This window comes from Solea senegalensis, linkage group LG6 (assembly GCF_019176455.1).
Source record: "Solea senegalensis isolate Sse05_10M linkage group LG6, IFAPA_SoseM_1, whole genome shotgun sequence".
NCBI lineage: Eukaryota > Metazoa > Chordata > Actinopteri > Pleuronectiformes > Soleidae > Solea > Solea senegalensis.
In genome coordinates this window covers 390,239-451,186 of record NC_058026.1, presented here as the reverse complement: position 1 = coordinate 451,186, position 60,948 = coordinate 390,239, and the positions used below count along the sequence as shown (strand labels likewise).

General features: G+C 40.8%; 2 protein-coding genes across 4 annotated transcripts; both read left to right on the top strand.

Moving 5' to 3' along the window:
- The first annotated feature begins 278 nt into the window (after window positions 1-278).
- ccdc40 (coiled-coil domain containing 40) lies at window positions 279-10,601 on the top strand. Of its 3 annotated transcripts, none has more exons than XM_044027660.1 (19): window positions 279-311; window positions 668-784; window positions 1,291-1,384; window positions 2,079-2,215; window positions 2,508-2,591; window positions 2,753-2,972; window positions 3,478-3,635; window positions 3,716-3,838; window positions 4,352-4,473; window positions 5,263-5,506; window positions 5,608-5,790; window positions 6,216-6,461; window positions 6,810-7,023; window positions 7,284-7,453; window positions 7,550-7,641; window positions 7,865-7,985; window positions 8,424-8,612; window positions 8,692-8,850; window positions 10,154-10,601. In XM_044027660.1, the coding sequence occupies exons 2-19, from the start codon at window positions 701-703 to the stop codon at window positions 10,403-10,405; spliced, it is 2,892 nt and encodes a 963-aa protein (XP_043883595.1). In that variant the 5' UTR covers window positions 279-311; window positions 668-700; the 3' UTR covers window positions 10,406-10,601. The 3 variants fall into 3 exon arrangements, with proteins under 3 accessions (XP_043883595.1, XP_043883597.1, XP_043883594.1); XM_044027662.1 differs by having other exon boundaries at window positions 294-311; window positions 678-784; XM_044027659.1 differs by lacking the exon at window positions 279-311 and having other exon boundaries at window positions 321-784.
- Window positions 10,602-11,225: 624 nt separating this feature from the next.
- On the top strand, window positions 11,226-34,452 carry card14 (caspase recruitment domain family, member 14). Its single transcript, XM_044028631.1, has 23 exons — window positions 11,226-11,459; window positions 11,808-11,938; window positions 15,063-15,118; window positions 15,225-15,544; window positions 16,187-16,324; window positions 16,794-17,119; window positions 17,857-18,015; window positions 18,112-18,231; window positions 18,711-18,836; window positions 21,269-21,433; window positions 21,522-21,644; window positions 22,510-22,610; window positions 23,259-23,314; window positions 23,555-23,615; window positions 24,742-24,958; window positions 25,044-25,170; window positions 26,348-26,588; window positions 27,241-27,304; window positions 27,392-27,497; window positions 29,119-29,283; window positions 29,781-29,899; window positions 30,327-30,442; window positions 32,352-34,452. The coding sequence occupies exons 4-23, from the start codon at window positions 15,328-15,330 to the stop codon at window positions 32,557-32,559; spliced, it is 2,955 nt and encodes a 984-aa protein (XP_043884566.1). The 5' UTR covers window positions 11,226-11,459; window positions 11,808-11,938; window positions 15,063-15,118; window positions 15,225-15,327; the 3' UTR covers window positions 32,560-34,452.
- The last annotated feature ends 26,496 nt before the right edge of the window (window positions 34,453-60,948 follow it).

The following is a 60,948-nucleotide window of genomic DNA, read 5'->3' as shown; positions in this document are numbered from 1 at the left end:
ATGTTCATTACCGAGGTAAAAATCTCACTTTTCTACATTTCCTGGTGGAAAATGGGAGGTGGAGTTAAACCTCTGCAGCCTCGAGAGCGTGAAATTAAAATAATTACCCTTAAATTTAAATTTCTATTCATTTTTTCTAAATAGATTATTTAGACAAAGCAAAAGACATTTAAGTTGTAAAAACAAAATCACCTGTGCATCATAGATGGATGGAGAGATAGATGCGCGTGAAACTGAAACACGACTGCGCCGCCTCCTCCAGCGGAAGTTGACGGTTGCCTAGCAACGTGAGAGCGTTCAGTAGAACACTGGTGAGTAAACGCCGTTTCTAAGTGACGTCGTTCAGATGTTTAAGGGACAATTAAGCGCAGTTAAGTTAAGTTTAGTTAAGTTAAGCTCAGCTCTGGGGTTTTTTCAGTAGTAAATGTTTTAAAGCTTGTGTGTTAGCATGTTTCGTTGCTACAGCGGCCGCCACGGTGGTTATGAAGCTACTGCTAGGCTAAGCTAAGCTAACGTTGGGAAATGTTTTTAATGACATTTTGAAATGTGATGTAATGAAAAGTAACACAGTGTGTGGACACAGCATTAAAATAACATGTGTGTATGTTCATGTGTACATTCATTCATATTTGTGTCCTTAACTTTGATAATCACGTGTTTAATGGAGAGTTCTGCAGGTGAAGGAGGTGAGGGAGTAAGGATGGAGCGAAGGTCACACCAGGATGAGGACGAGAGCGCACTGAAGGACGCAGCAGAAGACCAGGCAGCGACTGTCCCTCCTCAGGTAAACTGCTGACTCATGAGTCGCTAATGCTGAGTCAGCGTTTCCTAATAAAGTCTTCCTGTTCTGTTCACTCCTGGTGCAGCAGGACCTGTTTATTATGGGCTGGTTTTTACTGACTAACACGAATAATAATGATAATAATAACAATAATGTTGATAATAATAATGATGATAATGATATTGATAATGATAATAATAATAACAATAATGTTGATAATAATAATGATGATAATGATATTGATAATGATAATAATAATGATAATAAACCTGCCAAGTCTCACGTGTGTCGAGTGGACAGTTATGCACCAGACAAACATTCCTTGCATTTATAGATGGATTATTATTATTATTATTGTTATTATTATTATTGTTATTATTATTATTAATAAAATGAGTTTCTTCTGATGATTACATGCTGTGATGCTGCTGTAAAAGTCCAACAATAGAAATATCAGTTTAAAGGAGTGTCACACTGTGTGTGTGTGTGTGCGTGCGTGTGTCTCACAGGAACAGAGTGGACCAGAGTCTGAGGACCGGACACGTCACCTTCACCCCGCTCTCAGTGCTGCTCATGAAAACTTGTCTTTGGCTAAAGACTGTGGTCAGTCGTCCACTCAGCCTGCTGGAGAATTACTATTCACACCAGTGACACAACACAGACACACAAACACACAACTCACTACACTACGAGTTAGTGTTTTTCACTCTCGCTGAAAACATGGCTGCCAGCAGGTTACAGGACAGAAACAGAACCGAACAAAAAGCTCACCTGATAAAACACACACGCTCATTCATTTGTGACACGTTCACCAAACACGGCACCAGCAGCTCCTGTTTCCCCATGAGCTCAAAACTTTGCACGTGGACTTTGGTGCAGGGGAGTGAGCGGTTTGGAAAAGGTTTTCTCACAGTGAGAGAAAGTGGAAAACATGTGAAGAGTTTGAGAATTTGGTGAGTTTTTCCTTCAGTCTCTGCTGGCAGCCGTGTTTTCACTAAGACTCCATGACTGAATGACTGAATGACTGAATGAACACTCATTTACAATGAATATTAGCAACTTTAGAGTCCAATGACAAAAACCTGTGCTGATTATGACAGTACCTTTAATTGACCAATTATTAACTTTAACTCTATTCTTCCTAAAGGACGACATGACATCAGTATGTAGACAAAACTCAGAAACGTGTGAATTTAAAGCAGTGTTGAACTTTTTATTAAAATAATCATTTTATTCAAATGATTATTATTATTAATTATAATTATTCAAATGATTATTTCCTGTGTTTCACCACAAGATAATGCATCTCAAACGCTGGCAACACTTCGTCTCTCGAACGTCAACACGTCAGAGGACGTGGAAGACGAGGAGGAAGAAGAGGAGGAGGAGGAGGAGGAGGAGGAGGAGGAGTTAGTGGTTCTGGATCCTGAACATGTTTGTAGTTTCTTCTTTAACATGTTTGTTGTTTCTTCTTTAACATGTTTGTAGTTTCTTCTTTAACATGTTTGTAGTTTCTTCTTTAACATGTTTGTAGTTTCTTCTTTAACATGTTTGTTGTTTCTTCATGTTTAACATGTTTGTAGTTTCTTCTTTAACATGTTTGTTGTTTCTTCTTTAACATGTTTGTTGTTTCTTCATGTTTAACATGCGATCAGAAAATGAAAAGCCGCGTTGTTCTTCCGTTCTCATTATGATGTCACTGACGCTGTGTTTCCTCCGCTGACAGCCTCTGGTCAGGAAGCAACAAGCTGCTCTGAGCGAGCAGCTGAGAAAACAGCTGGAGAGGATCAACCTGGATCTAAAGGAAAAGGTTGTCTACTGTGTCTCTGCAGTGTCTCATTGTGTCCAGAAGAGGGTGCTGTGCACCTGTATTACATCTGTGCAGCTTAATAAGAAAAACACCACATTATTTTAGAGGAGACTGTTGTCTGATTACTGTCTGTGCTCTCTCACACTCACCCGCTGCCACAGCTGCTGCAGGAGAAGGAAGACGACAGACGCAGAGAGGAGGTCGGTGTTGAGATGTTCAGGGTTCAGGAGCAGCTGGTCAGACTCCACGCAGAGCTGGAGGAGCATCATCAGAGCAGAGAACAGGCTGAAGCCAAACACCGGCGGGCTCAGGAGCAGCTGCAGACCGTGAAGACACGATATTCCACTTCCACCTGCCAACAAAGCAAAGCCAAAGCCAGCGGTGAGACTGAGCTTACATTAAACCCTTCATCCACACCTAAGATTATTCATTCAATCCATCCAATAATCCCAGTAATAACTGGATTTATATACAAGCTGCTTTTCACTGGTAAAAGTAACCAGATGGACTAAAATGACATTAGATTAAAGGACAGTTACAGAAGCTGAGAATGATTTATTTTCCTGTTAACTCGAGATCATGGAATTATTGTCTCGTTACAACAGGATGACAGTCGTGATGACAAGATAAATGAATGGGTTATTTTCCCATTCATAATCATGTGATAATGTGGACAGATGCAAGTGAAAATCAGTTCATAATAATAAATAAATGAGTTTTAGATTTTGAATTTGAATGATTGAACAAAAGATAGAACCAAATGGAAATTGAGTTAAATCTCCAACACGTGCAGCTCTACAGGCTTTTTATTATTATTATTATTAGAAGTAGCCACGAGCTTGGTCCATGAGAAAAGAGTGCAACAGCTTCTCCGTCTTCTCTGCAGTTTCCCAGCTGCAGACTGAGACCGACAGCCTGATGCTGCACCTGGTCTACACTCAGAGAGTCAGTGAAGATCTGCGAGCTCACGTCAAAGCCATGAAGAATGTTCGGGGCAAAGCGGCAGCTGAGAAGAACCAGGCAGAAGACCAGAAACTGAAGCAGGTGCACAGCATGAAGCATGAAGCTCCACACATAACATGTTATCACCGATGAACTCCATCTCACTGGTTCTCTTTCATCAGGATTTGTATTTGGAGCGTCTGACAAAGGACCTGGAGAGGCTGAGTCAGCAGACAGACACGTGTGAGGCTCAGGCCACGATTCAGGCAGAGGAGACGCGGGCGGCTAAAGAAGCTCACGCTGAGGTAAAATCTGAGAATAACCTGGTGATATTAACACTCAGTGGATTAAGAGCAGAATAAACATCTATTTACACTTGTGTTTGTGTCATGTTCAGTCATGTGATTGCTGTTCAGTCATGTGATTGTTGTTCAGTCATGTGATTGTTGTTTGTTGTTCAGTCATGTTATTGCTGTTCAGTCATGTGATTGCTGTTCAGTCATGTGATTGCTGTTCAGTCATGTGATTGCTGTTCAGTCATGATTGCTGTTCAGTCATGTGATTGCTGTTCAGTCATGTGATTGTTGTTCAGTCATGTGATTGTTGTTCAGTGATTGCTGTTCAGTCATGTGATTGCTGTTCAGTCATGTGATTGCTGTTCATGTGATTGCTGTTCAGTCATGATTAGGCAGTCAGTCATGTGATTGCTGTTCAGTCATGTGATTGCTGTTCAGTCATGTGATTGTTGTTCAGTCATGTGATTGCTGTTCAGTCATGTGATTGTTGTTCAGTCATGTGATTGCTGTGACTGTGTGCAGGCTGAGATGGAGATGGAGTCTCTGGTGATGGTGCGTAAACAGCTGCTGCAGCAGTGGAAGAGCAGCCTGGTGGACATGAGGAGACGCAACGAGGCTGTGAACGCGATGAACGAGGCCTTGCGGTGAGGAGGAGGAGGAGGAGGAGGAGGAGCCTGTTTCTCACAGACATGCTGTACATGCTACAGTCTGATCCAGAAACAGCTTCTCGGTGATTAAAGTGATAGATTTCCTTTGTCTGCTTTTCAGACCAAAATAAAAGAGAAATCTAAAGAGAAATCTGAAGAGAAATGACAGCTGCGATCAGCATTGTGTGGAGTGTGGACACATCACCTGTATCACCTGTTCACTCACACGCTCATACATGCATCTATGTCAGCACTTTTACTCTATCACACACGTGCAGCATAACATGCAGACTTGTGAACAGATAGACACCATCCAATAATAAGACTGCATGTTTATATATTTATATATATACTTTTAGAAATGTGTTCTACATCAAAGTCAATGAACACAACAAGAAAATATAAAACACAGACGCAGACAAACAAGCATTCAATAAAACAGAAAACTTCAGTATTTCGAGAAAGGTTTGTGATTCTGTCGGCTGCAGTGATTCTCCTCTCTCGTGAAGAAAACAAACACATATCGACACACGACGCATCATAGACAAACAAAACAACACAAAAAGAAGCACACTCAAACACACAGGTGGCTGTCCATGGCACCGTCTTCTTGTACCAAGTTTATTATTATTAAAATGACGTTTATTGGAAAACTGATGGAAGAAGTGTCAGATATTTGCTGTAACAGACTCAAATCTTTTCCTTTCTTTGATTTGATTAGAAATGAGACATCACAGCATCAGAATGGTCATGAATCTCAAAATGAAAGTGCGCTGTTTTCCACAGCATGACTCAGCACCAGGTGATCTTACTGGACAGAGAGGTCGACAGCTACAGGAAGTCCACCGCTGAAGAGCAGGAGCAGAATGAGACCCTGACTCTTCAGCTGAACTGGTCTCAGATGGACGGAGCCACCTCTAGAAAACTGCTGAACCAGAAACAGGTCCAGCTGGAGGTTCTGCAGACCCAGTACAGCACCTGCATCCGCATTCTGAGGGAGACGGAGCGCAATCTCACGCGGCTCACCAAGGTACAGAGAGGACGGATGCCTCAGTGTTTGTCCTGAGAGAGCTTTGTCTCACACTCTGGTTCTTTCTCTCTTCTCTCCTTTCCTTTCCTCGCTCACTCTAGGAAACCAGCGGCCTCCAGGCCGAAGTCATCGATCAGAGGAGGCAGCAGGAGAAAGAGAGTGCCACGCGTCTGGACTTTGAGGACAAGATCCTGAGCCACATGCAGCAGCAGCTCACCCACAACAAGGCCGCCAAGCACTCGCAGCAGCTCATCGGCAAGACCGCTGCACTCAAGAAACACAAGGTACAGACCACGCCCTCCCGCAGGCCGCTGCACTCAAGAAACACAAGGTACAGACCACGCCCTCCCGCAGGCCGCTGCTCCCTAAACCCACGTCTGACCCATTTTGTATTCTTCTGCTTCTTATTCCACCTGTTGTGAGTTAGTGAGTTGAGTTAGTTTCACTTGACTTCACACTCATTTACAACATCACCCTAAGATCTGCACACACTTTAATGTCCTGAGAAACATCTTTAAAAACACACAAAGACACAAAATTCAATTTTTTACTTCTGTCTATAAAAAAAAAGAAAAGTCAGCATAAGATTTTATTAAATGTTGTGAAGGTCCATGAGTAACCACAGTAGACATCACAAATGGAAGCTATAGAAATGTACATACAATATGTGTCGTATGACAACAATAATGTCTCTCTCTTCTTGTGTTAGACGTCCCAGTTCTGGCAGCTGGAGAACGAGTTGTTGGCGGTGGAACTGGAGAGCAGTGAGGTCAGTGAACATCTGGACAGTTTGGCCGTCGCTCAGGAAGTCCTGGACCAGGAAATCGCCAAGTACAACGACTCACTCACGTCCAGTCAGAATCAAAGGTCGTCCTTCGTCAAAGTCATCGAGCAGAGGCAGACCACCATCACCAACCTACATCGAAAAATCTGTCAGATTGCAGCCAGCACTGGGGTGAGAGAACGGATAAGCTATTTTAATGATGAATATAGTCATAAAGTTTAAAGTTTCTATTTAAACAAAGGGCACATTTTAACCATATTTACAATCATTTGTTAAAAGAAAATATTTTTGTGTTAGTCTGCAGAGATTTGAGAAACCTGAAAATATTATAAAATAAATATTATATATTATATATAATTTAAGAAGCTGAAAACTGGAGCGCTTCTTAGAATGATTGGTTTAGTCTGTAATAGTTGGTGATTGATGTTGCAGCTGCTTGTGATGGACTAACAGCAGCTGTCACAGCTGGTTCTTCTTCTCTTGTCGTGAGTCTGACAGTAACGTAGTTCCCTTCTTCAGCATGAAGACTTAAGTCCTCTCCAAATCAAGATAGAAGCTCTGACGGCTCAGACTGACGAGCTGGCGACCAACATGAAGAGGGAGCAGCATCTTTGGATGAAGCAGCAGAGCATTCTGGTCGCTCTCACCCAGGAGATCGAAGGCAACAGCAGGAACATGTTCAGACTGCAGATGGAACACACTGTGATGCAGCAGAAGAAAATACGTTTGGAGAGTAGGTGGATTTTTTTATTCCTGACCTCTGACCTCTGACCCTGAAGCACGTGTCACTGAGTCAGCAGCGACGGCGTCTGCAGTGACCTCTCATTCACGTCTACACAGACATGAACAAAGAGCTCGTGTTTCTGCTGAGTGCAGCTACTTCCCTTTGTTCTGACTCCATTTCCTCTGTCTCTCTCTGTCTCTGTCTGTCTGTCTCTGTCTCTCTCTCTCTCTCTCTCCCCCTCTCCCTCTCTGTCTCTCTCTCTCCTCCAGAACAGATAGAGGCCGAGCATCAGGAGCTGACAGAGTTGGAGAAGAAGACGAGGACGCTGCGTGGAGACCTGCTGAAGCTCAACAGCCTCCTCAGCCAGAACGGGCAGCTCAGCCAAAGCCTGGAGCAGGAGAACGTGCTGATGGAGACGGATTTCCTCGGCAGACTGAAGGCACGGCACCGCCGTGAACTCCATCTGTAGATGTGATGTAGTGTGCAGCCTTAACAGCAAAGGTTAAAGGTTAAAGATGAAATGTGATGTGTTTAGGAGGCAGAGCGGGAGTCAGTCGAGATGCAGATGAAGCTGGAGAAGACGGAGGAGGAAAAAGAGCGACTTCTCAACAGCCTGGTGGAAGCTGAGTCAGTCTTTAAGATTTTTGACATCAATATTTATGCACAAGAAAACATGTGCATCATGGAAATATCATGGAAATATCTTCTCTCCAAGGACACAGTTACCTCTACGATAGTATTTATATCTTCTTTGCACTAATTTAATAACTTACTGCTGATGTGACTGTTGTTGTTGACGTTGTTGTTTACATTGGTCCTTTTGTTGCACGTGTGTGTGCGTGTCCTGCAGGAGGCAGATCATGCTGTGGGAGAAGAAGATCCAGCTCGTAAAGGAGACTCGTTCAGCTGTGGACTCTGAAGTGGGCCAGGGAGAAATCCAGATGATGAAGACTGAGATACACCGCATGGAGGTAAACACGGCGGACGAGGAAGAAAATAAAAATATAGACACAAGATAATAACGGAAAATATCTGCCTGTTTTTGGTCCTTTTTTCACTGTTGTGCAATGAAATAAGCTGATTATACTGTAGATATACGGTCTTGTTGTCATGTGACTTGTTGTGGATATTTTGCTTGTAATTATTTCAATACGTAACCCATAATAATCTGTGTGTTTGAAGGTAACACTTTGCAAAGCCATTTAAAGATCAGTAATTTGACTTATTTTGAACCTTAGTTAAAAACTGTTCTCTTTGTTTGCCTTCTTCATGACCTCCCAAAGAAAGAAAGAAAGAAAGAAAGAAAGAAAACATTTCATTTATGTCAGCTACTAAATTCACGTGTGTGTGTGTGTGTGTGTGTGTGTGTGTGTGTGTGTGTGTGTGTGTGTGTGTGTGTGTGCGCGCAGGTGCGACTGAATCAGCTGAGGAAGCAGCAGGAGCAGCTGGTGAGGGAAAGTGAGGCCACGGTGGCGAGGAGGGAGACCCTGGTTCTCCGCAGGGAGGTGATGGTCCACAGCTCCCACAGACAGACGTCAAAGGGCGACCTGAGCCGTCTCACACACAGTCTGCAGCGCAAGATCAGGGACACGCTCAAGGTCAGAGGTCGTCCACGTGTCAGTGTGCTGTGTGTACCTGAAGCAGCGTCATCGTCCGTGTGTGTCTGCATCTCTTTAGCATGTGACCGAGTGTGAGCAGGGGATCAGGGAGCTGCAGGAGAACCAGGTGAGGCTGAGTGACAGACTTTCACAGCAGAAGCAGCAGCTGATAGAACTGAGCAGCACCAGCTGCAGCCTGGACCGTGACTCTGCAGACCTTCAGGATATGAGAGACAGGGTAAGACATGCTCACTGTGCACTTTATCAAATGCTGTCATGTGACTGAACTGTCACTCTGCTTCAAGAGCTTTGTCGAAGTGAAACAGAGTCAGTCGTGTGTGTGTGTGTGTGTGTGTGTGAGTGTGAGAATGAATGCTTGATTCTGACTTTATCACTTAAACCTCGTATAAAGACGTCCGTCTCAACTCAGTAACTGTTCTCATGACATAAAACACTGAGGTGCTTTTTTTATTAATTATCGTGGCGAGATCATGTGGAATCAAAACTTACATTCAGTAGATTCTTGATCTGTGAACAAGCTGGAGCTAAGAAAAGCTTCACACATTGATCTCAGGAAACAAAGGTGAGTATTTCAATCACACTTTGCACTGATTTTGTTTTCATACTGCTTCATTCCCTAATTATTTTGTGTATTATTATCATTATTATTATTATTTTTATTCCAACAGTAGAAGTAGTAATCGTAGCATTGCAATTATTATTTTATTTGACGTAAATGTCTATTATTTGAACTTGCATGTGTGTTTTTGTGGGTGTGGTTTGTCACTTTATTACATTATGACATTATTTACTCATGTATTCATGTAAAAAAACATAAACAGTATTAGGACCGTGAATGAAGAAAAAGTGTTTTTTTGCCATGACCAGATCAATTCAACTCAGAATTGTGAGAATAAATGTCTCCGATGACACAAAATGTCGAGATTAAAGTGGATTAATGTGGATTTAACGATTCCAACTTTATTCTTGAAAGTTTAAAGTCAACGTGTCAAAGTGAATCTTGTCCCGGTAAGAAAATATTTTTCTCTTCACACGTGCACCAAACACTCACGTCACAGTGAAATCATCCACTTTCTGGAAGTGACAGAGACACAGAGCTCAGTCTTTGCCAGGTGATCAGTGTCATGTGACTGAAGTCAGTTTCTAGTTAATAGTTTTTGTATTATGTGTAATGAACTATTTATTTATGTTGTTGAGGCTTCCCTAGTCTTAAATAAAAGCTGCTGTGTGTCAATCAAGTCAAGTGTGTATTCACAGCTGAGACATGCTCCCTCAGTCTAACCCTGTGCCAGTAAGTGTGAATAATGAAGGGATGAGGGTGTGGTGACAACATGTTAAAGACGTGGCTGAAGATTTACTGTCTTAAGCAACTCACTTTCCACACCTTGCAGCCACTCCCACTTACCAAAAATAACAGGTGGCACTTACTGGTTGTTCTCCATTGTGTGGTTAGTGGTAAACTTTCTAACAAGGTGAAGCAGCAAACGTATCCACTCTCATGTTTTGATTGTTTTCCCCAGAACGTCGCTGACCTGGTGGCCCTGCAGAGCCGTGTGAAGAGGCTGCAGGGCCTACGTGAGGGCAGCTACCAGGCTCTGTCCACCAGAGAGTCAGTGGAAGTCTCTCTGCAGAGTCAGATCGAGCGTGTGCATGCGACCAGCGCCGTCTTACACCGCGTCTGTGAGGAATTCCCCCAGCACCAGGGGAGTCTCCACAGGCTGTCACTATCTCTAGCAGCGAGGACACAGGCTCTGGATCAGGAGGCGGCCTGAGCGTGAGAACATGTGACCTTCCCGTGTTTATTGCATATTTGTTGTCATGATGCTGCAGGTTATCTGTGTGTCGGTGTTTCCAGCCTTTAAGAAATGTTCTGAACTCACATTCACCAAATATGATTGTGTCACTTTGTTTCTGCTTCATTTTCATTCAAGTTCATGTCAAATAAATTCACTTTTTACGTGTAGCAAAGCTGCGTCACCCTCCGCCTGTTGTCATGGCCTCGAGTCCAGTCGTGACAGAGGAGCTCACTCACTCACTCACTCACTCACTCACTCACTCACTCACTCACTCACTCACTACGTCAGTCTCAGAGTTGACTGTGGGAGGAAACCCACACACACACACACACGGGGAGAAAATGCAAACTCCACACAGAAAGGCCTTCAGCCAAACTGGGATTCACACCTGCAACCTTCTTGCTGTAAAGCAATAGTGCTACTCCACTGCTGTGTGGTTGACCAGGGTTACTGGGATCATTTTTTTAAAGGAAAATATTACAATAGCCTACATCATTTATATTGGGCATTCCATCAGGAATTCAAATGAAGAAAATAAATCATACATATATATATATATATATATATATATATATATATATATATATGTATGTATATATATATATATACATATATACATACATATACATATATATATATATCCTGCTAGAATACAGTTCTGAGAAAAACAGAGATGACAAAGTGCTTTCACAGACCAGGTTAACAAAAACCAAACATGAGATGAGAAACAAACAACAAGGAATAAAAAAAACAATATTAAATAAAAAATAATAAAATATATATAATATATAAATAATTGAAACTGTCAAAATATAAATAGTCAAAGGTCAGATATTTAAAGACAAGGTCACAATTATGCCAATCTACAGTATAAACCTGGGTTTAAGAAGTGATTTAAAAGATGTCACTGATTCTGTGAGCCTTACCTCCTCAGGCAGGTCCTTCCAAATCCAGGGGCCCTGATGGCAAAGGCTCCGCCTCCTCCGGAGTCTGTGGGACAAACAGGCGGCGGCGTGGTGGCTCGTGTAAGGTCAGAAGGTCAGCTTCTCTGAAGTTCAGTAAAATCGTTCATGGAGCCAGTGACGTGCAGCCAGGGCACACGTGATTTAGAAATAATAAAGTGGTTTTATGTCAAATCATATGAAGTCTAAAAAAAGGCGTCTGAATTCATCAGGTGCATTATTACTGTGCTGAACCTTAAATACTTTATTTGGGCATGTGATTGTTCCTGCACGTGTACAGAGAACGATCTTCATGAGCTGCTGTGAAAGGGATCATTAAATATTCATACCTGCCCACTAATAATTCAATATATTCACAATTCTATTCCTGCAGTTTCCAGTAGACAAACAAACACTGTGTCAAACACTGGCTGCAGGTGCTGTTCTGAACAACTGCAGCAACAACAACTAACCACAGACGCCACCGCCGCCGCCGCCGCCGCCGCCCGCCTTTCTGCTGACGTCAACGCTGAACACTCGCCGACAGAATGTAGTGGAACCAGCTCCTGTATGTTCTCCGTGTCTGTGTGTGTGTGTGTGTGTGTGAATGAGTGAGGACTTTCCACATTGTCTCAGTGGTGGCAGCGTGCATGCACAGGTGTGGCAAAGCAAACCGCTCAATATCTGCATCTAAATCTAAACTAAACAACACAAACCCACACGCAACATACGAGAGAACATCAACACTTTCAACGTGATATTTGGATTTATTTATTTATTTATTTACTCTCACTCCTCAGTTGTAGCCACAGAATTTTCTTGTTGTTCAGGGAAAATTTGGTGTAAAGAAAAGGTTTGTTGTGATTTAAAGCTGCAGTGTACAACTGTCTGTTGTTGTTGTTGTTGTTGCTGTTGCTGTTGTTGTTGTTGTTGTTGTTGTTGCTGATGTTTGCTCTTCTTGAACAGAAATGCTGTAACATTGTTAGTTTGCTGCTGCTCTGTCAAGTGAAGCTACCAGACCTGAATAAGGGAGTGTTTGTGTGTATACAGCAGCAGAGCAGGGGCGGGCGGGGACAGTGGAATAACCAGAGTTTTTCACTTTTTTCCTTTTGCAGCAGGATTCATTGCTGTTGCTTCTTTGTGTTTTTAGCACAATGTTGCCTTCGTCTCCGTCTGTCTTGACGTAAAGCAAATCACGTACGTTTATTGTTAGTTTATTTGTTTTGTTGTTGAGAGTCATTGCAGATTTGTATTCTCCAACTAGGTGATGATCATGTTTTCCATGAGGACATTCTGTCGCTCCACAGTTTGACTGTAGTTACTGTTTTATTTCCCTTCTTTATTCCCACACATGTTGAACGGGGAAATTCCCACTGCTGCTCAACAGTGTGGAGTGTGGAGATAAGAAAGGTGTCAGGTTACACACACACCTGACTTTAGACTTCTGTCCATGTCAACCTATTTTTTTATTAATTACATTTGTTGCCAAAATATTCTTAGCAGAACACGAGTGAAGTGCTGAGCAGGAGATTTGCATCCATATATTCTTCAAGATTCAGGATTAACCTGTGAAAGGCATCCGTGTTTGTGTGGCCACGTACTTTAAATCAACTGCATGTTTGATGTTTTAAACAGTTTGGTTTCTTAATGTTAAACATCTTCTAACATTGTGTGGCACACAGTCATGTGCAAAGGTTTTAAGCAGGAAAATATCAATTTTAATGGTTTATTTTGACCAGTTTGAACAAACAGAAGACAAATCTAAATCAAATCAACATTTGGTGTCATTATACTCAGGTGTATGATTAACCAATTATACAATACAGTCGCTAATGATGATCGTTTTCATACATAGGTTCAAACACAGACTAAAAATAAACAGAGAATGCCATCTGGACATGACTTTTTTTTCAATACCAATTTTATTGAATCACTTTTAACAAAAATGACTTTACTCACAACAGTAATATATATACACACGCACACGTATACATAGATATACATACATGACACATCATACAAGTCATGTGTCTACTCAAATATCATGATTAATAAAAAGCGTCCGGTGTCATCGGACATAATTTTCCCCTAATTCCCTAAAGTCATGGTTCTCAAACTGTGGTATGTGTACCACCTGTGGTACGCCAGCTTCCTCTGGTGGTACTTGGAAGAAAAACATTGTTCTACTGTATATACAGTGTAATAATAAATGAGATAGTATTTAAAATGGTATTTATTGTGAATAAATCTGCCCCCTGTGGAAAGTCTGACTTTGCTCGACCTGTTTCCACGTCTGTGTTTAACGTTGATGCTGATGGTGTTACTGACAGAGCTCCATGTTTGGTATAAGACCTTAAAGCAGACGTGCAGAGATGATCATCTTATTGCCTCAAGTCGTCATAATATTCTCCGCTTTAAATATCTGAACAAATGACATTGTTGAAGATTCATTTTATAGAAATTCCCACACACACACACACAACCATTACATTGCTTTATAGTCAAAAGGGGATAAACAAATCTATCTAATGCAATATAACCATAAATGATGCAGTACTCTGTATTTTATAGGGTTTCATTGATTGACTTGACAGTTGTTTTCATGATGTGTACAGACTGTGCTCACACTGTAACACTGTAACCGTGCACATGCAAATGACAAAGACAAATTTGAATGTTGTGGGGTTTTGTTTGTTTTGAGTTCATGGAACACTGGAAATGTTAGGACTTACATTTTTCCCGCATCCCATGAGATCACGAGGTTTTCCTACTGTCTTTATGACCCTAGTTTACTGTTTGTTTGCATAAACCATTTACAGTAACGGCAGCTTCACACCCAAACAGCTCCAGGAGCCGTTTGACCTTGTACCGACAGCACCAGCCACAATTACACCCTTATTTATTTCCTGCTTAAACAGAGGACTTTAAACCTCACGCGTCACTGTTTGCTCCTGGTGTGTGTATGTGTGTGTGTTTGTGTGTGCTTTGCTGTGATTAGAAATGATCATGGACACTGTGTTACCTGTGAGCGCTGTGCTGCAGCCTGACACCAGTCAACAAACAGAACCCGGCCTTCATTCATTAAAAGAACCACTGGTCACTGGTTTATGAAAAGGTTACACAGTGAAATGGCTGCTGAACACAAACACAAGTTATACAACACAGTGACAGTGTGTGTGTGTGTGTGTTCTTGTATGTGTTGCCTCTTCAGGACTGTTTCTACCTAATGAGGCAGAACGCCATTGTTTACGTTTTGGGCTAAGCTTTGAATTGTGGTTAAGCTTTGTTTAGTCCGTCTAAATGAACGGAAGTCAATGCAGAGTCCTGAGAGGGATAGCTGCACACACCCTTGTGTGTGTGTGTAAAAGTAAGGACAAATGGGCTTTCACACTGTCTGTGGTTTATAATTAGTTTAAGGTTAAGGGTTAGGGTGAGGATAAGAGGCTATGCACTGTGTCCTCAGTAAGAGTGCTGTGGGAAAATATGTCTGTGTATGTTGTTGTATGTCTTTGTCTTAGTGAGGACCGAAACATGTATGATGATCCTGGTGAGGACACTTTAAAAAAGACATTTTAAGGGTTAAGAAGACTTAGTTTTTGAGTTACTTTGTTACTTGTGATGGTTAAGGTTAGAGTAAGGGACATCGCTCACCAATGATGCTGTAATAGAATGTGTGTGTGTGTGTGTTTCAGCGTGTGGCTGCACCACCACTCCTGTATAGCTGCATCACTGAGGTCCAGTCTTACAGGTTTACACCGACACGCCCACTCATAAACAGTCACACATCACCAGTGGGCGTGGACAGTGGCTTATGCTTTAATAATGCTTTTCCTCCGCTTGTGTTTACTGTTCAGTCTGCTGCCAGGAATGAGGAGGTGACAAGAGCCTTAGCTGCTTCAGCTGCAGACACACACTCTTATAAACTCACACACACACACACACACACACACACTCAGGATGGCAGGGGAGTGTGTTCCCTGTGAGGGTCCAGACCTGAAGGACATGAGTGAGGAGGAGCTGTGGGATCTGATTAACGACAACCGGCACCGGATCTCACTGGGTGTGCGGCCGTGCATCTTGATCCCGTACCTGAGGCAAGCCAGAGTTCTGACGGAGATGGACGAGGACGAGATTCTCTCCTGCCACAACCTCACCAACCGCAGCATGAGAACCAGTGAGATCTGTGACTTCATTTGTTCATTGAGTTCATGTTCCTGATTTTAGAAGCTGTTTAAAGGTCCAGTGTGAAAGAGTTAGTGACATCTAATGGATGCAGATGTTCCCAGGAATGTCAGGAACCTATGGTGGCCTTTGCAGACCAGAAAGGATGTCAGCGACAAGTTAGTCATCAAATGCTTTTAAAGTATCATTTACTGAAACACCTCTAAACGTAGCCAACATAGATTCTGATTCAAAACACATGCTCCGGCTGGTTTGACTGTTCCAGGTAAACACAGCAGCTGAAGACGTGGACTTTGTTATGACACGACTCTTATTCTACATCCACCAGACTTTCATTTACAAGTGATTATACACTTTGCAATGATGCTATTCCACTGATAAATGTCACTGTTCTCTCACATGTCACACACTGGACCTTTAACTACTTACTGTCCACTTGTCCTGTGTCTGACTTGTTTACACTGACTATTGAGAGCGTCATTCCTGCAATTCCTGCAGGAAACAAGTGCTTTTCTCACCGACCTTTACATTTTCTTCCGTGTCTTCATGGCGTTAGATTGTCTCTGTTGATTCAGAGCTTGGAGTTGTGTCGCAGTTGGAGCAATAGAATGACTCTCTCCTCTGCTTTCTACAGGCTTCATGCTGGATCTGCTGAGAACTCAGGGCAGGAACGGCGCTGTGGCTTTGCTGGAGGGTTTGATGATCCACTACTCCACTCTGTACACGCAGGTCACAGGACATAAACCAAGCACAGAGCCTTCAAGATTCAGCGGTCAGTACTCTGAAGTTGTCTCTTTGTTTTAGTTGCTCTATGAACCTGGAAATATCACGTTTCACGTCCAGATCACGTTAGAACAGGACACTCTGCATCCGATCCCAAAAACCACACTCTGAGGTGGTTGAGGATACATTTGGGATATGAGACCCCGCCTCCTCAGTTGACTTCCTTCAAACTGCAGCACTAATTATAATTTACTTATAGGCCACCACCACAAGCGTCTCCTCTCTGATACTCATGACTGAATTACTACGAGCAGTTCTAGATTGTTCTTGTAATGATACATGTGATGTCAGTGTGCACTTGAATAAAGGGCAGATAAGCTACATCCAAACTCATGTGGTCAAGTTGGAAGTCTGAGAGGTCATACTTCACTCTGTCCACATGTGACTGGATCACTGAAGACCTGTTACTAGCAGGTCTGGATGGGACCTGTGGCTGACTGGCAGCGTTCTCCTTGCAGGCTTGATAAAGTACTCTGAGTTGACCGAGTATCTGGTGAGAGCAGTGACGGGGATGCAGAAGGAGCTCCAGGAGGCGCGAGGTGAGGCCAGCAGAATGACCACCCGCTGCACCTCCCTGGAGTCAGAGATCCAGCAGATGATAGAGCAGGAGGAGAAGTCCAGATGTGTCCAGTCTGAGACTGAACGCATGCGGAGACACTTGTGTTCTCTGCAGCGCGAGGTCACCAAGCTGAAGGACGAGAAGTGTGACCTGTACATGCGCTACACGGCGGCCGTCGAGGATAAATCAGCGACCAACAAACGCCTCCATGACCTCAACCTGCAGGTCAGTGCTGCGACTGTGTCTCACACCTTTGTCCTCCCTCAAACTCAAAGCGCTGGTCTCGGGAGAGTGTGTGTTAAATCACGGAAATCTGAGCAGTGTACAGTTCTGGGAGCACAGTTGTATAATGTCCTTTGTCACTGTGTTTGTCTGAGAAAACAGCTCCAGTGACAACATGTCAAAGAGACAATATGTGTGTGTGAGGAGGTGAAGAGTATTTATAAAACCAGGCAGATCAGGGTGATGGGAGTGGCGTCATCTCATTCATAGCAACAGCATAGTTTTAAATAGAAATGTTACATAATTCAGAAAACCCCTGCACACGGGGAGGCCGTGCAGAAAGACCCTTGTTCCAGTCTTCTTGCTGTAAAGTCAAGAGTGAATTTAATATTAATGTTCCAGCACTATGTCGTCACTGTGTCATACACCAACATAGTCCCAGAGGTGCATTTAAAATCCCAAAGGCATAAAATACAAGAAATAAGAATGATCATTTAAAAGCAGAGTTTAAATCACCAGACAGAAAACTATTACGTGTTACATGTTACATTACATGTCATATTACATACAACAGAAAACTATTCCTGCTCACATTCACGCCTTCACTGGAAACAAACAAACAACAGCAGGAGGTAAACAGGTGTGAGCTGTGAGGGGATTTCAGCTGCAGGTGTGTCAAACACAGGTGACAAGGTGTTTCAGCATGCTCTGAGCGCTCCTGTTGTCTTCTGTGCTGGCAGGTTTACCAGCTACAGACTGAGCTTCAGAAAGTCCAGATTGAGAATGAGTTCCAGAAGCAGCGCTCGCTCAGGCGAGCCTCTCTCGCTGAGATGCCACACCTGAAAGAGGAAATCCAGAGACTGCGCTGCGAGCTGCACAAAGCAGAGAAAATGGACCCGGTGAGAACAGTTCTGTTTGACTCGCATGATTTCTGAAGAACAGACACAGTTTGGAAGATTTGAAGAGTTTCTTCTTGTCTGCTGTGCCTTTTTCAGGCTCACCAGGACATCCTGGCCCGGGACCTGGCTGAGGCCATCGACAGCCAAGTGGAGCTGGCAGAGCAGCTTCGGCGCTACAGAGAGGAGAATGAACAGCTGCTGGCAGAGAAACAAGGGGTGAGTGTGTTTATCTGTCTCTGGAACTACAGATTATTCTACTCCATGGCGTGCATCTTACTTTCATGTCTAAATGAATGCTAACCCTAACCCTAAGATATCCTGGTGAGATGTGTCGTCTCATTTTCTCAACACAAAGTCCAAAACCAATAATACTAAGAAACACAACACTCACTCACACACACACACACACAGAAACAAGTCCCCCTGAATAATGTACATTACAATATCTATTGTCATGTTAATATGTGTACATGCATCCACATCAGGTCAGTAGGAGGCGGGTCAAGGGTGAAGGCGGACTACACACGTTACAATTATACCAAGATATTCCATCACGATATTGTGGTTACCATTTATTTGTAAAGATATTTCACAGAATTTGAATTTGATTTTTGTGAATTGTGATTCATGCATTTATGAATACTGTTGGATGACACTGGTGTCCTGTGTGTGTGTGTGTGTGTGTTGGTGTTCAGCTGACAGATCAGAAGGAGTGCCTGAGTCTGCAGGTGCAGCAGTTAACTCTGGAGTGTAACATGCAACAGCAGAAGAGCGCCATGATCCACAAGCAGATGAACGAGCTGCAGGCAGAGCGAGACCAGGTAAGACACCATTACAGTCTCCTCTCATGTGTTCACACACGTCTTTGTCTTCACTCAGTCACTATGAGGAAACCTTTCTGCTTTGGAACTGGTCTCCTATTGCAAAGGTTTAAGGGTCTTGGAGATTCCTTGGGGCCCGATTTGTGAAGATTTTCCAGATTCATTCATTCATCGTCTAGTGCTTTATCCTCCACATGAGCTGACATAGGACCAAAGGCGGGGTTCACCCTGGACAGGTCACGGGTCCATCACAGGGCCACATAGAGACAAACAACCATTCATTCATTCATTCATGTTTCTGGACTGTGGAATGAAACAGAACCCGGAGAAAAGCCACGGACACACGGACAGAACATGCAGAACAGTGCTAAGTTTCCAGATTCATCCATTTAAATGATCGTTACACACCAGGTCTTCAGGTTTTATGTGGACCTATATGCAGTGTTGGCTAGTAACGCGTTACTGTATTAAGTAACTAATAATGTAACGCGTTGTTTTTTTTTTAATTCAGTAACTCCGTTCCTTTTGGTGAGGTTTTATGTACAGCGGCACACAGTTCCCATAACATTTTAGCGATCAATAAAGTTTAATTGAATTGAAAAACAAAGCGCTTAATCGCACGTAATCAAACACGCGCCATGAAGAGGACTGGACAGGTCAGGGCGCGGCATGATGGCGTGACGGCGAGCGAGCGGCGAGCGAGCGGCAAAGAGAAGTTTCTCCTCGTATTCACATTATTTTCACCTGGAGAGGGAAAAACTACATGTCGGTAACTTGTAGACTGTGTGTCCCGGCTCAGAAATACTTTATACGGCGAACAAACTGTGACAGAAACATGCTGAAGAACCTGGAGGAGCGGCATGCTTCGACAAAGTTAGCAGCTAAGTTAGCAGCTAAGGTAGCTAACGAGAGCGCACGCACACGCACACACACACACACACACGCCCACTCCACCCACGCAGCAGTTAAAAGACGGACCCATAACCAGGCACAACTTGATAAAACAATAGCACGGTATGTTTAATTGTTTAATTTACCGAGGAGTATTAGGGCCAGCGCAACAAAATAATAATTTAAAGAAGTCAGGCAAAACCAAAAACAACACAAGAAAAAAACAAACAAACTTGATCCTGTCGGTGTGGAGCTCACACAGACGCTACTGCAAATCACCGGCTGCTGTCATGGAGCTTTCCTTGGGCTGTTTTGTTTGCGCTGGCCCTAATACTCCTTCGTATTATTTGGATTTCTTTTAGCAATATCAGGCTATTATTCCAAGAGTCCAATGGTAAAATGTTACAGATAAAAACACAGAGATATGTAGAGGAAAACATCAGCACTACAGAACTGAAATGAACTCAACCTTTATTTAATGCAAGCATTGGAAAAACTAAAAGTTACTCTCTCAGTAATGCATGATTTTTAGTTTAAGTAACTGAGTTACTAACTGAGTTACTTTAACTAGTAACTGTAACTAGTTAATGTTTTTCAGTAACTAGCACAACACTGCCTATGTGTGACGTAGTCTTCAGTCTGTAATCTTTCAGCTTTAAACTTGCTTCCAGAGAAGGTCCTGTGCACACTTTGGTTGTAGTGAGTGGCTGTTCTGTGTTTCAGGAAGTGGTCGAAAACCCCTTATTTTTCCTGTCTGACTGAACAAAACTTAAGTTCAATGATGTTTCCAAGAAGACAATAAGAACCTTTATGAAACCGAACCGTTCCACTGCATGGAAACACAGCTGATGTGAGTCAGTGTTTCCTCTACAATTTCAAACCTGGTCATTCCTCTGACATTTTCAGACCAGCTCACCTGACACCAACAAACATGTTCAAATTCACTGCAGTTATAAGTGAGCATCAGTCTTAACTTCAGCACCTCGTCTACACTGAGTTGCTTCCATGAGACGGCTGATAAGATGTTTGCTTAAAGCAGCACAACAGGTGTTCCTAATAGAAGTAAATAGTTCAATGAATAAACTAGACAAGATGATCCCAACTGTATTTGTTTATTTTGCTACTTAGTTGTTGGTTTGTTAATAAATAGAGTTAATATTGATTTTTCTGGATTACCGTTGCGTTCATTAGAGTTTCTCGTACTACAACTAACACATTTGTGATCTTGAGGAACTAGAGATACATGTTGCTAAGTCGTAAAACATCAGGCATAAACCTGGCATAGCGTTGTTTGCATTAGCTCGTGCACGACCAGGTCCATGTTTGCCTGTCTTACCCAAACAACGTTAAAGTTGGCACTGCACAAACTGGTGGCCTGAGTGAGTCACCTATCAACCTGTTTTGACAGATATGTGTGATAAGTCTCCTGACAAGTTTGAAGGCTGTCAAGTGAACCGTTGGACAGTTATGGGATTGCCTAAAAACGGATTCACTGTAAAAACATTCTTGTCAAGTAAAGATGAATGTTCCCATGTCTGTAGGCATATCAGTCCAGAGATGAGGCCCAGGCCATGATAGCTCGCATCCTGGCAGAGAAGGACACGCTGAGGTGCCAGCTGGTGGAGCTTCAGGAGAAGGTCTTCAGCCTGCAGGCCAAACGCCGTCCTCGAAGGCAGCAGCAGCAGCAGCAGCAGCAGAGTTCGGATGTAAGTTCTCACACAAACATGTTATCATCGCACACAGAAATGCATATTCAGTTATTCGGTCCGTCTCATCTGTTTTAATATGTCAAAGGAGACGGAGGTCAACTGGGGAAGTCTGAGGTCCAGCTGCGAGGAGTCCTCATACTCGAACAGACGCAGACTCTGCCGCATGGACGCCATTAATCCCCTGTCACTGAGTTCATGCCAATCAGAGGTGTGTGTGTGTATTGTGTGAGACAGTGAGTGAGAGACACTGCAATCATTTTATACTGGGAAAGTCCCTGTAGAGTACCACTCCATTGTAAAGTATAACAGCTTGGAATCAGTGCTGTGAGGCTACACATAACAGGTTATTAATCTGAGTTTACAGATTAGATAAAGTTACAGCTACCGGTGTTTGGCCTGGATCACACTTTCCACGTTCTCAAAAAGAAGCAAACCAAAATGATTAAGTTTGAATGATTTTTTTGTTATTTGGAGCAAAGAAACCAGGAAATTTTCACATTTAAGAAGCTGAAAAGTTCAGCTTTAAGACTTGGAATGAGGAAAACAGCTTGTCTCTGTCCAAAGGTCCATCCAGCAACAGATTTACAGTTTACTAATTAACTGTTTGTCTTGTTTAAACCTTAATAATTAACACTATAAAATAGCAAAAGATGGTAAGAAAATCAACACGTAGTTTGACTGTGAGACCACAACTGTCTCAACATTCTTTAGAAGGTGAATACAAAGTTCAGTGTTATTGATGCTTGTTTCACATGTTTCACTGTTTTCTGACCTGATGCTGATACTGTGTAGAGAGTGATACTTCTCTGCACAGCTGACTCTCATCAATCTTTTACTCAAGAGCCAAATTAAACATTTACAAGTTTGGCATCTCTTGCTGTGTTTTGAGTGTTTTGGGTGAATATTTATTTTCCACAAAACTGGACGTGGCTCCAGAAAGCAATCATTTTTAATGATAATACCCTGCTCTAGATATATTTATGTGCATTTTAACACAACATACATTTATTTTTATTACATTTTAAAAGGTGATTCTTTGGTCATGGTTCTAACTTTTTGTTTTGTTTGTGTAGAGTGAAGACGCCACGGTGAGTAGCGTCCGGTCCCGAAATGCAGAACCGCCAAGTCCAGATTCTCTCCGTAGAAGAGCGGACTCTCTGCATGAAGGCAGCAGGTGTGTGTGTGTGTGTGTGTGTGTGTGTGTGTGTATTCTTGTTTTTGTTACCTCACTGGGACATTTTGTGTCATTTACACAGACCTTATCAGAACCAGTTGAGACCATAACCTGGTCCTCATGAGGTGGAACGTAATTTCTGAGCAGCTGGTTTGACATGCTAGCTGAGCGATGAACGAGTTACAGATAAAGTTAGGTATAGTGCTTTGTTGAGGCTTTGTTTAGGCTTTGTTTATGCTGTGTTTAGGCTTTGTTTAGGCTTTGTTTAGGCTGTCTAAATCAATGTAATTCAATGAAATAGGTTCGCTTTACAACAGCCACCTGGAACCATGGTTTCAAGGTGTCTGCTCTCCATTCCTTTGTGTTGGAATAACAATAGTTTCAGGTGGCCTTTGTTAGTGAGAAGACTAAATAAAGGCATAATAATAATAAGAATAACAACAACATTTAAAAAAAAATCACACTGCAGCTTTAAAAGCAAAGAAAAACTATTTTTTTATTTAGATTTAAAAACAGACAGTGAAGTCGTATGCATTAGATTGAATCTTGACAATGGACGAGATAAACGACTGAACTGGTTTAGCTCACACTTTTATTTGTTTGACGGAGACTGAGCTACATTTCATGTCTTTCTTTTTTCTCTCGTAGTGTGGAAACAGCAGAGACGGATTCTTTATCAGACGACTTTGTCTTCCTCCCACATGGTGTGTATAGAAACCATGTGAACTCCTGTGTGTGTGTACATGTATGTGCGTGTTTGTGTGCGCGCACACATACATGTGTGTAGTTTGCTCTTGTTTGGCATGACGTTCATTCCTTTTCATGTCTTTTGTTGAGTGCTGGATTTGTGCCACAGCTTGTTGAAGTGACACACTCTGACACATGTTCATTTCCGGGGTAAACAACCTTTTGCCAAACCATTTAACAGACTGTCTTTTGTTTAGTGGGGACTGAAGACACGCACACACCCAGGCCGGTCTATTCTAAAGAATCCACGTCAGACAGGTGAGCATGTTAGCATGTTAGCTGTGGTCATACTATATCCTGGGCTGTAAATCAACTTTCATCACCCACTTTTTTTCTCTTTTCTTTTTTTTTTGTGATAAACATAACGTTAGAATACACAACAAGAGTTTGGTGCACAAAAATGTTTTAATCTTTATCAATTGAAAGAAAAACTGCGTGACGAAAACAATCATAATGGAGCAAACTCGTGTCTGAGCAGTAGTTCCATATCAGATCCTTCGGGCCTCGGTTGGTTCTGGCATGAAAAGCCTGGATCGCAGGTTGCGAGCCCGAGTCCCACGCACTTTGGCCACCCGCCTTCTCCAGCGGCACCATTGGGATGGAGACGTGCCCGTTAGGGTTGATGTGTGTGCAGCGAGCTGCCGGAAGACTTGATTACAGTCAAGGTCCGCCTTAAACCACGCCAGCTCGCCTGGTGCTGCTTTCATCTGCCCAACTGGACAACAAGACAAGACAACGGCCGTTTGAGACTTGAAGGTTCCAAACCCTAGTAACCCAAGGGCCCGCTCAGGTTTGTGGTGCCGTAACGGTCACATGTGGGCTTTTTATAGGTTTCACAACCTCGCCACCTTCTAGATGCAGTTTAGTGTCAAACCCAGGACATAAGCAAAATACAGTGGTGTTAGTAACTGAAGTGGCTCATTTCATTATATATCTGCAGCCTTTCTACTCGTATCTCTTGCATTTCTTATCCAAACACCACACATTGGTCACCTGTTTGGCCAGTAATGCAGATCCCGTTTGGATTACAGTGACTCGAGCTGTTTCAGAACTCCGCCGCTCGTATCATCTCACAAACCCCGTCCATCACATCACACCCGTCCTCCAGCAGCTCCACTCAGGAGCAGTGTTTTGTAACTGTTGGGTTGACGGGCAGCTCCACTCGCTGCCCGTCAACCCAACAGTTACAAAACACTGCTCCTCACTTTCAAAGACATACACAACTCTGATCTCCTCCACATTTCCACTCCTGCTCACACCCTCAGATGTCCCTCCTGCCTGTCTTGTCACCATGGGGAGCAGAGCATCCAGCCACATGTTTATCACAGTGATAGATAAATGTGATCTTTACAATAATCAATATTTTCACTCTTTCTCTCACCAGCCTGTCAAAAACCACACCCCCTCCTTTCCTGCTGCGTTCCCGCCCAAAAGCTATCCGCATCAGTGGCCGTGTTCTCAGCATCTCCTTCCAGGGGGAGGCGCTGCTGAGCCAGCTGGCGGTGGTTGGAGGAAACAAGACGGGAGTGTTTGTGCACCAGGTGACAGAGGGCAGCACGGCACATACTGTGGGGATCAGTCCAGGAGCACAGATAGTGCAGGTGCTGTACATGCAACTGTGTTTGATCATTTCTTCTGCCTGTTGCCATGTGGTTTTTTCATCATCATCGTCCCGTTTCACTGCAGGTGAATTACGAGCAGAACCAGAAGGCGCTGAGGATGGTGCTGGAGGATTCTACTCTGGAAGAAGCTATGTGGGCTCTTGGCCAAGTTACAGGCCTCTGCACTCTCTCCCTACGCCCCAGGCAAGATGGTATGTCCCACCACATACGTATACTATACACAGGACTTTAGTGACCAAGATAGTTTTTCCTCATCAGAAATAGATTTTGTGATGTTTGACTCCACATTCCTTCACTTAAACCTTCCCCTTCCCAAGCTTGTCAGGGATCTACGGTCGCCTCTGCATACCAGAGAGGATGTCATTACCTCTTTAGTGAAGTATTCTTTTTAGTGGCTCTGTGTCTGTAGAAACATGGCAAACATCCAAGAAGCAAAGCCCTTGTGTAAAGTACATATAAAAGGCTTATTTTAATCTACAAGATCCAGAACATGTTTTTACACCCTTAAACAAACAAACACATGTGTAGTATATGTATTGTCTGCCTATAAACCTTACTAAATGTTACACAATGCAAATGCAAATGTGTAGTGTAGGCTGTAGGAGACTGCATAGTCAGCTGGAGTCTGAAACTGTGTCTGTGTGGACAGGACAACATAAGAGAAGCAAACACAAACCAAACATGAATTCATGAGGATGAAGTCATGCAGCTTCTTTCCATGACTTGATGTAGTCATGTGTCGACTGACAGCAGAGTATTAAAGGAATAAGTGAAGGAGTAATCTCCTGCAGCTTCAAACAGGGCAGAAACATATTCAATGTGTTTGCAAAGCACTGGGGAGCTAATAAAACACATGTCTGTGGTGTACTTAATGTTTCTAGGTCCTTTTATTTTTGTTCTGGGCCATATTTTATTTACTTCTCGACAGATTACATCATATGCTTCCAATATGCTGTTCAAGCCACAACGTCACTCTATAATGTTACTCTGGTGGTTTTAATTAAGGGCTCAAACACATGAGAATGAGTTTAGACAACTCTGCAAACATTATTTGATGTATCGGCTTTTTATCCAGAACTGGAGTTTTGGAGCCCTAAAAATTAGAACAAAAACAAAAACCTCAAAACGACACAACCTCTCTACCTTAACCCTGCTACACACCATCGTGCTCCTTCTGTTTATATATACTAGTTAGTTAGTCACTTTCACAGGTTCTGTACATTAGTATATCTCACATTGTGAATTCACAGCAGAAAACATATACAACATAAAACTTATAACAGACATTACACGTTAAGGTGGGTGGAGACATATCTTGAAACCTAGAAAACCTTTTAAGGTGTGGATAATCCCTGTGTCATGTCACAGATTACGAGGCGTTGCTGCAGCAGCTGCATAACAGTGAGATATCGTCGGGAGATTCCTTCTACGTACGCGTTAACTTGACTCTGCCTGCTGGTCCCAGCGCCGGTCTGGCTGTTACCTGCAACGACATCCTGCATGTGACCAACACACGACCCGGCGGCACTGAGGACTCGTGGTACGCCAGCCAAGTTCATCCCTGCCGACTCCTCGACCTTCAGAGTGGAACTGTACCCAACTATTACAGGTGAGCAGGAATGTACTGCAGACTTGAGTGAGTGTCCTTAAATGTCCAGTGTGCAACAAATGGACTCTTCCGCTTTCACGTAGCACAAACAATGGCAACACTGTTTCACAGCTCTGTCGTCTGCGTTAGGTTCATTTCAGTGTAATAAGCTTCCTCTTCAAAGTGCCAAATACACATCCTTTCATGCTACTGTATAAATATGGCAGCACAATATGGTGACTTACGTAAAGCAAGGCCTTAAGAATAAGATGTAAGATACGATTTTCTCCGCTAAAATATCTTAAAAACAGCAAAATTAATGTCATATGTTTTTACACGAGCCAACACTCTTCATACAAATCTGCATTTATGACCTGACCCTCTTTTTCATCTCTGCTCCTCCTATAAAATATTAGGAGTGAAATATTTGGTACTGCTAGTGAGCCAATTTGTCATTTTATTGTATGTATTTGTCATTAATGATCACCAAGTCCACGCAGAAAGGCTCTTGTTCCGATTTGCAAAGGCAAAAGTGCTAACCACTACACCACCCGTGGTGGTTAATTTGTTTGTCGTATATTACATTTCTACCACTAAATGTTACACACTGGACCTTTAAAAAGTAACAGAAACGTGTGCAGGGTGTGAGAGTGATTTAGTTCTTATGTCACAGAGCGCAGGGACTCCTGATTCAAGCAATTGAAAACATGAGTTTTCCAACAAAGAAATCTCGCAAGGTGAGAATCATTTTATTCAAACATGTCCAGAAATGTTTTGGCTACTTTTACACTTCATTTTTGGAATGTTCCTTTTTGCTGTTTCAGGCCGGGCGTTTGGTCAGCCAGACGAAAGAGAAGACCGTTAGGATTGTGAGCACTGTGCACCAGGGCAGGAATCCACTGTGGGTCAGTGTGGAAGATGAAAAGTCAGGTATGATTTCCTGTCATGGTCAGAGGCGGGTGTAGAGTATTGAGTTTTGTGGTGTTGCAACGTCAGACAGAACACAACACAACATAAATATAAATAGTGTTAATGTTAGTTTTATTCACACTTCAGTTTGTCCAGGTGTGATATGGGGGATAAAAACTCTATTTCATGGCCACAATATATTCATTCATGCATACAAAATAGTAATTTGTGGTCACAAAATATTAATTAATTCATATAAAATAGTAATTTGTGGTCACAAAATAGTAATGAATTCATATAAAATAGTAATGTGTGGTTACAAAATAGTAATTTGTGGTTACAAAATAGTAATGAATTCATATAAAATAGTAATTTGTGGTTTCAAAATATTAATTAATTCATATAAAATAGTAATTTGTGGTTACGAAATAGTAATGAATTCATATAAAATAGTAATTTGTGGTTACAAAATATTAATGAATTCATATAAAATAGTAATTTGTGGTTACGAAATAGTAATGAATTCATATAAAATAGTAATTTGTGGTCACAATATTAGAGTTGTTCCGATTCCGATACCGGTATCGGAAATGCCTCCGATACTGCCGAAAATGAGGGCATTGGTATCGGCGAGTACTGGAGTCCATGCATCGATCCGATACCACGTAATTTATTAGCGCTCCGTTAGCTCTGACACGGTTCTTCTTCGCCGCTCTTGAAACAGTTTCACTGTGCTGTTTTAGAGGTGTGAAGAAGAACTGATCACCCGACACCTGTAGACAAGGAGCTAACGTTAGCTCATCATGTCGGTGGTTTGGCAGTATTTACCACTTAGCTCTGTTAGCGTTGTTAGATGCGCTAGCTCCGTTAGCGCGCCTACAGTCAAACTGGAGCGGCCCGTTTATTAAACGAATAGAGCAGCGCGACAACTAACCAGCGTACCTGTACCTGCGTATGTATGCCTCTGTTTTTAAAGTTTAGCGTTACTTCAGAGACTCATTTTAACAATCTGGAGTCAAGTAAAAATGATGTCACACATGTCCTTTCCCGGTCAGTTGTCATGGAAACATGAAGCTCTGCCAGTGCTGCGTTGTTTGGACCAGAGTCAAAACAAACGTACAAGCTGAAAAACGAAATAACATATCACTGGTAAAAATAAATGTCTTTGTTCATGTTTTACAGAGGGTTTAACCTGAGCCACCAATGATAATCATATCACAGTCATGCAGGTGTAGTATGATAGATATTTCTTTATAACACACTGGTATCGGTATCGGTACTCTGTATCGGCCGATACCCACAGCACACGTATCGGAATCGGTATCGGGAAGGAAAAAATGGAATCGGAACATCTCTACACAAAACGTTAATAATTCATATAAAATAGTAAATAGTAATACAAAATAGAGTTCAATTCTATCTTCTTTTTTTAAAACACTTCATACATATTTCCTGTATTTTCCAGATGTGTTGGATGTAAAGAGAATATAATATATAGAAAGAATTCTGTATGGTCATTATAGCATTATGCTACAACATCTAATTAAATTGTGGTGTCATCATTACTGTATTTCCAGACTCGTGTCTGGGCCTCCGTATGTTACACTTTCTTTGCTTACGTTGTGTATTCTTTGCCCTGAAGGTGACACCACTGCACCCAAAAGTGGCGTGACCATCATGCCCTACACTCTGGTCTCCCCTCACTACCCGCCCGTCTGCAGACCCGTCCTGTTGCTGCCCACCGTGCTCGGACGCATCCTGGACAAAAAGCTGGCAGAGTGGCAGGGCTTTCAGCTCTGTGAGCCCGGTAAGAGAAGTGAGCAGCATGTGCTACTCGAAAAAAACAAAAGAACATGTTATATAATTACATATAACCTATACATGGTCACTGTGGTGAAAGATAAGACTTGTTAAGATAAGATAAGACTTCATTGATTTATGTCATCGCTTATCTGATTTCACGTTGTGACTTTTACAGGCTTGGTCAACAGCCGGTCTCACACTGCACACGACACGTCTGCGTGTTTTATGGCTTTGTGTGTCGTAAACCAGGAAGGAAATAAATAGAAATAAATGGCAATAAAGAGAGTAAATATCTTTGAAATGCAGAATTTCCTGCCATGATAATGTACGTTAAATATTTTCTGTGGGAAGATGAGGACAACTACCAGAATAATACACACATTTCAGTTTTTCAGAGAATGAACAGGGAGAGAGATGCCGTCGATGCTGTGCCGTGGTTACTCAAAGTTTTCTGTTTCCACTCTCTCTCTCTCTGCTTGTTTTTCTCCTCCTGTCCTGCAGAGATGCTGAGCGCCTGTGAGCACGCAGCACAACTCCAGAGGTCTGAGATCCTGGAGGAGAGCGAGCAGGGAACACACTGCTGCTACACTCTGCAGGGTGTCGAGAAAGTCATGAAGAAGGTCAGAACAGCAACACTGTCATTGCTGTCATATGTCAGATGTGTCTGATGTCCTGTTTGTGTCTGTGTGAGTTAACAGAGAAAGAGTTGTTGTTAACCATTAGCAAAGGAAATCATGGGGTGATAAGTGATAATATTGTTAACGTAAAAGAGGACGTCAGCTGAGGAGGCGGTCTCCTCATTAACCTGACTGTCCCGCCCCCCCCCTGGTTGTTAAGGGCTGGAGGATGTTAACACACCCAGACCCAGAGGAAACAACCAGCAGAGGGCAGCGTCTGTGGAGATAAACACGTCTCCACACTCTGCCAGTGGCTCGTTCATCTAATCTATACAGTGGAATCATTTTATGAAAATACTACATATTCTCTCTCTCACAGTCTGCGCACAGACTGCATTTCACTGCAAAGCTGTGCTCTTCACTCCTGCAGGGAATCCACTGTGTGCTGCCTCTGGGTCTGGACTGTGTGCGACGGCTGCACCGCGGCAACATCTTCCCTATCATCATCTTCATCAGCCAGTCGGCACGTAGCACCCGTAAACTAAGGTGAACTGAAGCAAGTGACACATTCACAGTATGATCATCATAGAAAAGACACACAGTCATTTACAGGAGTGTGTGATCCTGATCAAACGCTAGTTTTCCACTGAGACGTCACAAACACACAGAACATGGACATGCAAACTCTGTCAGGATAAAACTGTTTCGTCGGAAGTCTTCGATGTCATAGATTTAAATTATTAGTGTAATTAAATACAGTTATTCTTCCATGTGAGGCTGCAACTATAGTCGCTATTTTCATTCTACAACAAAACTGTTAAATAATAACATTATTTATGTTATTTTCAAACAATATTCACACAAAACGCTTCAAGACAAGACATAAAGTTATTAGTTTAATAAAAAAAATCACCAGTTTTAAAAGGAACATGTTGAATCTCAGTTATGAACGAGCAAAGAAACCGAGAAATATTCATGTTTAAGAAGCTAAAATCAGATTGTTTTAATTTTATTCAAAACAGTCTTATCTTCCTTCTTTAAAATACAAAAAGGCCTTTATATATAAATAATAAGTGCATTTTCATGAAAATATGTTAAAGTTTATCCATGATAAACATTGTGGATTAACTTATGATAATAATAACAACAATAATAATAATGGGGGATTTTCCTGTGGTACACGCACATTCACTCTCTCACACTCAGAATTTGATTATGACTTTTTATATGTCATTAACCTTGTCTCTTTCCCTCCCTAGTTTGTGTCTTTCCTTCCTTCCCTCTCTCTCTCTCTGTATTCTCATCATGCAGGTTGCAGGATCAAGATCCAGTTTTGGAGGCTACGCTTATCATCACCATTATTATTATTTTGTAATTAAAAAGTCGATATCAGTAACTGTATAAACTTGTAACCTGTTGTTGTGTATCTACTGCTGGTCACTCTCTCTCTTCTGTCTCTACCTCATCTCCCTCTTGTCCTTTCTCTCCCCCACCTCTCCACTGTCCCCCATTTTTCCTTTCACCCCAACCGGTCGAGGCAGATGACCGCACATCTCTGAGCCTGGTTCTGTCAGAGTTTTTTCTCTCCACTGATGCCTAGTGCTTGCTCATTGTGTGAACTGTTGGGGTTCTCTGCTCTCCTTGATGTTGTCTATGTACAGAGCCTTGAGATAATGTATGTTATGATTTGGCGCATTTCTGGCAGGCTGTACTCGGAGAGGTGTAATGCTGCCCTCCACAGTTTGAGGTTCTTATTCACAGTTCAGTTTAGAATTCTTCTTCCTTTATCTCCTCGTCCTCCTCTTCCTCAGTGTTTGTGTCTTTAGAGTTATTACATTACATTACATGTCATTTAGCAGACGCTTTTATCCAAAGCGACTTACAAAGCAATAAGTCGATTGATGTGATATTGACTTTTTTGTTCCATGCATATGTTACATCACGTTTCATCATACAGCAACAGTGTGTGCAGTGGAACTCTGGAATAACTGGTTAAACCAACTCTGCCGTGAGATTTGTTAGTTAGAACTCCATCGAGAGCAAAACCTGTTCTGTCAGATTCTGATGACGCTGGTGCTTTCAATTACATGAAAGAGGATCAGTCAAACTTTCAATCAATCAAACTTTATTTATATGGCACTTTTCATGCAAGGCAAAGCAACTCAAAGTGAGTCACAGGATAAAAACATCATCCTCCCCCAACAACTGTTTCTTCATTTTCAGCAACTTTACAAACACACCTGGACAAAAAGTACTGAATTTATGAAAATCTGGAAATATGTCACAGTTCAGGTTCTCTTGGAACATAAAAACAGTCTATTTTGTGACTCCTTGCCGTGCCGTTCTGTGCCGTAGCTATGGAAAAGTGCCGTAAAGGACAGAATAAAATAACAAAATTGTAAATTGATTGGGAAAGTAATCAGGTCATTTCTGACTGGTCGTGTTTGTCTTCCAGGTCAAAGCTGCATCGTCACAGCCAGTCAGAGGAGCAGCTGCTGGCGTGTTCCAGGAGCGAGGAGCCGCTGCTGGACAAGCTGCCGTGTCTGTACCGCAGGGTCGCTCCTGACTCGTGGTGTGACCAAACCTCGCTGCTGACCCACTTACGCACCATCATCTGGGAGGAGCAGAAGAAGATCGTGTGGGTGGAGCCAGACCTTTGGTGAATCTGAGAAAAGGGGAACAGACACGACCTCTTCAAGGGCTATTATTAAAAATACTAATAATATGTACATGATAGCATAGTTTTACAAGAGACGTCTTTGTAAACACGAGTATGTATCTGTGATACGTATAGTAACTGGGTAAATGAAGGACTCTATATAAATATAAATACATTTAAAGGTGCATGAAGCTGTCATTTACTCGACATGTTCTGTAAAGTACAGGCTTCTGTTTTGAGGCTTTCATGCAAACACACGTGCTAAAGTCTTCAGTCACCACCACCGTCTTTTATTTTCCAGTCTTTTTTTGAAGCTAAAATCAGAAAACACAGGAAATGCATACGTTAAACTAACTATGAGTTATGATAATCATTGAGACACATTATTGTTAGACACACCAAAAAAATCCCACAAATCTTTTAATCTTTAAATATCAACAAGGTTTTAATTCAGGGCTGTCAAACTCGTGGCCCATTTGCGTCGCCACTTAGAGTCAAGTTATAATGTGTTACTGCTGTATGCTTTTTTTAGATTATTTTTTACACCATACAGTTGTAGCACGACTCGGGTCGACTCGGTTTCTTTTTTTGCTTTTCCATTAGTGATAGTACCTGGTCTGTTGAGGTTGGGCTGGGCTGATACGGAGTCTGGTGTGTTTAACGACGGCACTGCTGAAAGCTGGCGATCGTGAGCCCAATCACAACCTGTTCACTTGTATTTCAGTTCCGTGACTCGGTCGTGATGCAGGACGTACTGAACCATTCAGTTACACTGAAAACAACTGCTTTACAACTCACTGGTTTGTGTGTTTGTGACCCCGCCCACACTGAGGAGTTACTATAGTAATGGAAAACCACACGAAACCGTGCTACAACTGTACAGTAGAAAAGCATAACAAAAGTATTGGACCACCTGGCATACAAACGAGAAAACATATAACAAAGTGAATTCACCTTTTTATACTTAAATGTTATCCGGCTCACTGGACGACTTCTTCTCTCAGAGGTCAGGAATGAATCAAGCATAACATTCAACCACTACAACACATAAAAGTAAATGACTATATTTGACATATAATTTGATATTGTAGGTGTGAGGTGTTCATACTGTTCATGATGTCTTTGCACTGTATCACTTCTCTACAATATGTAGTCGATTGTTTCCCACCATGAGGGATCTTCTTTTCTTTCTCATATATATATATATTATAATTATATATAATGACTGTATTTCCAGTGTTTCATTAGACATCTTGTTGGTGTTTGAGATGGGATTCTTATGGAGAAATATGAAATGATGTAAGATGATATGTATCCTGATGTCGGGATCTTGATGGATGTTACTTCAGTTTATGAAGTCTCTCTGGACGTCCTGTTTGCTTTTGTCCCTGCTGCTGCTGTACTGTTTCCCTTTAAGCCCTAAGCTTATTTTTTTAGGTCTCTGCTCGAACATTTCATACTCATAATAAGTATGAACCACAAGTTCTATTTCAATACTTTTGGTGTCACAGTAAAGGGAAAAATTGTGTGATTTGTTGAGATGTGTATATATCAGTGTAAGTGTTACTGGTGAAGAGTAAATGTAGATGGCACACAAAAAAATGAAAATAATTCAGCTTAAGGATGAATATCTCTCTAGAATGATGGAGAATCAGCTCTAAACTCACTCAAATCAAAGAATAACATGTGAACATCATCTCTGCAAAGTTTGACTTTGATCAAGTGAAGCAGAACAAAATTAGAGATTTTAGTGCAAACATTCCAGGCGAGGACTCATTTGGCACATTTAGGAAACATCTGTGCCATTTGTATTCAAACCATGTATTAAACTACTTTCTTCACTTTTATATAACTATTAATGTTCAATAAAACAATTTATGGCCTTGTTTCAAACTTCCTGCAGACTTTAATATGTTTTCTATTCCAAAAACAAACACCAGATGGCTCCATTGAGCCGTGTCTCTCTTTGCTGGCCTGTATCTCAGCGAGGGAATGGTCTACAGGGATGGACGACATCTCATTGGCTTCCTCACAGCCAATAGAAGGACGCTGTGGTCTTGTGGTCTTTGATTGACAGCTTTGTTAGCCAATGAGAAGCAACAGAGCGCGCGGATGTGAGCAGCCAGGCGCGTCACACAATGGAACCATCTGGAAGACGCCCGGAGGCTTTTGAATGTAACACAGGAAGTCAGTCTGACCGGAGAGAGTGTGTTTGCGGTGAAAGATGAAGTTTTCACGGAGAAACATCAAAGGTAAGAGCGATTTCACACTTGTCTGTATTCTCTGGCTTTCATCTCCGTATACTGCTGTGGCGTACACTGTTGGAAAGACCACAGTCTCAGCTTTCATGTGAGTTTTGTTTTGGACAAAATGGCGGAGCGGTAGCTCCAGAAATGCGGCAAAATGCGCAGTACAGTTTGACACAGCCTTACTTAGGAAGTTTGATAATTGGTAGTTATTAATGTAGGTGTTATTTGACCCGTGTTTGTCACATTTACAGTATTTCGCTGTTTAATTTGATGCGCGGCTTCAAAATATTCTCTCAAAATTCACTTTTTTCGTGATCGATAATAGGTTGTGCAGACTCTGTCAGGATCCCCCAATTGGGGGACTTTCCCGTTTATAAACAGCTGTTCTGTTTGCAGTGATGTTTCATATGTTGGAATCACAATTTCATATAATTTCATATAATCAGAATGTGATGTCATGTAGCAAGATCATGATTGTCTTCTACTTTTACTCGTTACATTTTCCACCTTCAGTAAAAAGGAGCCATAAAAGTAATCAACTCACCTAAAATATTTTTACTTTAATTATTTTAATTTAAGACAAAAAGTGCTGTGTTTCATTTCACTTTAAGGACTTAGCCCATGGAGTTTACATGTTCTCCGGTGTGTGTGTGTGTGTGTGTGTGTGTGTGTGTGTGTGTGTGTGTGTGTGTGTGTGTGTGTGTGTGTGTGTGTGTGTGTCCCTAATGATGGACAGCTGGGATTGGCACCCACGACCCCTGTGACCCTCATGCGGAGGATATAGTGGTAGAGGATGAATGAATGAATGAGTGAGTTAATGTATCCCATTGTCAGATAGACACTGTGGTCAGGGAGTCACATGTTTTTGTTGATCTCTTTTTCTGTGTCACTAAGTGTCTGTGTGGTTACTTTAAAGCGTACTTTCGCTGAGACGCTGTTGTAAATGTAATAGAAATGTAGTTTATTGTCCTCCATGGTTGAGCTGCACGTACACCAACGTGACTCTCTTGTGTGAATTTGTTGATGCGTCAGTTGTTAAAATAAAGCTCGACAGTTGTGTGTCTGCAGCTGGAGGACACAGTCCTCACAACTCTAGCTTTATTCTTTGTGTGTGTGTGTGTGTGTGTGTGTGTGTGTGTGTGTGTGTGTGTGTGTTCCAGGTATTACTGATGTTAGTCACATTATGGGGACATAGCATAAATGACTACATTTATTTAAGGTTAGGCAGAGGTAGGTTAAGATAAGGGTCAGGACTAGGATTAGCTCAGTAGTAATTATATTTTGTAAGACAATGCAACATGGAAACCAGACAGTGTGTGTTCTTGTATCTGTGGCTTTGTGAGGACCAAAAATCATATAATCCATAAGGAGTGAGGACATTTTGGCTTTTTGAGAGTTAAGACCTGGTTTTAGGGTAAGCACTCAGTTGTGATTGGGTTAGGGGCTTTATGGGGAATGCATTATGTCTATGAGGGTCCCAGGGCCACCACTCCCCTAGTACCTGGTGGGGGCCCCTAACATTAAGGTTATGATAATAACCTTAATCTATTAATGACAATCATTACATTATTACATGAAACAATACATATAAATGAGTTATGAACAGGCCCACCGTTGTTTTTCTATCCCTCAGGGTTACGGTTAGGATACATAACCGAGGGAGCCTCTGACCAATTATGCTTAGGGAGGGTCCTCACTATGAATGAAGTGCAAGTGTGTGTGTGTGTGTGTGTGTGTGTGTGTGCCTGCTAATGAGTCAGCATTATTGATTTGAGGATCTTTGACCAAACATTGTGTTCACACTTCTGCGCGGGTTTGTTTTATTCATACTTATCAATATTAATTACAAATCCCTGATGCCCTGGACCGTAGAAGTGGCACCACAGGGTGGAAATAATGACTTCCTTTGAATCACGAGCATTTGCTGCACATTATTTTAAGGCTGAATGTCATGACCTTGATTGACCACATGGAGGAGGCAGAGAGACACAAATGTGGACGAGAGGGAGTGGTTTAAAAAGGACAACATGGTCCCTTCCAAATGAGGGAGAAGGAGCGAGACACCAGTGCCTGTCCTCACACTGTCCCGTTGTTGTGCTGGCTCTGTCCCAGGGTTTGATTTGACTGTCTGTGTGAGCTGAGCAGCTGAAAACAAGGCTAATCAATGTCGCCCGCCCCTCACAACCTCTCTTTCTTTTATCTAGTGGTGATTATTGACTGGATCTGAAGGATTTTTTAAACCCTGCACTGAATCAATTTCCTCTCTTGGAAGAGGTTTTTGGCTCCATCAGGGTCTAAAACCCCTGGTCCAGGCCCTGTTGCCAGGAAACCACTACAGTGATTTGTGTGTTGTCAGAGTACATTAGATGGAGAGAGAGAGAGGAAAGGGAGGGAGAGAGGGAGGGAGAGAAAGAGAGAGGGAGAGAGAGGGAGATCAAAAGTAAAAACAAATGTTACATGCACATCCAGCTCCTCCTCTCTTCCTTGTACAGTTGTTTTCTTAAACACACACACACACACACTGTAAGGCTTGATTAGCGTGCTCTGATTCTTCTGTCTGTCTCACTCTCCTTCGCTGCTCTGATTCTTCTGTCTGTCTCTCTCCTCTCCTGCTGATTCTTCTGTCTGTCTCACTCTCCTTCTGCTCTGATTCTTCTGTCTGTCTCACTCTCCTGCTGCTCTGATTCTTCTGTCTGTCTCACTCTCCTTGCTCTGATTCTTCTGTCTGTCTGCTGCTCTGATTCTTCTGGTTCTTCCTCTCTCCTCCTTCTGTCTGTCTCACTCTCCGCTGCTCTGATTCTTCTGTCTGTCTCTCTCTCTCCCTCTGATTCTTCTGTCTGTCTCACTCTCCTCTCATCTCACTCTCTCTCCTTCGCTGCTCTGATTCTTCTCTGTGCTCTGATTCTTCTGTCTGTCTCACTCTCCGCTGCTCTGATTCCTCTGTCTGTCTCACTCTCCGCTTCTGCTCATTCTCTGTCTGTCTCACTCTCCTTCTGCTCTGATTCCTCTGTCTGTCTCACTCTCCTTCGCTGCTCTGGATTCCTCTGTCTGTCTCCTCTCTCCTTGCTGCTCTGATTCCTCTGTCTGTCTCACTCTCCTTCTGCTCTGATTCCTCTGTCTGTCTCACTCTCCTTCTAGCTCTGCTCTGTCTCTCTCTCCTGCTCTCTGTCTCACTCTCCCTCTGCTCTGATTCCTCTGTCTGTCTGCTGCTCTGATTCCTCTGTCTGTCTCCTCTCGATTCCTCTGTCTGTCTCACTCTCAAGCTCTGATTCCTCTGTCTGTCTCACTCTCCTTGCTGCTCTGATTCCTCTGTCTGTCTCACTCTCAGCTCTGATTCCTCTGTCTGTCTCCTCTCCTGCTCTCGTCTCAGCTCTGATTCCTCTGTGTCTCACTCTCCATTCGCTGCTCTGATTCCTCTGTCTGTCTCACTCTCCTTCGCTGCTCTGATTCCTCTGTCTGTCTCACTCTCCTTCGCTTCCTCGCTCTCTTCGGCAGTTTGAGCTCTTTTTTTCCAGATTAAATGACTGAGGAAAATGTTTGGCAGTGAAAATGTTGGAGAGAATATTTGATGTTTAATTGATCACAGTTTGAATGTCAGAGCAGACGGCGTGTTATTAGCAATTAGCCTAAATCTGTGTGTATGTGTGTGTGTGTTCTTGTATAGTGAGGAGAGGACATTTTGTATTTAGTGTTTTTCAGGGTTAAGACCTGGTTTTAGGGTTATGGTTAGAATTAGGTTTTATGTTAAGGGTTAAGGTTAGGCATTTAGTTGAGATGGGTTAGGGTAAGGGTTTTTACTAGGACCAAAAAATCAAAGGGAGTGAGGACATTTTGGCAAAGTGAGGGCCTAAGGGTTTAAGTGTGATGGTTAAGTTTAGGGTATCGGTGTGTGTGTGTGCGCGTGTGCGTGCGTGCGCGTGTGCGTGCGTGCGTGTGTGTGTGTGTGTGAGTGAGTGACCTTGTTAGCACTGAATCAGAACCCTTTTCCTCAGTTCTAAGATTTAAATTGTGGTAAGTTTTTATTCAGACTGAATAAAAACACTGAACTGTGATGCTTCAGGTTTCATCAGTATTTTCTATTTTTATTTAGTCTTTTATAAGTGATGTGGTTTATGAAAAAAAGTTTTCTTAAAGCTTGGACACATGTCACGCATGAGTCATGGGTATGTTCATAATTATATATTATTTATTGTATTGACAGTGTTTAGTGTTCACCATTTTAAATTAAACTTAACTAAATTAATTGAACATTTCTTTAAATTAAATTAAATTAAATTAAATTAAATTAAATTAAATTAAAGCTGAAACAATTAATTGATTACTAAAAGATTTCTGATTGTTTAAGTTTTTTAAATGTGAGTATTTTCTTCATTTCTTTGCTCTGGGTAACAAAGAAATCATTAAAAGTGAATTTGTTTGTGGACAAAACAAGACATTTGAGAACATCGTCATTTCCAGGTTTGACGAACACGATCAACATCTTTTAAGGTTTTCTGGTGGTTTTCAGTAACAAGCTCCACATGAACACAAATATTACACACCACACCTTTTGGGGAACAATTTACAATCTGAAATCACCGCAAATAATATTTATTTTCCATAATCATTTAATGTGTCAATTATTTTCTCAGTAAATTAGTAAGTAGGTGTCCATGGTTACCATCTTCTTCATTGTGTCTTTTTGGACCAGTGCAAAAAACCCGCCACTAACTGGACTATGATGTTTTGCGTTGAGCCGCAAATAATGTTTGATTTTTTACATTTTCAATTAATGCATGGATTTTTCCCCTTAATTAATTAATGACGTGTCATAAGATGTTTATCGGAGTTTCCCAACCCTCAAAATGATGATTTTCTCAAATGTCTTGTTTTATCCCCAAACCAAAATGATTGACTTTTAATGTTTTATTTATTACATGGAACAAAGAAAACAGAAAATATTCACATTTAAGAAGCTGAAACATCAGAGCGCTTGTTTTAAGTAATAAAAAAACACTCAAACTGATTCATGGATTATCCGAATTGTTAGTGATTCATTTAGTAATCGATAAATAATTGATTAATCATTGCAGCCCCTCTGCATATGCCCCTACATGTTTAAAGAGATGAATAACAGGAGTGTCGATCTCTCTCTTCTAACTTGCAAGTACAGTTCATAAACACAGCGGTGAAACTGGTGTGTCAGAAAACTCAGCTACTATCTACTACAATTACGATGTGGCCGCATCCAAACACTAAAGAAAACCATGTTTCATTCCATCTGCTGTTCAGCTTAACAGAGCGAAACTGTCTGTAGCATGTGAACACATCATGAACACATGAACATGAATAACAGCCGTGATTGAGAAAACCTGTGAGCGAGTGACAGATCCTGAAAGCCTGAAGTTAAAAAGACTACATGTCAAATATTTTAATTATACCCAAAGATGGTAACAAATTTCATCGGTGACACCTCTTTTTGTTATTATGGTCCTCGTCTTTGGCTCAACCTGAGAGCAGCAGAGAATGCTCATATTTTTTTAAAAACAAATGTAAGACTCAGCCGTTTAACCTGTTCATCTATTATTTATTTGTGCGCTTTTCTTTAATTTGATTCTCTATTTTACTGCACCTTAGTATTTTATCATATTATAGTTTGCTCAGAGTACCTCATTTATTTGTATATTCTATTTAAGTACTCATTTACTAATCTATTTCATAACATTTTATCTGTTACTGTTCATGTTTTTAATTTCTCTTTTATCTTCCCGTTAGTATTTTTGATTTTACCACCAGATGAAGCTTGCGTACCACTAGTGGTACACATACCACAGTTTGAACATATGATCAGGGGCCTAAACACTGCTCGAAGCTACTGCGAGTGACTTGGCATCATTATAAAAACATTACATGTCTAATGACCTACATTACTGCCTCAGCTGCTTTCATTACTACAACACAGTTCATGAGTTAGAACTCATCTTGTGCTGGTTTGTCCTTCAGGGCCTCTGTCATTAAACATCGTGCGATTTCTTGTTATGTCCCTCCTGTTAAATTTATCCTATTTCTCTTTCTCATGTTTGCACTATTTACAACCCTCAGGTGCAAGAATCTTCAAGCAGAAATATGCGTTGTGTTTTGTTAGCTAAAACATTGCGAGCAGTTACAGGGGAGTATTATAATAATAGCAGGGAAACACAGGAAGTTAGCCAAAAGCTAACAGCAGATTTAACTTAAAGTGTGTGTGTGTAAGGCGATGACAAATATCTCTTGTCTTTATAAAGAATATTTCAATTTACAAAAGTATTAAGAGCAGGAAAAGACAAAGCTATCAGCAGCTAAAATGCTACCACTTTGTAAGCTTGTCTTTGTACTATTTTGAAAAACAGCTCAAATCTGCAAGCTGGGCGGAGCTAAAGAAACGGCTAAATATGTAACGCATATAAATGTAGGGTTCCCAAAAATGTGAAAATACCACAGAATCACTGACTCATGAAAGAAATGCACAGTCACCTTCTGTATTCTTTTCAACACCATTGTTTCAGTGGCTATGCTAGCTAGCCTGTCAAACTCAGCAACATTGTCTGCTCTGAAATGCTGAACGTTTGTCACGTTTTGTACGGAATGTTAACATTGTAGGAAAGTCTACTGTTCTTTCTGTTGTGTTGTTCATGTAGCCATGTAGCCCATTTACACCTTTGAGTTTCGTTTTAGTTTGTCCTAGTATGCTTTCCATACCTATGTGACGTCATATTCTCTTGACGAGGCGCTGCGTTGAAACTCTGGTGGATCCCAGTCGTGTGCGTTCGTGCAGAAACGTGAGTTTACCTGCTTTGTTGGACCGTGAATCCTGTCATTATAAGTCAATGGTTTTGTTTTCTTGCCTTTTTGACTGTTGCATTTTCGCTAAGTTAACTATGTTGATCCAGAAATGCATGTTTAGTTTCGCTCGCGGTTAAAAGCCGCCTGGTCGTCTCGAGTACTGCAGTGACTTATTTTGTCCGCTAGGTGGCGACATTGGCCACAAGATACTGTGTTTTGGCAAGTTACTGAGGGACGATGTGTTTTGAGTTATTGTAATGTTGTTCAAGTCAGTTAAACTGATAATTCACTCAGGATGGTTACATCTTATTTCATTTATATATTTTTGGTGATTATTTGAGAGTAATAATTAATGTCATTAGTAGATAATGATGACTGGATATTAGCATACATAATTCTTTTCTTTTTATTTATGTTAGGACCACACATACACCCACATATGTCCACTGAGCCACCTGTAACTCCAACAACTAACCATTAAAGGACTTGAGGAACCTCTCTGTGTCGTGCTCTCTGATGGGAGCACCTGTCCTCAAAGTGCTATGAAGCCAGCACGTTCACAGAGTAGCCACTCTATCACAAACATAAAGGCTCTGACGTCAATCCTGAAACATGGACAGCAGTTCTTCTAGAGTGTCGGTGATTTAGTGTCAGAGCAGCGGCATTTTAGTGACATTTATTCAAACAATATGATTAAAAATATAAATTAAAATATTTGTTGTTAATTAAGGTGTCTTCCTATTTTTAAGGTCACTTCCTGTTTAGCTGTTCCAAATGTTTTTTTGAGGTATGCTTTGTGGGTGGTCGTCTTCATGCCGTATTTAAAGGGCCAGTAAACATTGGTGATGGGCACATTAAGCTTTTGTGAATCACTGAGGCAGTTGTTTTAAAACTGGGTTGATTACGCGACGCTTCAGATAGAGTGACCTCTCCTGGCAAAGTGCAAGGCCGCAGTCAAATGAGTCAGGCTAGTTGGTGAACAGGAGGCTTTTAATTACAAAATGATGCATTTAATTATAAATAGGAGGCATTAATGTGAGATTATGTCTGATAATCACATTATATCCACTCATGTTGTTCTTGGCCGGTCTTTGCTCTCCATAAACGAAGCCTCAGCTACAATAATAACCACCATCTATTATCTGACCTGCTGTCATGCAGCCAGAAGACGATCAATACTCGTTGATAATGATGTCATTTACTCGTCGTGAAGCAGAGATAATGATGAGAGTGGTGGTCTCACAGGCTTTGTCTCAGTGCAGGGATCAAACGTGTCATCAATGAGCCTCTTATACACAATTAGAATGTTGGAGCATGAGGAAGAATCTACAGGAATTGATGTTGAGTTAAATGTAACCGTCGCAGCTGGTTTGGGTTTTATCCTCATGCTGATGCCGAGTTTTTGTGCAACACATGATTATCTTAATAACTTAAGATGAGATTAATCAGTCAGCTGTTTTCTACATTAATGTGAGTGTCAGATCATTGTCACAGAAACATTGAAACAAGAATATTTTCAGATTTAAGAACCCAAAAAAATCAGAGAACTTTGTTTTCATTTTCCCAAAAAAAGTATTTCTAGGCAATGAATTGATTTAAAAAATAAAATAAAAATAATAATTATAATAATAATGATAATAAATAGAAGATGCATTTAGTGGTTGATCATTAATCCTTACAAGAATATTTTGTAAGAATATGGGCCATATGCAATACACATATTTATGTATGTACTTAATTTATTATAAAATACAGTGTTTATTATACACTGCATATGTGTGACATGTAATTTACTCACTGCTGTGAATAATGGAAAAGAAGAATAATTCTTCTTTATTTACTTTCTAGCCAACATTGTGTTTGCAATTTATTTTGTTACGAATTTTAGGGTTTTGTTTTTTTACGATCTCTCCTGAACACAGTCATATAAAATTTCAAGGATAAAGAAATTGAGGTTTTAAATTTTGCCACAGTTTCTTTAATCCACAGGACCTCTGATATGAGTTTAACTCTACGTATCACACTATTTATCCCGTCAAAACAAATTATTATGACACGTGTGATTGTGTTGATCCTTGCAGAACAGAATAAACAATTTCTCATTATTTGAGTTTTGTATTAAAGTTTGTAGAAGAAGGCAGCGGCACATAGATTTATGCTCGTAAGCTTCTCCAAAACTTATCATGTACAAGTGTATTGGGTGGTGTATACATTATATACAGTAGGCCGTGTGTGTGTGTGTGTGTGTGTGTGTGTGTGCACCTGTGTTGTAAATTCATGCTGAGCTGTGATTTGAGCCTCAGGTTGATCCACGGTCGATCTGACATGAAGCACAGGGAGTCAGAATCTGCCTCAAGCCAACTCTCTACACACACACACACACACACACACACACACACACACACACACACACACTCTGCTCGCTCATTTATAACCCACACAGCCTCCCCACCTCCCCCTCTCTTCCCTGCAGGATGCGGGTAAAGACAGCCAGGCTGAAGTGGATGTCGAGGGGAATTAGATGCTAGCAGACAATTTGATTTCTTGGTCTTCAAGGCTTCCTTCTCCTCTGCAGACACAGACAGCAGAGGGTCTGATGCTCACTGACAGCAGACAAGCTGGTTTGTGAGGAGGAGGAGGAGGACGAGGAGGAGGCAGAAAGGTAAATAGTGATGAAGTCGGAAAAAGAGGCAAGGTGGAAGCAATTTGAAACATAAGAAATAAAACAGCAGCGTTTCGGAATTTGGAGAAAAAGGCGAAACGACACTTGAAAGAACAAACCACTGGGGGGGGGTAAGGGGTAAAAGGGTGAAGGAGAAACAAAGGAAGACAATAGGAGAGACCATTCAGGCAGCCACTTAGTAGTCCACCCACTCACCACTGTCCAAATGGGCTGATTGACGCCTGTTAGCTGGTTTTAATAGCGTCTATAATGGAGCTCAGTTTAGGTGGGAGGTGGAAAAAGGAGCCTGCCCGACCAAAGTAACTCAATTCCTGCGTGGAGTTCTCTCGTTTCAGCCTCTTTCAGCAGATGCTCTGCTTCTTCCTCACTGTGATCAGCCTCAGATAGATTTACTAACCCACTGAGGAGTGAGGCAGTACTGAATTATGGGGAGAGTGGTTGACCTTGTGGTAATGTAAAATCAGTTTGAGTGTGTGTGTGTGTGTGTGTGGGTGTGTGTGTGTGTGTGTGTGTGTGTGTGTGCATTTTTGTAAGAACCAAAAAAACGTAGAAACCAAAGGAAGCAAAGACATTTTGTGAAAGTGAAGACATTTTAGCTCGTCCTTTCACCCGAACATGATAATAAAGAAGAAGGAAAGAAAGACAGAGAATATTGTAGTAAATAAAACACACTCCAATTTCCTTTACATGAAAAAAGGAGCAGTAAGTAAGAACTACTCAAGGCCTATACCTCCATTTTTTTTTTACATAGTAAACTATTTTTTTTATATGAATATATACTAGTGTGTATATATACTGTGTGTGTGTATGTATGTATATATAAATATATATATATGAATTGTTATCGGTCAGTATCTGTATCGGTCCAACATTGGTCAAAATCACTGGAAATGTAAAGTACAAGGCTCATAAAAATCATATATACAGTATTACATGCTTCACTAAAGATACAAGTGTTTTAGCTGAATCATGTTTGGGCTGTTTATTACAACAATATCTGTTACACAGTTGGAGCATTAAATAAATAAATGAATGACTCCGCACAAACAAATTAAGAGCCTCATAGTTCATAAATGGTCTAAAATGTCTGTTTCGAACATATCGTCCCTGATATTCTGCAGTCTGTGTCCATATTAAATGCACCCGTACGTCATCATATTTCCATCCTGTACTTGTTTAGTGTTATTATTTCTAAATAGTCTTTGATTATTAAGAGTGAAGTTTGATTTCCAGTTGAATTTGTTATCTGTTATTATCCTAAGGATTTTGATTGCAGTTATACTTCCTATTTCTATATTTTTAATCCTGAGTTTATTGTTTATTGAGTCAATTTGACGATTCCCAAAGATTATACATTTAGTTTGACTTAAACATTGTCATGTCAGTATTCAGAAGTTGTTCTTCTGTGTTAACCTCACAGCAGAATACATTTGTGTCATTCACAAATAAAATGGTTTGTTTTTTTGATAATTCACACATGTTGCTAATGGATAAAAGAAACAGAAATGGTCCCAGCACTGAGCCCTGGTGGACACTTTCTGTATATGTGTATATCGTCTTATTGTATCCATACCTTGTGTAATTGTTTCATCTATATTTCAAGGTCTACTATATCAAATGCTATTTTTAGAGCTAAAAATACCTCTATTGCATGTTCTTTCTTTCTTTTCTATAGCTGTTATCCTTTCAACAAATCTATAAATGCATGTGAAGTTGTCCTGTTTGTGCGGTTTGTCCTGTTTGTGCTGGTCGCACAGTATGTTGTGTTTTGTAATGAAACTGTTGACTCAGAGTTGCCAGTGCTCACACACTGGTGCCCTCGTAAGTCACCTGTCAAATTTGAAGCTGTTCAGTGACCCATTGGACGGTGATATGATTAACACACACACAACACTGCAGAGTCTAAACCCAGAGTAGAACAGTCCACCTCGCAGTCACTGGAGTGATGCGTTCACACGTTGGCTCGGCTGCTGGTTTACGTCAGATCAGCCTCTCGGCTGCAGGCGGAGCCTCTGCCTCGGCTGCAGGCGGAGCCTCTGCCTCAGCTGTTCGCCCTCTGAGGCTCTGAGGCTCGTCGCAGGGGAGGAAACTGCATCCGCTCCAGCAGTGGCTGCAGGCCCTGAAAACATCCACAGTCACTTGTTAACTGTTCTCGGTTGGTTCCTTCACTTCAACCCTCCAGACCAGTGTCTGTGTTTTGCATGCCCCCCCCCTTCAGCTGTGGGTTGCCAGGTCCTGAGTCCACACAGATGTGCTTTGGCGGATCATACTAAGCCCATGCAGGGTGGAGGAGGTCTGAGTTGCTGGCTGTGGCCCGGTGCCATGCTGGGTCTGGTTATTACCTCCAGATGACATCAGCATGAGCAGCAGATGCCTTTTTGGCCACAGGGGCTGAACAGAGACACAGAGAGGAGAGGAAACTGTGTGTGTGTGTGTACTTGTATTTGTTCCATCTTTAGGACCCTTTCTGGCATAAACGCTGACCTTATCAGGAACAGTACTCTGCATGGAGACCAAAACCTGGTCCTATGAGGCAGAACCTGATTTCTGAGAAACTGGTTAGGATTACAGGGCAAACATTATGAATTATGGTTAAGATTAGGTAATGCTTTGTTTAGGTTGTCCAAATGAAGTGTGGACATTTTGGCTGGACCTCATATCAATAAAGGGCTTTTTGGGTTTAGGGTTAGTGTTAAGGTAAGGGGCAAGTGCATTATGGGAAATCAAGTCCCCATACTGTAAATGACCACATTTTATGGTGAAGACATCTTTTTAAGACTGAGGTTAGGTTAGTGTCAGTGTTAGAATTAGAATTAGAATTAGAACAGTAGCAGTTATGGTTAAGGTTAAAGTCTCCACAAATGAATGTAAGTCAATGAAATGTCCTCTAAAGTCATGGAAACCAGAGTGAGTGTGTGTGTGTGTGTGTGTGTTGCAGGCTATTAATTACCTCCCTTCTCATCAGACCATCTCCCTCCTTCATACAGTTTTGCTCCAAAACAACAATTTCTCCCCCCGATGATGAAATAATCATGTACACACGTAGACGCTTGCATTTGGAGATGAGCCGTTTAATAACAGTGATCGTAATCCATTTGACGTGGCAGCGATGCTAACACACACACACACACACACATGAAAAATGACATGATAATTTGCCTCATGAATAATTATGATGATGCTAATTGATAGTAACAGTCACAGTAATGGCAATGAAAGGAAAGGGCTCAGTGTCGCACACAGATGCCCTGTGTGAATACATGAATAATGTCATTGCGACTCTGAAAAATAAATGATATATTGGTGTTAATTGTGGTGATTAATAAGACGGCGAACACTTGGAAATAACGTTTTTAAAACAGTGGAAGCAGTTTATTGTAGTTTAGCCAGATTACCTTTCAGATTGTTTACAGCAGAACCAGATTATTTTTCATTACTTCATGAACTTAACCACAGTCACAGCTTCTTTAATTGTCCTCTGTGCTGCTTTCAGGAGAGTCACATTAACTCACCCCATGTTTGTCTAGTATTGTGCAGAATCACTGTAGTGCAGTGTTGAGCAACTGACGGCTTGTGGGCCAAAACTGGCCAGGCAGCATTAATATTCGGCCCAGTAGATTTTTTTTTTTTTAAAAACCTATAACCTGACACAACAGTTGTATATCTGCTCCTGGTCTCTCTCGTCTGTCTCTACCTCACCTCCCTCTTCCACTTTCTCTCCCCCTCCTCTGTCCCCCATTTTTCCTTTCACCTAAACCGTTCGAGTCTGGTTCTGTCACAGATTTCTGATCCCTAGTGTTTGTTCATAGTGTGAATTGTTATGAAACTGTAAAGAAGGTTTTTGTCTTACTATATACAGATAAACCACGGTGTGATTTGGTGCTATACAAATACAATCTAATTGAATCCAAAATGTTTTCTAAATGATTTGCTTATCTTCAGAAAAATGACCATGTCCTGCAGCGTTTAGTGACTTTTATTCTGAAAGAAAGATTGAGTCATTTAGATTACGAGAAGTTTGTCCTGATAAAGATACGATGTTTTGTCCTGGTCATCAAATGCTTAGAAAATTAAATTGACTTGCCGACGCCTGCTGTAGTGGGTTTGTAAGCCACATGTGAAGCACATGCAGAGAAATAATGTTTTCATTATCTCAAATCTGATTGATTTTAATATGCATTCCGGTTGTCTTCCAAGTGAAAAGTACAAACACATAATCAATAATGAAATAAAATAAAAGAACAAATGTACGCGGTCGGTTGGAGAACTGTTGCTCTCCGTCGTTGACGGCCCATAAATCAGCGGTGAACGGGATCCTGTCACAGTCATGAAAAGCAGGTGCACACTCATCACTGATCTTCATCAAAAATAGAAACACAATGATTCGACTCACAACACATACGTTCACTATAAACAACCACTTTTATTCATGTCAATGTAATATCTCATTCGTGCAGTCATCTGTAATGTTAACTTTAAGCTTATGCTGTATATATTATATGCAGTATATTCACCGTCTACTTGATATACTTCATATTCATAGTGGTTTTTATTACCTTTACTTTTCACTGTCTTTGCTGCAATTCATTTTTTAGATCAAATAAAATGTGATAATGTTCTTTTTGCACACCACACTGCAATTACAGCCCTGTACTAATAAGAAGCTAAATGTTCTCAAAATGATTAAAGGTTTCTTGTTTTTTTGAAAAATAATCCACAACTAATGTGCATTAAAACAAGCCAACATTATAGAAATATTTGCCAAAATGTAAGTTGATCTTTATCACGAGCAAAGAAATCACCTCATGTGAGCAGAGTTTACTGAAAACGAGTCTTCCTTTACTTCATTTAGATTTTCTCATATTTGCACACATAACAATCCATAATAGTGTTGTTTTTTCTCTGTATTTAACACATTCTTAATACACAACAGTAGTGAAGACACAAACCACAAGCAGTTGGTGGCTTGTCCTTATTATTTTATAATTGTAGGGCAATTTTATTTTTTAATTTCCAGGATTAAACTAGGCTTACGTTTCACTCTTGAAATCTATTTTTGCAGTGCACCTAGTTTACAGAGCTCCCTCGTTCCAGCTTTGACCAATTTAATAGGCGGCGGAAAAAAGACGGGCATCAGGAAATGATATTTTCTAATCAGACGACAGCAAAGGGCCTCTTTTATTAAAGTGGGGGTTCTCTCTCTCTCTGTGTGCACCTCTGCCTGTGTTCAGAGCCGTCGACAAGGCGGATAATGGCCTCAGTCTGCCTGGTGTCATCATATTAAAGCACTCAGAAACACACACACACACACACACACACACACACACACACACACACACACCTCGCCTCCCCTCCGTCTCTGACCACCTCCCCTATTTCCCTGCTCCACTCTTTTCTAGTGAAAATAGACACTTTTGTTGTTATTTCTTTTATTGCCAGAAAGCGGTGTGTATTATACCTTTGAACACACACACACACACACACACACACACACACACACACACTGAATTCCCCCGAGTTCTCGGCGCTCTGCAATCTCACCTCATAAAAGCAGCAGAGGATTTGTGGAGCGTTAATGTGCTGGTGATCTCAGGTGGATGATGGCGATGATGATGATGATGATGATGATGATGATGATGTGGCAGAATATTCTGTTATTATAGTGATGAGGACAGAACAGAATTTCTTTTTTTGTGTATTGAGTTCCCATCGTTGGTTTTAGATGATTTATTTAGTGAGATCACAATGTCACACACTTAAATGAAAGATTTTTATTCAGTTCCCTCTCATGTCTTAAATGTCTCATGTCTGTCTCCTGAACATTAGAATGTAAAGACTGGCAGACTTTGTGGAAAGTAAGAAGATTTAGATTTCTCTGTTCAGACTGTTTCTTTTTTTTAATCTCCTGTAAAACCTGTTCTTGCTTTCAGGGAAATTATTAAATCCAACAAAAACATATTCTGCTACAACGCTGCATCATAATAATAATAATAATGATAATAATAATAATAATAATAATAATGATTATTTTTTAGATGCCCTTCAGCCATGCCTTCATCTCTTACTCTTAAAACTGACTTAGCTTTACTAGTAAACAACATTTAATCCAGAAAACCAATTACAGCAGCAGGCAGACACTTGTCTGTCAAACAGTGTGAGAAACAGAAACGGAGCAAATTCCCAGCAGATGTTTTTCTCTTGTGGCAAAAAAGTATGGAAATAAATGGTTAAATAATAAAAATAAGAATTAGATTTTTGAAAAAGTAACTTAATTGTCACATTCTCTAAATGTGTTGCCAGTGTTGTAATGTAACAAAGTACAAATACTTTGTTACATGTACAGATACATGAAGGTTGAACTCTGTTTACTTTGTGTACTTTGTTATTTCTAGCATTAACAAGAGTTGATATTATGGTCTGTATTTCTGTAGAGCTTTTCCAGTCTTGATGAGCAGCTTTAAACTACAGTTTCATACACATTCACACGCTGCAACATGGCCTTAAGTGTCTTGCTCGAGGACACATATAGACCAGCAGAACCAGGAATTGAACCCACAACCTACAATTAGTTTTTCCAAAATTACTTTTGATACTTAAGTACAGTAAATGTCATATACTTTAAGACTTTTACTTGAGTAATATTAGAAAAAGTGACTCTATACAAGACTGCTTGCATCAAATTGAATGAGATTACTTAAGTGACAGGTAAAAAGTGCTCTTACCAAAATATTTATTTATCAATGTGGCTCAGAGTAAAGGGCGAGGTTGTTTACCACTGATCCCCACAGTCACATACAGTCGTGTGCAGACGGAAGGCGTTACTGCAGACATGTGCACCTACACACGCACACACACACACACATGTGTAGACAGTGTCTGGAAGCCAATCTGGTTTGAGTTGGGTCCCGGAATGTTCTGAAGAGTGAGAGACTAAACAGTTGCTCTGGGTTGCATCAGTGGTGTTTTTCTAACTCTGAGCCATATCATCACAGTGGAGCTAAATCAAACTAAAGTCCTAATTACAGGCCACTAATGACCGTGTGGGAGTTGTTCCAGTGATAGTCAGTGTTTAGACTTGAGACACAGAGGAAACTGAGTGTGTCACACAGGTAACAAAGTCTGCTTGTTCAGCTCTTTTCCTCTTGTGTCGTTTAAAACCTTTAAAAACCTTTAAAAACATGTATGCTTCATTTAATCAACTGAGTTCACACAATGCTGATCAAATCAGCGCCACACGATTCTCTGTGTTTCTCAGTATAGCGGCGTTTAGATCTTGTGTTTTCCTGCGACGCTCCCTCGCTGCACACAGGAAGTGATTAGTAAGTCAGACGGAAGTGAGACGACTGTAAACGGAATACACTGAATACAAATGTGAACATTGCTGTGTCTGTGCTGCGGCTGTATACACACAAACGCTCCCTCGGTTTGGTCTGATAGTTTTGCTAACGTATAAATAATGTTGTGTCTGTTAATGAAGACCAAACAGAGGCAGAATAATTCATTTAACCACAAGAAAATAACCTGCAGTTTGCCAAAACCTTTAAATTACAATTCTACGATGTACTGTCCTGACAAGCGCGATGCCACTGCTCTATAATGGCTGACCAGTTTCCTCAGCTAAATTTGTATGTGTGGTGCATTAGTGTTCACTCAGATGGATGCTTGTGTAACTGTTAAATGAAAAGACAGTTGTGTATTTGTGGCCCGGGTTGCATCAGCTGCAGTAAACTCTGTCTCTTTCCTCTCACCCTGCAGGGACAGTGTTTTCGTCCAGAGGCTGCTGGACTGTCCTGGAAGTTGACTGGTGACCACAGGTGTCGCGCCATATTTGGGAAACCACTGGTATGTTGTCACCCAAACTCAGACGCCGACTCCAACTCCAGGTTCTTCAGTTCAAGGTAAACATGTATACTGCCAACACACACACACACACACACACACACACACACACACACACAGGGTCCCCATGTAATATAGAAAACACCTTCACACACACAGTCAGTGCGCTGACATGCCGCGTCTATAAGCTCATAAATGAGGGTTTCTGACACCAGCATTCACAGTGACGCACACACTTGTCATGCCAACTCATTAACACACACACTCAACTATGAAGTGACGTCTGACATGTACACACACACGCACGCACACACACACGCACGTCTGTGTATCTAGCTAATACTTTATGTCGGCTGCTGAATACTTGGCTCTGTCTCCTGACTGTGTGTCACTCGATCTTAATCCCTCTGGTATTTACTGCATGTGACTCGCACACAGTCCACTGATTCAGCTCGGATCCTCATGGGCGTGGTTTTGCTTTTTTGTTTTGTTTTCTAAGCCATAAAAAACCTACACATTGCGTGCAGCTCCAGGTTTGGTTTGAAGCTTGTTTTTAGCCAGTTGTTACTTCCTGAAAGTCAGCATATCTGTGTCAACATGACTCAGAACACAGCAGAACAAGATCTGCAGCAACAAATCCTGCAAAATGCTTGGATTTAATGTGTAAAAACAAAAGGAGAAGATCTGTAACAGCTGTCGACGACAGTTTTTGACATTTACGAATAATCGGCATTATTTTATTTATGTAAAGTTACACATTTGTTTTTTTCATCCAAAATTTTTTTTTTTTATCTTACATTATCATTATAATTTTTGTCTGTGCAAGTTTTTTTTGTGTGTATCGTTTGTTGGAAAGGTGAAAATGTATGCAATTACATTTGTGTCAATATTGATATCAAACAACTCTTTAAGAACTTGTTACATTATAATAATAAATATTATTGTAATAATTGTAATTTTTTTAGATATTACGATTCATTTGCATATTTTGATTTTATTATTATTTTGACAAATGTAATTCCATGAAAAGGGAGCTAAGCCTGACAGTGAAGGTTGATCTATGTTCCAAGCGTCACCGATGATCACGACTTATGATCATCGGTGACGCTTGAGCAACCAGTGTACTTTGGGGGTTAGAGATGGAGTGAGGAGGAGGAGCCAGATGAGGGAGGTTTGGGCACCTGTTTTGGAAAAGTCACTCCGAGGAGACCTTGGGGCTGACCCAGGACATGCTGCAGGGATTATTGCTCAACTGGCCTAGGAACACCCACTTCCACCCTGGGATGAGGAGAGGGTGTTCTGGGCTTCCTTGCTGCCACCGCGACCCATACCTGGATAAGCGGAGCGCAACAGAAGGAAAATAAGCAATATATATTATATTATTATAATATATATTATATAGTATATATATATTATAATATTGGCCAAACTCACTTTATAATTGCAAAATAAGACAGTGAAAATAATCTTTGTCATTATGAGGACATAATGGAATTTTGTAGTGACTCCCGGCTTAAGGCACACAGTAAAATAGCAAAAATAACAAAAGACTTAACACTTAAGTGAGACGCAACAAAAGACTTAGCACTTGAGTGAGACACAACAAAAGACTTAACACTTAAGTGAGACACAACAAAAGACTTAACACTTACATAAGACACAACAAAAAACTTAACACTTACGTGAGACACAACAAAGACTTAGCACTTAAGTGAGACACAACAAAGAACTTAACACTTAAGTGAGACACAACAAAAGACTTAACACTTAAGTGAGACACAACAAAAGACTTAACACTCCAAGTGAGACAACAAAAGACTTAACACTTAAGTGAGACACAACAAAAAGACTTAACACTTAAGTAAGTTAAAGACACAACAAAAAGACTTAACACTTACATGAGACACAACAAAAGACTTAACACTTAAGTAAGACACAACAAAGACTTAACACAACAGACTAAACATAAGTGAGACACAACAAAAGACTTAACACAAGTAGACACAACAAAAAGACCAAGTAACAACAAAAGACTTTACTTACATGAGACACAACAAAAGACTTAACACTTAAGTAAGACACAACAAAAGACTTAATACTTAAGAGTGAGACACAACAAAAAGACACAAGACAAAAGACTTAACACTTACATAAGACACAACAAAGACTTAACACTTACAAAGCAACAAAAAAAAGACTTAACACTCACATAAGACACAACAAAAGACTTAAAACTTAAGTAAGACACAACAAAAAGAACGAACAAAAGACTTACTTACATGAGACACAACAAAAGACTTAACACTTACATAAGACACAACAAAAGACTTTACACTTACGTAAGACACAACAAAAGACTTAACACTTACATAAGACACAACAAAATATAAAAGTCTATCTGCTGTATAACTGCCCTTTTATTTTCTAGTTTAGTGCTGGACTAATGTGGGTTGATAGCAGAAACCTCTGTGTTGTTTATTTACATTCTCTGCTGTAAACTCTGCCCTCACAGCCGCTGATGGAGGTTCATTACGGTATTAAACGGGTTCCAGTGCCGTAAAACACAACAGCTGTGAGTCGATGGCCTCGTCTGTGCTTCAGCGGCTACAGCGAGGCAGCCATTTTAATAGGTATTGACTCCGGGTTTTAGCCACGTTCTCCCTGCACGCTTAAAAGCCCATGTTCCACTGATTAGCTAATTAAAACCTGGAGCGAGGGCTATTGATTCAGAGGAAGGGCAGTTGGGAGGCATATGTCCCTCAGCATGAGCTGGCCCTGGTTCTATCTCTCCTCACACACACACACACACACACACACACACACACACACACACACACACAGGACATGACCCCTGAGTTTAGTCACATCACCAAAGGCCTCTTACTCTTTCTAGATCTATATATTGGCTTTTAAGTAGGAGCTATCACTTCTATTTTGTGATGTGTGATTACAGGAGTTGAGTGAGGTGTGCGTGTGTGGTGTGTGTGTGTGTGTGTGTGTGTGTGTGTGTGTGTGTGTGTGTGTGTGTGTGTGTGTGTGTGTGTGTGTGTGTGTGTGTGTGAGAGGGCCACAGCTCAAGCCTGCGTTCACTTGTTCTCCTTCCAGCCTCTCAGTAATGGTGGGTATTTATATCCACCGCTCTCAGACACCTGATGGCTGCAGATTACAGGTGGTGTAGCCTGGGCAGGTAGCTGATGTAGAGATGTCAGTCGTCTATTTTTACAGAATCAAGACTCCTTTCCGCCTTTTCCTGCCACCTCACGTTACAGCTGATGTCATGATGATATCGCCGTGCCGTTTCTTTTCTTTTTTTCTGGTAAAGCTCAGACACGCAGAGATGGATAATCACAGTCGGTGTCAGACTGTGGAGGAATGATTTAGTTGTGTGTGACTGAAGCGGCACAGACGACGGTAACACGACATTACAGCACAACAATAATATGATAATAATATGGATCAGCGTGTTTGTCTTTGTCTCTGCTCTTAGTTCTCCTAGTATTGTTTTTCTCACACTGTGCACTATTATATATATATTCTATAAGAAATATGTATCATTCTTTGTTGATTTTTCCATAAACACAACATAGTTTTTCTAAAAATACACTTTTAACCCTGCACTTCATAATCATCACTACTTTGTTAAGAATTATCAGTAGTTATTTAATATGCTGGCATTTAAATATAAATATATATTTGTCTATAGTAGTTTAGTACATTTGAAAACTTGTTCGGCTGGAAACTTTCTCAATAATCATTTTGTAGTTGGGAACTTATATCACGGAAATACAATCATCATTTTATTTCTATAGTATAGTATTAGCTTGGTATTAATAGTTGAAAGTGAGTGCGTGACATAAGTGAGGGTGGATGTCAACGTTCTAATATGGTCATTATCAATGACCATATTATAATAATAATTATTATAATGTAATAATAATAATAATAATATTGAAATACTATTGCCATTTTGCTACTATACTGTAATGTTAAGTGTTAGTGAGATAATGAATGGTGACTCAACAGTGATGAAATAAATAGATGTGTTGATATTAAGTGTAATTAAATGTAAGGGTGGAATATTATGGTATTATAATATGTTCATTTATGTAGAATAAACTGAATCTGTGCATTACAATATTATTATCAGTTATTTTCTTACAGCAACATTTAAAGATGATTTTCTTTCTTCATTATCACTGTGTTGTGGAGTAAAAAACAAACACACACTATGCTTCTCTCTGTGTGTTAATGTACCGTGTGAAAAGATTGATTACAACAGTAACACCTGACCAATAAGAGAAGGAGGAAAAGTATCTGTGTGGTTAAAGCGGCGTGTTTGATCCGGAGGATTAGCTGAGGTTAAAGTACACTGAATATTTCATCAGCTTTATGCAACTTACTCAAACATATACTCACCTGTGTGGAAAATAGGTCGTGTCTGTTCCATAATCACGCTCTTTGATAATAAAGGTTACCTAACCTCATCTCTTTGTGGTTTTACATGGCGTGTGGCTGTGCGTGTGTATTTATACATGTTTGTGCGAACCAACCATTTTGTGAAAATGAGGTCGTCACAATCGGTCACACCTTAAAACAGAGATGTCAAACTTGCAGCCCTCCGATCCATTTCAAAATAAGGGTTAGAATGGAGTTCATTCTGTATTTTTTTTTACTAATAGATTCATTTTGAATCATAAATAAAAAAAAATGTATTAATATTTTTACTGAGAAATATGGCACGTTTGTAAAAAACAGCACTGAACAGCAATGTAAGCCACAGTTGTGAAAACAGAAAAAATACATTTTTATTGTGAACTATATATCTTTCTGCAGCAAAGCAGACACTTTTATTTTGAAATTCTGCGAAATATCAATCGTCACAAATATTTCTATTGTGACTTTTTTCCCCTCTTTGACTAGACTGGATGCTCAGTGACCTCCACGGTCATTTATTTGATTTTATTCAATGTTTTATTTAACCTGGAAAGACGACAATGAAATTTCAGGGTCACAATCCTAATCATAAAAAGTCTGCTTTTGAGGTTAGGACTTGGTTTTAGGGTTAGGATTAGGTTAAGAGTAAGTCTTAGGCATGTATGATGGTTAAGTTTAGGGTTAGAATTGGATTGAGGTTAGGGTTTGGGGATATAGTTGTGATGGTTAACGTCAGGGTAAGATGCTGAATGGAATGCATTATGTCTCGAGGTGTCGTTGCTCCAAGAATGTGTGTGTGAAAACAAATTATATAGAGTGTTTACTTTTACATTCTCTCTGTCCTGAAAATACTGGATCCATGGTCCAGGGTGTGACCCACCGTTCACCCCACGTCACCATCGTCCCCCACCATTCTCATGTGGAGGATAAAGTGATGGACGATGAATGAGTGAATAACACAAGGCAGAACATATAAAAACATCAGTGCCCTCCCTCCCACACCTGCCCAGCCCGGAGTGGTGCTACTTAGAGATAATAAAGAGAATGTTAGTCCATGTTGTACTGCAGGCGTTAAAAGGTCGAACACTCTCATATTTCCAAAACAAAAGAAGATGTTTGTTGAAGCCTGTCGGACAGAAGATGGCACTGAGCACTCGGTTAGACCAAGTATGACTAAGAGTGGATCAGGTTCTAATGTGGACTCCAAGAACTGTCAAATAAAATGAAAATATGGCAAACCAAAATCCTTTGTAGCTTAGGACACTTTAGTAGGTCATCCTCGAATAATGTAATCTATGCAGAATCTTGAAATGGATCCAGATGTGTCTGACAGCAAGGGAGCAAATATTATAATAATTGTTTTTTTTATGTATTTATTTAAAATAAAAAAGGGAGCAAATATTATAGTAATTGTTTTTATTTATTTATTTAAAATAAAAAAGGGAGCAAATATTATAATAATTGTTTTTTATTTATTTATTTAAAATAAAAAGGGAGCAAATATTATAATTGTTTTTTTATTTATTTATTTAAAATAAAAAAGGGAGCAAATATTATAGTAATTGTTTTTATTTATTTAAAATAAAAAGGGAGCAAATAATTATTGTTTTTATTTATTTATTTAAAATAAAAAGGGAGCAAATATTATAGTAATTGTTTTCTATTTATTTATTTAAAATAAAAAAGGGAGCAAATATAATTGTTTTTTATTTATTTATTTAAAAATAAAAAAGGGAGCAAATATAATAATTGTTTTCTATTTATTTATTTAAAATACAAAAGGGAGCAAATATTATAATAATTGTTTTCTATTTATTTATTTAAAATAAAAAAAGGAGCAAATATTGACGTGTTTTACTGTTCCATATGTCCTCTGCTGTCTATAAAGTGGTTGGTGATAATCCAAAGTCCAAACGGTGTGTGTTTGATGGTGTGGTGGACCATGCAGCACCTCGCAGACTCTGTATTCATTAGCGTCCCACTCGTCTCTCCTGGGATGGAGGATTAGGCCGAGAAGGGAAATGCTTTGTGGGTGGACGGCGTTTTCTTTGCCTGCAGCAGGAGCTCCATTGTCTGGCTTGATAAGTGCGACGGGACATCTGATCCGGCAGCACGGACACAAATGACACCGCCGTTAGCACAGGGGGTCCAGAGAGGAGGAAGCTGAACCGTGTTGACAGGAAGTGCAGTCGTTTCCATCTGGGGACTATTGGTTGATCGCCGCAGAGAAATGCACTCGCAAACGGGAACAAAGACACTGTCGACTTCCTGTTGACGTGTAACTAATTGTCAACAGGAAGCCAACAATTGGTCTTTGTGGTGTGAATCATTAAAACTTGTTGAGGATTGATTTTCTTCTGCAACAGGAGGAGACTGAGGTTTTATTGTGATGCTTAAGTGATATTTGGACAGGATTAGTTTTATATGTCGAGGTAAAGGTGAAGTCATTATAACCAGAGCTTCTCAGTGATTTTAGTCCCGACAGAATCCACCATGTCAAGTTTATGGCGACTTTTACCTTTGGTTTAAAGGGTCCAGAGAAATGACCCCAGTTACTAATCGTGTGCCAACAGAGCAGCAGGAAATAACGTGTAAATATCCCGTCGTATCCTGTTTTCCATGGTTTTTTCAAGCATGGAGTCGATGGAAGAAGCGTTAAGTTTTGCACTCGGTGGGAACGTCAGTCGACGAACACCATGGCGAACAGAAACAAGGTTTGAAAGCACTCGTCAGACACGGGAATTCTGATTGATTAAGGCATAACATGCAAATAAAATCAGTTCATATGAAATGACCTAACTATGTATGGACAATTCCAGTCTGCACATGACAACAGGAGATGAATCGATTGACCCCTCCCACTTGTGGTTTTACTGATATTTTTTATTCCTGTGTGAACTGACCATTAATATTACACATGATTACGTGTGTGTGTGTGATGCATAAAGAGCTTGTATTATTCTGCTTCATCACAGAATAATAATGCCATATCAGGAAACTGTTATTTTATATATAGATTTATTAATATATAATTTAAGAGTCACATTACAGGAATCACAATATCACTAACTAAAATATCACATTCAGTATTTTTGACTGGTGTTTCGTGTTGTATTTAATCAGCTGAATTTTGGACAGTTTTCTCTCTAGACAAAGAAAACTATATATTTTTTGTAATACTGGTACATACAGGCACCTGCAACATATACACAAATCTGCTTTTCAAATATCATTTTATTCATATTGTGTTTTTATTATTTTACCAATACATATTCTTAATCCTGTTATTTTTAGACTGTGTTTATTTAGTTATTTATCTCTTGTACCTCTTATTCTTCTCATATTTCTAAGTTCTTATGTTAATCATTTGTAATGGATTCTAGTTTTATCTCTACATTGATTTTGTTAAAGGATCTGTTTATGAGAATTATGTGTATTGTATGAAGTCATAAAACTACCATGATGTGTCATGAGAGTGAGGACGTGTGTGAAACTGAAATACTGTGGTGTAGCCACTTAATTCACAATTTACATTTTTATATACACCCTGAAAATCCTGTTAATGTATAAACATGGGCGTATGAGGGCTGTAAGTGCAGTGCCCCATTAATTCATCTTTCACTTCATGTGGGACTGGTTTCTCCTCCTCCACTCTCTTGGGAGGAAGGGAGGCGGTTTCTTAAAGCTTTCCAATATTTTTAATTTGGATTCCAGAACCTGTTTTAAATCCTAGCTGCATATTTTACACAAACCCCTTTTACATTGTGCCATTAGATTAATTTAAATGTTCAATGTACAGAACGTTGAATCTGCTTTTGTGTGTGTATATAAAAATGAAAGTGCTGTGCTGTTCTTTCACAAAAAGATTCACCGCAGGACAAAGTAACACATGGTGGCTTTAAGCTTCAGAGGAGGCAGAGCCCGTCTCTCTCTCTCTCTGTCTCTCTCTCTCTCTCTCCTCTCTCCCCTCTCTCTCTCTCTCTCTCTCTCCCTCTTCTCTGTCCACAGAATCCATCAGGAGTTAAATAGCTGTGCTAATTACTTGCCCCTATTGAAACGAGAGAGAGAGACGGTGAGAGAGAGACTTTGAAAGAGCTAAAGCTTCACTGCCGTGCACTGCCTAACAAAACCAAATCAATCTTTCCCTCAGCCACACATGCACACACCACACTCACACACATGCACACACACACACATGCACACACACACATGCACACACTCAGGCGCACGCACACACACACAGGAAGATGATCCTGTAAATCCTCAGTCTCGAGGGGCTGTTTGAGTGCTACTCCAGGGGGGATTTTTTTTGGGGAGGGGGTGACGACAGGGGTCGAGGGATCGGAGGAGAAGCGTGAATATCCCCCAAATTACAGCTAAAATGTAA

What these genes read in the sequence shown, in the direction of transcription:
- ccdc40 (XM_044027659.1), top strand. Translation starts at nt 596, where the DNA reads ATGTGTGTATGTTCATGTGTACATTCATTCATATTTGTGTCCTTAACT. An exon ending in TGGTTCTGGATCCTGAACAT is followed by an intron (nt 2,216 to 2,507) that starts GTTTGTAGTTTC and finishes CTCCGCTGACAG; the next exon opens with CCTCTGGTCAGGAAGCAACA. An exon ending in AAGACCAGAAACTGAAGCAG is followed by an intron (nt 3,636 to 3,715) that starts GTGCACAGCATG and finishes CTCTTTCATCAG; the next exon opens with GATTTGTATTTGGAGCGTCT.
- card14 (XM_044028631.1), top strand. Translation starts at nt 15,328, where the DNA reads ATGGCAGGGGAGTGTGTTCCCTGTGAGGGTCCAGACCTGAAGGACATG. An exon ending in TGCTGGCAGAGAAACAAGGG is followed by an intron (nt 18,232 to 18,710) that starts GTGAGTGTGTTT and finishes GTTGGTGTTCAG; the next exon opens with CTGACAGATCAGAAGGAGTG. An exon ending in CTTTGTCTTCCTCCCACATG is followed by an intron (nt 23,315 to 23,554) that starts GTGTGTATAGAA and finishes TCTTTTGTTTAG; the next exon opens with TGGGGACTGAAGACACGCAC.